Consider the following 60948-nt stretch of genomic DNA (forward strand, 5'->3'; position numbering starts at 1 on the left):
AGAAGCTGGCTGGCCTGGTTTTAATGCATGCTGCTGGTCACACCCAAAACGGTCCCGGCTTGGAGCGGGTGGTGAACTCACAACTGAGGAAGAGAAGTCAACAGATGATTGAATGTCATTTCCTCCAGAGAGAAAAGAATCCACAAGTAATTGTTGTATTGGTATGCGAGGTGTTTCAATTTCTATGCCATAGTTTTGACATCAAATTAATTAATCTTCAATATAAAAATAATTACCTTTCATGATTCATCCTATCTGATGTAGGGAAAATTGCAGACACCTTTTATAGACTTGGAAAAACAGCTTTAAATTTTTTGGGTGGCTATTGAAAAAGATTTGTTTTGTTCTTTTATAGTGTTTTATAGAGTTTTACTGCAACAAAAGCAGTAATTTTAGTGAAGAGTTTTCAGTTTTTATTTTAAAATCGTTATCTTTACATTCCTAAAAAGCAAATAAACCCTGTTGCTATGTTACCTGAAGATCTGAAAAACGGATGCATACCTTTAAGTCTATGTTTAGAAACTTTACAAATATTATAAACAATATTTTAAATACCAGCATACATTTCCCATACTTCCATCTTCTCATCTAAGTTCATGTTGTCCTTTGAAAAGGTTTTTTATATGAGGTGGTCTGTGTGGCTGAACCTGCTCAAAAACTACTTTCTATTTATTTACAGACTTTACAACATGAGTTTCTTGTATAAAGAATTATCCGAATATTGTATTAAACCAATACTGCCACGATAAGTCATGACATTATGAGAGTACTTTGACTCTTCTACACTTAACCTGAGGATTCCATTACTGGAGACTTTATTTCCCAGTAATAGAACTGAATGTTTGGCTCTGATGTAAAAATTGGGCTTATTTAGACTGACCTGTGAAGACCTGTAAGATATTATTTGATATTGGTTTCATACTGAACTTGTTCAGAGCTGAGATTCTCAGGCGTTTTGTACTGAAGGACTGCATGCCTGTCACACAAATGTTCATGATACATTCCAGATACATTCCAGAAAATAATATTTTGGGGATAGTATTAATTTACTGATTTAGTGCAATGGCCTGAATCTATACAATTAAACAGAAAGAAAGCATGCTTTTCAAACTATTTTGGACACACAGTTCCATCCATCCATCCATTTTACATACCACTTATCCAGTACATGTAAACACAGTTGAAGTTTAGAAATCTGAACAAGTAAAAGCAGTGATAAAAACAGACTGAAATTGAGGCGCACTATGGTGCAGACTATCCACAGGTCATATTCATAGGGGCACCGTGTTACTCGTTCAGGTGGGTGAGCCACACAGCTCGGTCTGCCACCTGAGGGACTTTCAAACCATGTTATGCGACAGGGCTGAGCCCCCGTTTGAGGAGTGAGGGGTTAACTGAACTGCAGGGGCATTTAGGCCAGCTTATGGGTAAATCTCATTCAGGTCTGCTTCCCGGACACCAGAGGCAAATAAATTTTTTTGATTCAGTAAACACCACATGTGACGCTTCCCAGTGAAAATAGTAAAGCTCGTGATTATAAAACGCACACTTCCATAACAACACCCACACTGACAGTAATGTAGAAAACGTGTGTTAATGAATAGCGCTTGACTTTTTTCACTTAGCAAATGAGGGTCCATTTGAAATAGGTACACGTGCTGTTTCACATCCTGCTCTTCTGACAAACATAGTAACCAGGGCAGGGTTAACCCTCTACCCTTCCTCTCTTTATTCCTTCATGGAAATTGACCCCTTAAAAAAAAAAAAAAAAAAAAAAAAAATATATATATATATATATATACTGTATATATATATATATATATATATAAACCGCATAATGTCCCCGTCCCCCCCCATATAAATTTATGCCCTTAGTACTCATGCAGCTATATGTGTGGGTTCTGGTGCCTTGTGACTGGAGTAAGGAAACTAAGCCAGAATCTGAAGATGTTTTTTTTTTTTGGTACGTAATAGATTTTTACATGAACTGTTGCTCTCCCAATGTTGCTCAATGAAGCAAAGTATTTTACTATTAAAGTACTTTTCACCACTGGGGTAACCTATGGGGGCCAGTGAACCACAGTCATCCATACTGCAGGCTGTAGTCTCTCAATCACTGCACTATATTGTTGTATTGTTGTATACTAAAATCACTGCACTATATTGTTGTATTGTTGTATACTAAAATCACTGCACTATATTGTTGTATTGTTTTACCCATTCAATACAAAAACATTTTCTGTTTACGTTTACATTTACATATTTAGCAGATGCTTTTGTTCAAAGTGATATAGAAGTGAGGCAGATAGCACATTCCTGCTGTAAAGGAGTCGACTAGGCGTAAGTGCAGCTGAGCTTCCAGTGATTGCCCAGGTACGAATGTAAACAGTACTGGAGCAGCAGCTACCTAACAGCTACACATATAGCAATTCACAGAGTAAGACTAAGACTAATAAGAATATTTTCTGAGTACTGTAGTTTGTCTTCCCTGACCAGATAATCAGGTTTCATTGGGAAAACCCACCTGCAGAGCCGGTCACTTCCTAAGATACCCACTCATTATGACATCATGCTACAATCAGGCAAACTGATGACAGGTTCCAGAACTAACAGTAAAGAACATTTCAAACTAATTTCAAAGAGATACCCTGAAACGAGTGAGAAAAGAAACGACTATTTATTAATTAACTACTTAGTGTATTTTCTTCTATTTCCTTTGAGAAAATAAAAGTTTTCTGATTCAGATTAATTTTCACACAGGTAGTTAAAAGACCATCTTAATATAAAAACCATATCAGTTTCTATTACACAAATAAGAATAAGTGGAGAGTCTAAGGACTAAATTGACTGATTTGATTTTTCAGTTCATAGTTACAGTCCATTATGAATGAGCTGTGATATTTAATGAGTCTTTTTTTTTATATATTAACACACTGCTGTGCGTGTAAAGAAAGTGTGTCACCATTCCTGACTGTGGGAAACACAGTGTGTTCTGAGAGTCAGATACTGCAGTGTGTGAATATGGAAAAACAGAAATGTGGCCCTTATAGGTGGGGGGCGTGTGGGCGGTGAGTCATCGTGCCTGTTTAAAGCGTTAAGGACGTCCCTCATGCAGGGCCGTGCGGTGCCTTCCTGTGCCTTATGGGGGTGTCGGATGCCGCATGTCTGAGGACAGGATCTTGAGCGGACGCCTGTCTGTCTCGCCGGTGGGTGGAACAGGAACGCAGTCGCATGCCTCCCGCTGCTTGGGGAGGGGCCCAGTGCGTCCGAATCAGAGGGGCGCCACTGCTGTTCCCGTGTGTGCCTCGCAGACGGCGCCTCATGTCCCTGCCAAGCCCGTCCTGCAGGGGGCGCTCACACAAGAGCCTTTGGACTCACAGGGGGGATGGGCGGGGGAGGGTACCTGGAAAACAGTTTGCTGGGAATCCTGGGAACACAGATGACACCTGGGTCCTGACGTGTTATTAATGCGGCCTTTTAATGAGTAGAGCTCAGTCTCTCATGATCATTCAAGAACTGTTTTTGCATTATTGTGATTTCCCCACTTTAAATGCAGTAATTCCACACAAAATGCTGTCGGTTCCGCTCACTGTGTGGTCATCACAGATGTGACACAATCATCAGGAAATTGAATTTTTTTTCTGATGCTTATATTTCATTAACTTGCGGCAAAGCCTTTGAAATGAGAGATCAAAGGCGGCATTTTAGAAAATACTTAACTAGCTCTGTGCTCTGGTGTTAGTAGCAGTGTTCCCAGCATGGGCATTGCTAAAGATTTTGGGCCCCATGAAAGCATATAATATTGCTGTTTGTTGTCATTTATTAACTATTGTTACTGTCCTTTGATGTATATAAGCCCATGTCTTTTTTAAATGATAATGTTGTGCTACTGTAAACCTGCAAAACTGTACAGCTAACGAGTGGAAACATGGCAGTCTTTCACTCTGGGGGGGCAGTGGGCTAAGCCGTGTGCCTGTAATCAGAAGGTAGCCAGTTCAAACCCAGCCTCAGCACGTCTGCGGGTCCTTGAGCAAGGCCCTTAACCCCCAGCTCCCAGGGTACCACTGCAGGTGACTGCCCTTCACAGCCAGCTTACTCTACAAAGAACACTCAGGGACCCTTGAGCGCCTAACGGAGCCCCTCGTTCCAAGTTTGATAACAGTTGTTGCTTTAAGTAGAACTTAGTAACGAGGTATCGTCGGAATCCGTAAATGTAACAGAGCTTCTTTTACTAGCCAGCAGAGGGCACTGCTTTACATATGCGTAAGCACTTGCAAAAGTATCGCTTCGTGTGACAGATTATACATGTGCTTTAATGATAATCATTCTCTGATGCAAGAAGTATGATCGTTTGTATGTAAATATAAAAAAACTTGACATTACGCCAGACAAATGTCATAAATCCATCTTAGAACCGCTTATCCAGGACATAGTCACTGTGAACCTGGAGTCGATCCCAGGAAAAACAGGGACGACGAAGGGGAACATTCTGGGCGTGTTTCCAACGCAGAGCAACGCGCACACAGGGACGCACTTACCTGCTGAGGGCAATTTAGGCGAGCTGATGCGGCAGACTGGCTTTGAACAGCGGGAGAAAACCAGAGAGACGTGATGAGAGCGTCACGCGCACGGTGGAGCATCGGGGACTGCTGTCGTGGGACAACCTGCCACCAAGGTGTCCCCAGCTGCGGCTGCACGTGTCAAGGCTGAGCTAGGAGATTATCCGGGTCACGGAGCAGAGATTATGAGCTGAGCCTCGACAGAAGAGGGATCATTAATACCCTGAATATGCGCATGCCGTGTTCCCCCTTGGTCATGCGCTTCTCCTGCAGCGAGCAGATCGGTCTGTTAATTCTTCATACGTCATTCTTATAAACGTTAAGCTTGACATTAAAAATGGTTTTTCTTTGCAAGTGGTTTTCTTTTCAGATTGGTGTTTTTGCTGCATGTTGAGTTAAAATGTTTACATGTGTGTTTCATTCAGTCTGAGCAAACTTTGAAAAATATCTGACCATTTCTCTACATTCCATTAAATAAAATGAATAAGACATTATGCAAAAAACTACAATAATAATAATAAAAACTAGTCATTGCAATATCGCAATTATTTCGGAAGGAAATTGCAGGTTTACAGCAGCACAACATTCACATTTAATAATGACATAGGCCTATATACATTAAAGGACAGTAACAATAGTTAATAAATGACAACAAACAGCAATAGCACAAGAATTTCAGAGAAGGTATATTGCACGGAATTCCGTAGTAACGGCTCAGAAATAAATAGTATTGTTCAGTGGGTTGTACATATACTAGTTGTTATAAACAATGTGGGATGTATTTTTACATGCCAGACCCGCTTGGATAATGTCACACCGTCCTTATGAGCCCAGAAGAAGTTAGTTGGCTAGCGGGAGCGGCGCTTCCTGTGGCACCAAGACCCCGCCCGTCCTTCTCGCTGACCTGGACGCTTTCTCTTTTTGAAGTGAATGACTTAAAAGCACAGCCATGTCTTTGAAGGCACCCTTTCGGCTCTTGAGATCACAGAAACTACAATGTTCCCATTCTTTTCCTGAAGTCATCTGTTATGCTTTTTGTGGTTACAATTTTGAGGCTTGACATAATTGTATTTGTATGTATAATCACCAGATAGCATACAATTAGATATTTCATTCCACGACATGCATATTATTGAACAGGAGAATGGTACATGCTTTATAAATATTACACTTGGTTGTTTTTGCATACTAAAATTAATTTCCTACTTCGATGTGGTACTAAATTGTTTTCGGGGCTTATCTTCATCTCGGGATGACAATACGTGTCAAACTGCCAAGAAGCATTTCATGACATAACAAAAAATAGTTACATGATGTCTGCATCCTAAATGTCATTGTACGAATGCCTCTGTAAGCGTCGCTGGAAGAACCAACCTAAGTGTTCCTGTTTCTTAATACGTTTTCATGTTTCTTAATAAACTCGAAATTAATCACCTATGAGGAATTGGTTCGGCTAGGTTAAAAAAGTTTTCCGGTTTCCTCTAAATCAGCTTAGAAAAAGGAGACTCTAATATGTCATGCTGATTCCCAATCAGCGCCACATTTGTCTACCCTTATGCACGAGGCCCCTGCAGTATCCCTCTGAGAACTTGGTGCCATTTCAAGGTGCTGAAATCGGATTTTCTTTCTATTCTGAGCATCCAGGCGACCGATTAAAGAGCGAAATTTGGATGCCGGTTCATGATCTTTGCTGTGCTGCGTTCTCGGGCGGTTAGCTGGAGAGCTAGTTGGGTTTAGACGGTGGCAACTTCCACCTGATTTTCCTTTGTCAGAACAGTAGTTTGAGCAATGATATCTCAGAGTGGACGCTACCAGACAGTGAGTACTGTAAATTACCACGATCTTGTGAAGAATGCTTTAGTACCTATTGGTCAATTATTATTATTATAGATATATTATGGTAATTCATTCTTAAAAATTACTACCCATTGCTTTTCCATAAGTCCGTACTCAATAGAAAGTTGTTTATCCGTGGTTCCAACTGTAATGATTTTTGGTTGTTGAGTGTTGATCTGGATTTGACGTCTCTTCATTTCTGCTTTCCCTACACTTGTAATTAAGTGTGTCAAACGTGTAGATTAAATGTACTCTCAAGTTTTCATTTGTTATCCAAAACAAATAATGAAACACCCCAAAGATTTCAAATGAAAAAAATGAGAAATGCATTAAATGAATGAATGATACAGTCACACATTTCAAATTAGATTGATAGATTTAACAATGCAAAGGATATTTCAGAATAATAAGTAGTGTGTCTACAGTTGGATAAATATATATTCATAAATTGTCTTTTTTATGTTAAAAACACAAATATATCAAAAGTATTAGAACCAATGGTGAACAATTTAATAATTATTCTAAAGTCAAGAACATGCAATTCGAAAATGCAGCCCTTTGACGTTATAAAGTCTATATAAACTGGACTGTACTTCAATCACTTTATATAGTCACAGAGATTACAATTGCTCAATTACTTGTTATATCATTAGTTCCAAACATGTGGCTGTGAAGGTCTCAGAATTTTCAAACGAATTTGAAAGGGTTTGGATTTTTCTCTGGATTTGAACAGTTTTTTTTTTTTATATTGTATGGAAGGGTTTCATTTTAAAAAATTTAGTTAGCCTAATCTTAAAAAAGACGGACCATCTGTGAACTGTATGACCCAGTAATCCCACATTAATGTACAAGGACTTTTTTTAGATTACAGCTGTTAGCACCATGAAAACATAAAAAATTCAGCATAACACAACGTCTGAGTTCATGAACCTATAATCACTGAAGGTTTGTGTGAGAATGGTTTGCCTGCAGTTTATCATCTAAGCAAAGGCTAACTTTCCCTAAATGCCAACGTTAAGCTCTTAAAACAAAGTCGCTCAGTGCTCAGCTCAAACATCTGCCCTCTTTATTTGACCTGGCTAGACCTGTGGTCAGAGGCGTAGGGACGGGACAGGACAGGCCAGGACAGGAAAGGGCAGGGCAGGGAAGGACAGGGCAGGGCAGGGAAGGGCAGGGCAGGGCAGGGCAGGAAAGGGCAGGGCAAGGAAGGGAAGGGCAGGGCAGGACAGGGCAGGGCAGAGCAGGACAGGGCAGGAAAGGGCAGGACAGGGCAGGAAAGGGCAGGACAGGGAAGGAAAGGGCAGGACAGGGCAGGAAAGGGTAGGACAGGGCAGGGAAGGGCAGGACAGGGCAGGGAAGGGCAGGGCAGGAAAGGGCAGGGAAGGGCAGGGCAGGAAAGGGCAGGATAGGGCAGGACAGGACAGGACAGGGCAGGAAAAGGCAGGACAGGGTAGGGAAGGGCAGGGCAGGAAAGGGCAGGGCAGGACAGGACAGGAAAGGGCAGGGCAGGAAAGGGCAGGACGGGACAGGGCAGGGCTTGCAATCACCTGTGGCCCCAAAGCTGGGCCGACTACATAGTGCATGCAATGATAAATTTGCTTTATTTGTGTATTTTGTTTTTCACAGTAAAGTGAAAATAAAGGAATAGTGTTTATTAAATTCTCTTTGTTGCCATTAATTTAGACTTCACACTTAAATAAAGGTAATAAATTTTACCATGTGGGGTGGGGGTGCATTGGAGGGTCCCATTGTGTCTTCTTCATGCTTGGAGAGCAGGTCCTTCCGGAACACTCCTTTGCTATAGGGATTCGCAGTCTGTAGGGTGGTGGTCTGGGGAACATTTTGACCTCTGAGTGATTTTGTCTGCGATGCATAAACTTGGGTGTCTGTTTGAAATAGGATTTACATGGCTTTTCATTAATCATATTTATTAAAAAGACACTGAGTGTCAAGCAGTAATTAGGGGAGGGCACAGGGACTGACACAGAGATGGAGACAGACATTAGAAAGAGCAGGATAAGTGTGTAGCTCAGTGTCAGGAGGAGATTCCTGAGCTGAGGCTATTTAGCGATGCAGACGGACACTGCAGGTTGCATTTGTCACCTGAGGGGGGGGGGGGGGTGGTTCAGGATGGTTCCAAGGGCCCCTGAGTGACAGGGGCCCTAAATATTTGGAAAAGAACTGGATTGGCCTGGACTGGGGGACCCAATATGATATGCATCCATGGGGCCCATAATCTGTAGCAGCGGCCCTGGACATGACCCCCCCTGGTCAGGTGTCTGTGGTTCCTCTGAGTGTGAAATGATGGATGTCTGTAGGGCATAAAAAAGTATTCAGACTATTTTAGGGCCTTGTAAGAAAATTCATGTTTGTGCCTGATTTTATTTTTCTGCAGTGAATGTGAGATGATATTCCAATGAAAACATTTTGAGTCTTTATTTTTCATTGTTTTTCTATTATTCCCCCCTTTTTATCATATATAATCATAATAATCCCTACAAGGTAAGGTATACCTGGACCACACACACACATATTGCCTCTGTGTATGAAATGTGCTAAATAAATAAATCGGGGGGGGGGGCAAAAACATTTCTCTGTTTTTAATTGCACCATTTTCTTTAGCTCTGCAAATTGAGTAAGAGGCAATGTTTAATCCTGGGTCGTTTGCACTCTTTTCACTGCAAAGCTTCATACTTCAATACCTCGTTTCTACCCATTGTTCTAAAGGAACCTAATGGCTTTTGTAATAAATATAGCTCCCAACTCATTACTTATGGGTCAAAGGTCAGACCGGAACAGGCTCCTTGCCAAGAGCACAGTCCCCTGTCCCAAAAACCATGAAGTAGCACAGACATAAAACCTTACACTTAAGTAATTCAATTTAGTGCCACATCCAACTAGGCAATGAATTTTAATATGCAATAACAAGCAATCTACTGTACTTAACATAATGATTTTTTGTTAATTGTTAACTGTGGCATTTTACATTATGTGTTTGTATGTGTACAATCGTGGAAATTTTATATTAAATATAACAAGAACATTATTATCTAATATAGTACATTTGCTTCAAGTTGGGGTATTCAACGTTTTTAAACCAGAGACCCCCCAAAATGAAGACTGACCATAAACTTGCTATTAATGCCAACATTTTGTCAATTTATGAGATGCCCCTGCGGACCCCCACGACTGCCCCGATCACCCCTGGGGTGCTGGACTCCTGGCTTATTGTAATGCCCAGACAAAGCCTAGTTTATTAAATCCCGCTTGACAGAAGACCTCATTTGAATCTGCTTTTTTAGTTTTGATCCTTGTGTGCTGGTAATCACGACGGCAAAGCTTGTGTTTCTCCTTCCTAGGTCATGGTAAGTGGGCACCATGCAGGACGATCCTGTGCTTCAAACTCCGGCCACCCGCGCGACCTCTGAACCCAAGTCTCTTCCGCCTCTCATGTGACCCTCCTCCAATGTGAGAGCTGCTCCCCTAGCTGAGACAACTAGTCCCACGATGGCCAACGTCAAGTGCAGTTCCAAGGGAGTTGATGACACCCTCGACGACACACCCAGTGGTGTGTTCCCGCCTTTAGGGGGGCATAGCTGGTCCAATCCCAGAGCAGCCGAGGGCACGGGTCACCTGGAGTCCCAGAAAAACACCAGGCACCTCATCTGTGGTGACCTATACTGTCAGAAGACCACAGGCATGAGGACCAACCTCCACATGCGCAGGAAGGTCTCCTGGCCAGAGGACGACCACGTCGACCATTCATGGTGCCTCCTCCACCAGCACCCGGAGCGGATCATTCTGGTAAAGAACCAGGACCGGGCTGTCTGGAAATCCATCGTCCTCAACCGAAGAACACCGGGCAGCTTCAGGGCGTTCATGGACGAGGTGTCTGAGCTCATGCAGGGTCACATCAGGCAGCTGTGCACCCTGGATGGACGCAAGGTTAGTCCTTCATCTGGGGACCGCTGAGGGATTGCGGCATCTTTTCCTACTATAGATCAGACCCCATTATGTCAGTGACCCACAACCTGTGAGACAAAGCACTGAAACCAGCGGCTCTAACAAAACCACAGTGACAGAAGATAAACAGATATGAATAGAACAGAGACGCTCAATAGACCTTATACTGAAAAAGGTAAGTGCCGGTCGGCTATGGAAGAGGAAGATAAAAAATGAGATCAGTGGTCCTTCAGTTCCAGGGGATTAAACACATTTACACTAGAGGCTAAAATTGTGGAAACATCTAGTATGCTGGGTATTACGTTTTAAAAACTACTATATGAATACTGGTGATAATGTTTATAAACAATCAAAGAATGCTACAAATATCATACAATGGACGATTAAATAAATAACTGGAGCAACAGCTGAATAAAGTTCTACAATCTCTAAAATTGGAAGTGTTTCCAAAATTTTGCCCATTAGTGTAGTTTTTAGAAAAACACCAGTTATGACTGGCAGTTATACTCAATTTTACCAAGCAACTAAATGCCACAAGCAGACAGCATCTCTTTAAGATGTTTTAGCAAAGGTTACATAAGAGATTTTTGCCCAATGGAACACATCCAGAAGACTTCTGATGACTACAGCTGAATCCTGCTGGTTTTTGTAATTGGCTGCTCTGTGGACTCAGGCATATCCTATTATTATGGGTCTGCTTGTATTGCCAGGGAAAGCAGAGTGTTATGTACCTCCCACACTTCCACTGGGGGTTCTTAGTGGGCTTGTACAATCACAGGAATCACCGTAAAAATGAAAACAAAGCTGCACTGTATCCACAGGGGTCTAAGTAGGCTTTGAACTACGGTAGACCTCAGGTTTGTGCAAGATTTGTTTACATTCTCTCACAGAAAGTTACGGACCCACTCAAGATTAAAAGCTACGGGGACACATCCATTAAAAGTATAAAGAAGCTTTTAGAAAAAAAAATCATCAGAAGAAAAACAGCAGGGATGTATTTATATGTATTTATAACTTAGAACTGCACTGACCCTGCAGTTAAGTATATTTCCTGAATTCCTCAATTAACAGAAAATCTCATCCATGAATACACTTGCTTTTATCCTGATTAAGCTTTTAATTAATTGGTTTCAAAAGTCCGAGTCACATCATTAAATAGAATTCACATTTTAAGCAGGTGATGTAATAAGTGATATTTGGTCTCTGATAGGGCTTGGCGACAAATATGGCAAAATATTGAATGTCAATACATTTTTAGTATTACTCGATATCGATAATTATCAAGATATAATTAAAGTAATTATTTAATTACTCCAAGGCTCTATTTCTATTCTGAAAATTCTCGTATGATTCCCCCTGTTAGAACATTAAAATGAAGACAAATGGCATGGACTGCAAACTGAAATCTAATTTTAATAAATAAATTATCCATCCATCTTCCAAACCACTTATCCTTTTTTGGGTTGCGGGGGGTCTGGAGCCTATCCCGGAAGCTACAGGCATGAGGTGGGGAACAACACAGGATGGGGGGCCAGCCCATCGCAGGGCACACTCACACCATTCACACTTAAGGCCAATTTAGTTACTCCAATTAATCTCAGCATGTTTTTGGACTGTGGGGGGAAACCAGAGTACCCAGAGGAAACCCCACGACAACATGGGGAGAAGATGCAACTCCACACACATGTGCTGCATCAGAGAAATTGTGTTTTTTTTTTTTATAAATATAACACTACAGGAATCCTAAAAATATTGGGGTGAACCTAAAAATGAAATACAAAATCAACAAACAATCATCTAACCGTAAATATGATTTTCGCCAATTGGGTGCACAAACCCGTCTCTCCAGATCGCAATATCACCATTTTATTTGTATTTGTTCTATAAAACACCTGCGTGCACCAGTATGTGTGCATGTCATTGATATAGGGAGGAGCGATGGCACAATAGCCGAAAGAAAAGTTGTGTTACGGTCTTAGCATGAGAGAATGTTCTATGTGCATTCGTACTGACTGCTAAGAACTTTTCTGGGGAAAATATGTTAGACAAATACGTGAACGAACCTGCAGTGTCCACTCATCAATTTCATTAATAAATTTCTTTGACATACTGTGACTTTGGCATGTTTAGAGAGGCGTTTGCATTCCAGGGGCATCAGTTATAGGGGGAACGTGTCCACCCCAATATCGGCAGAACCCCCCCCCACCTTTCTTTCCAAATTGATAAAAAAAACAAAACATAATCAACAGCGAGTTCCTTATCTTTCATTGTCCGTTTGACACTGAGGCTAATTTGCTGTGCATTCAGAGAGCAAGAACAAAACCTAACAAAGATAGTAGTCATGTGTCAGACATCATTTTATCATATAGATCAGCAGTGTTTTAAGTGATGTTTGGTTACCCTTAACTATCCGTCCATCCATCCATCCATCCATTTTCTGTAACTGCTTGTATTCAGGGGGTCCGGAGTCCATCCCGGAGGCTGTGGGCGCAAGGCAGACCCTTAACGATGTCTTATTTTAAATCAGCATTATGAGCCAACAACAGCTATGAGACAGCTAAGAGTGGCTCAGACCAACCTTAAGAAACAATATCTTACAGAAGATGTATTTAACTAAGAATGTTTCAAGAAACACGTTGAAGCGTTAAGAGACAACTTAAGATAGAAATTATGAACGACATAACGTTAAGAAAGTTTCGGGGAATGCACCCCAAATCATTACTTCAGCTGAATAGTATTTAAAACGGGTAACGGACAATGTTTGATGTATGTTTTAATTTTATTTCAGTTAGTTTTGGAAGCAATATTGATCATTTTTGTTTAGTTGTACCTTTTTATTTTATTTTCATAAAATGAGTGTTACATGGCAGAGTTTCCACCTTTCCATATTTTATTATCCCATATGCAAAAAATAAAAAGCTTTGCTCCATTTTAAACTAATGCAGGACACAACATTTTTCCTGTATTTTGTGATTGAACTCCCCCCCCCCACCCCCCCACCAAATTTTATTGTTGTGGACCTCAAGGAGGAGGGGTGCATTAGGGACGCTTTCAGAGATTTCAGGCCCCATGACAGAATATCATATTGGGCCCCTAAACCAGACCAATCCAGTTATGTTTCATGCATTTTATGGCCCCAGTTGTCCCCCATTGCTGTGCCCCTGGGTGGCGTCCTACATTTCTTCGGATGGAAAGTGGAAACCCAAATTGCTAGTGTTTGTGACTGTAAGCACTATCATTCTGTATGTTCAGCTGTATGGCAATGCTTCAAGTGGTGAAATAAGTTTGTAGCATTTCCAGTTTTAGATGGCACCAATTTTCAGCAGACTTCACAGTGCACAGCATCACTCTGTTGCGTCGGACTTTATGTTGCCAAAACGCTGCCACACCACCTATGTCTTTCTACCTTCTTCATCTCCTTTTTAAAAAATGTTGTAGCTGCTGAGCTGTTGCATTCTTCACCAGCACATGGAGCTCAGGGAGAGTAAATCTCTCCGATGACTCACTTGTTACCAAAATAGAAGCATGCAGTGTGGTCTGCTAACTCAATCTCAATTTTTCCATGCATTTGTTAGCCATATGATTGGTTGGAATTGCATTAGTTTCTGTGATAGGCCTGATGCATTCTGTCAAACAGTGTTCCCTATGAACAGTTCAGTGAAGTTTCTTATTTAAATTTTATGACCATAAACCAATATTTTATATATTACATTGTTTATAATTCCCAACCTTCAGTCTCATATAATGAACAGGTGTGTTTCCCAAAGTCTTCTTAACCTACTACTTTGTTAAAAGACACGAACGATGCAGCGTTAAGAAGGCTTCAGGAAACTCACCCCAGGAAATTACCTAAAACACTGATTAATTAAATGAAGGAATGATTGTGTTCCAAAGACTAGTCTGTCTATATGAACTAAGACTATCATTTTAAAAATATATATACTGTATACTTTTTATGCAAGTAATACCTTTTCAACTGAAATAAGCAACAAAAATCATTTATAAAAAAGTACAATTTCAATACATCATTGGCTGCAACTTATAAATATTCTTAAGCAAACAAGAACAAAAAAATACCTGTAGTTATGAACTAATGCTAACATAATGCTTAAAACAATTTATAGTCTTTTTTTCAAACTCAGGGCTGAGGAGGACACAGATCAAAGCACAGCAACACGACAGCGGCCATATTGCTTTGGGGCAGTGGTGGCTTAATGGTTAGGGAAGTGCTCTTGTAAAAACTCGCTGGTTTGAATCCCTGACCGGCAAGATGCCACTGAGGTACCCTGAGTAAGGTACCACCCCCAAGAACTGCTCCCCAGGTGCTGAATTAGCTGCCCCCTGCTATGTCACAATGTCACATATGGATTAACTGCAGAGGACATGTTTCGCTGTGGTGTGTGATCACTGAGTTCACTGAAAGTGAGCTGGCTGTTTTAATCATTAATGTGCAGCATGGGAAATGCATGTTACAGATGTGGTCACTTCCTGTCCTCAGGACCTATCTGTGTCCTACAAACACACAGGCCAGCATCACTTCCTGTCAATCTGAGTGGGGTTCAGTCAAAGTGTGTGTGCAATTTGAAGTTTTTAATGAGCGCTTTAAGGCAGTGTTTCTCAATCGTTCCAACCCCACAACCCACCCATTTGTCATTTTTCACCTTGGTGGTCTGGGGTAATTTCTGAACAATTTAAAGGGTGAGATCATAAAGGAACTGCGAGTGGAAATCTCATTTAAATTAATGATCCATACAAAAATAAACTGAACGTGTTGAACTTTAAACTGCAGTACCACCACAACATCAAGGGTTTTTCACCTCAATCCACAATATCTACTAAATTAGCTGATCTGGCTGCCAAGCTTTCACCTCGTTCACTGACAATTGAAGCTTCCTCTGTGGAAGTGCTTATCTCTTCCATCATATTAAACAGTAGCATAGGGCGCGCTGCGCTAACTCAAGCAACCATGCTGTGCATAGGTTGTCCATTTTTAAAAGGCTACTATATAACTGACTGGAATTGCATTCGTTTCTGTGATGTGATAGGCTGATATGTGCTATCAAGCGTTGTTCGTTATCAACAGTTTATCAAAGTTTCTCATTTTCTTGTTGTCTAAATTTTATATAACGATAAGTTGATATGCCGTTCTATCGCATAGCCCTATCCCAGGGCTCTTCAAATCTGGCCCTTGATTCCAAATGCAGGCCTTGTTTTCAGTTCTCCCAGTCAGTTAGCTTAATAATTACTGACTCTGATTGGCCACAGAGGCTTCATATCTGGCTCACAGGTAAAGGAAGGCTGGGAAATCAGCAGGGCTTGGACCTTCAGGACTGTAATTTGAACAGCCCTGACCTATTTCACTGGCTGGGGAATTCTCCTGGGTGGCAATTGGGTTTGCGTCCATGCGAGAGCCCATCGTGCACCGAATCTCGTTTTTCTTATTTGTTACCTGTGAATAATATTAATCTTTCACAAAAAGTTTGAAAAGAACAATGCAATTAATTAAAGTAGCAGGGAAAAACGGATTTTTCATTAAAAGCTTCGAGCTCGTGAAAGGAGCCCGACATTGAGCCGTTGATTGAAACATTCTCTTAAAAAACTGAATATACAAATGCAACTAAACAATGAAAATGTATCTAATCAAGTGCAGATTTATTTTTGTTTCAGATTGACAGCATTCAGAGTCTGATGCAAAGTCCTAATGTACTGGTTTGTGTGGGACAAGAGCCCTTTCGACCTTTTCTACTGGACACCATCAAAAAATACACAGAAGAAAGCCTGCCCAGGCTGGATGCAAGATCTCACAGCAGCCTCTACAGCGGAGGTGATGAAAACAAGAATGGAGCACAAATTTACAGGCTAATTACTGCTAAAATCAGAACACAGTGGCAATTAGGTTTTATTTTTCCCTTCTGATATGATGTATGTCCATTATCCATTTGTTTGTTTCAATTTTTTTCTGAAGTTGTTGCTTAAAATGTAATCAAATTATGCTTAATCATATTAGAGATATTTTCACTATCCAAAGTACTTTGGATAATGAAAATAACCTATTGTTTCAGTCCACATCCATCTCACCCAATCAGTATTACATAATATCTGGCAGTGTTTCCCAACCCAATCCTTGGGGAACCCTGGACAGTCCATGTTTTTGCTTCCTCTCAGCTCCCAGTGCACTTGTACCAGGTATTCAGTGCTCCTGATTGGCTGGGAGCTGGGTTGGGAAACACTGATATATGCCATATACAGTGCTCACAGAAATTCTTGGGATGCTTGCTTAATTTTGTAAAAATGTTGCAAATTTAATGGTGCGAAAAAGCCTATTGCCAAACAATGTATAAAATATCACGTATGCATGTATCTTCCGCACAGACATTTTCTTTTTTATTAAGTTTCATTATTTTTCGACTGACTCAATCAGGTCTGTTCTTGCCATTTTGCTATTAATTGAAGGTGTAGTCATTAGATGCCAAAGGGATAGTAACATAAATGTTTCTTGTTTTATGTTTACTGAATTAAGCAAGCCCCCCAAGACTTTTTGTGAGCGCTTTATATGCATGTTCCTAACTCGAATATAGTCAATACTACCAGCAAAGTCTGATATCTAGTGGACGGCTTCCACAAGTTTTCTGTAGTATATATCTTTCTTAAGCTGCGAAGCGATGCATGTATAATGCGTGGTGTGGATGTATACATTCAGAGTAATATGCTAATATAACATTGCAGGTGACTATGGATTTCAAGCAGCAAAATGTACCATTCATCAAAGACCTGACTGCAATAACAAATCAGGCAAATTCATGATTACATCAGAAAAGTCATCCCCCAGACAGAGCTATCAGTCTCTGGGAAACTATGCAAAAGAAAGCTGGAATGATGACACTGAGAAAAGGGTGAGAGTCAACAAAGATGGCAGCTTTTCAGTAAAGATGAAAGTACACTTCCGCGTACCTAATGACAGGACACTGCACTGGTCCACTGGAATTAAAAAGTCTGCAGTGGTCACGAATGACTGTGTCTTGGATAGTGATGAAGCCCACTTAGGAAGCTTCTCAGAGTCAGAAACCTTGCCACCATATGAAGCTAAGGATGCCTGTGTGACTGATCTTCATCGAAGGCACTTGGAACAAGAAGACAGCGTTCCAAGTATATTGTCAGTAAAGTTTGATGCATCAGTAAGGTCAGGTGAATCTGTAGCATTATATGCACTTGCAGCTGAAACTAAAGAAGATGAAGAGAAACAAACTAAAGAAAGACCACCAAGCTCTGTTTCAGCCAAGACCAGAGCACCAAAATACTCACAAGAACTTGGACAGTTTGCTCATGGGAACACAGATATAACAGAGGCAGAACCAGAAAAAAGCATGCCTACACATTCTATGAAATCTAAGTTATCTGAAATATGTTTTGCTGAAATTGCAGATGGAACGAAACTAAGTAGTGCTATGTCAGCCGAAATAAATGCTCCATCACCATCAATGATGTCCAATGACTCAAAGGAGTCTATCAAACCCTGTTCCAATGAACAGCTGTCAAGACACTCAAAATCAGAATCTGAAAACGTGCACCAGGATAATGTGCATAATTCACTGGATGAACACACTGCCAGTAGTAATACGTATACCAAATCCATGGGATTCACAAAATCTAAAAAGCAAAGCCATGAAAAATATTGTGCCTCCGAAAGAACTTTTACACCATCCTCTTTAGTGTCAGCTTCCATTGGGCTGCTGGAAGATCAAGTTGCAGAAGACGTGAATGACAAATCCGACTGTGTTATTGTGAGCTCAAATGCTTCAACACAGCCCAAGTCAGAGCCCAAGGCAGAAGAAGATACAGGAATAAATCATGACAGACCAACATCAGCAGTGTCCATAAAAAATGAAACTTTCAACCATCACCACACATGTTATGAACATGCTAATGATGAAAAACTATCTTTCCCTCAAACATCCAGTTGCTATCCTCAGAAAAAACCTACAACTAATAATTCATGTACTAAAGTCAAGGATGTTAAAAACACTCAACATAAAAATACAGAGACATGTCCCAGTAAACGCAACATTGAAGTGAAAGACAGAGTTATAGATGAGGCAGATAAACGTCTAAGTACATGTTCTAAAGACTCTTCTCTACATAACAAGACCAAGGCTAGAGCTGAAATCATCTCCTCTGCAACTACAAGACCTGCTTCAAGTGTCTTGGCCTCTGAAATAAGAGACAGACCCAAGAGTAATTTGCCCAGTATTTCATCATTGCAAGTCAAGGGACTAAAGATTAAACCAGAGGTTAAATACAACAAAGACACTGTCTATTCTACACAATCAAATAAAAATGTTTCAACAAGGGGTATCAAATCTGATCATTCTGCAAGGTCAAATACCTCAGAAATTTCTGTTGCTTTATGTAATTGTGTAAATCTGAGCCCAACAGAAGGAAAACCTACAAAAAATAAAGGACATGTAACACAACTTGGCACTTCAAATGACAGTATTTTGTCAGTTTCAGCAGCTGTTCCTGGAGAATATGATGCCCTGGAAGAAACACGCTCACACAGAGATGCCACTGAGAGCAAGGGCAGCCAAAGCAGTGTGTGCAGACACAGGAAAATCAAAAATAGCTGCTCATGGTTAAAAACAGAGGAAGAGCTTCCGGAGTTTGTACTATCTGATTTACCAAAGACATCTGCAACAGATGTTGTAAGTGAATGGTTGAAAAACATACCATCAGACAGCAGTTTCAATGAGATGGAAGATTCCATTTATGAGAATTGCACTTACATAGAAGCACAGAATGATGTTATTAGTACTGTTGAAAGGTGCATACAACATGAACTACAGGACGTAACACAGAATGTCAATTATAATATCAAAATGGAAACACAGAATAAAGATGAAAACAGAACAAATGAAATAGCAAAGGGGATAAATGATTCTGAGATTCCAAATGGTAAGAACTGTCCACCATCTGAAGCTCCCTGTTATAGAAATGAAGCCAAAACAAAGAACAGTCATTCTTCAGTACTGGTGATGAAAGCTCTTTTAAGTCCAAAGTTTGACAGGTGCCATAGCTTCCCTGGAGTATCTCCTGTGTATGGAAGAAAACTTAGCAATTCAGCTAGAGAATTACTTGACTGTCTCACTAATCTTCAGTTAATAGATATGGTTGCTTCACACTTAATAGCAAAAGATGTAAAATATAAGAAACTCATGAACATTTTTCAATCGCTCTGGCTTTCTGACCTCCCTGACCACGTTGATGTACAGGAGATGCCAAAGAAAGAGAATCTGAAAGACCATCGATCAGTTGATGATGAAGTCAACCCTAGATCCTCATCAGGAGTTGATATTAGCAGTGGGTCAGCTGTCTCGGGGAAGAGCAGCATTGATGGTGCCATGGTGCAGACGAAGGCCATTGGGCCAATAATATCTGAATCAATCATAAAAGGCATGGATAGTGTGTCACAAGATGTACAGGAGGGAAACAAACTTGAAGAGAGACCCAGTTCTTTCAATGCATCGGGCGCAGACGCTTGGGCAGGGATGTCCGATCCAGCCACCCCTGACATAGCTAGCCGTGTACGGGAAATCCTCGGAAGTGAAGCAACAGGAAACAGTGACGAGGAACCAACAGACGGAAACGACTCCCATCTCAGGCAAAACAATTCAAAGCAATGCATGTCCAAAAGAAATTAGAGAAACATCATCATACAAGAACTTCATGCGTGACAGCAATATTTTGAAATTATCTGATGAAACAGAGATAGACTTAGAAGAAGAAACAAGTTTTGGGACATCTTCATTTGTAGAAAGGGTGCAATACAGTAAAATTTCCCAAGACCTTGATCAAGTATGGGTGTTAATTTTCAATAAAATAGAGAGACAAATCATGGGGCATTTTGTCAACACAATGGCAGAGTTCAAGGTAAGATGGAAGTTGGATGATGACGAGCTTGAAATCATGGTAAATGAATTCAAAGATGAAGTCCATCGAAGGATCCAGGCTAGTATGGACAAAGAACTGAAAAAAATTAAAAGTCGAGCAGGAACGACACTGAGGCCACCAAAGGAGGCCATGTCAAGAGAGTCTACTGCGCAGAACAAACAACGACAACGTCGTCTGAAGATCATGCAGATCAAATCTATCGACATGTCCCTTCAAAAATGTGATGAGGATGACGCTGTGGCTGGGATTGAATTTAGCGATCAGTGTAGTGAAGATCGGAACTGCCCTTGTGATATCAGCATAAAAAAGAAAATGATACCCAAAGCTGTAGATATGGTAAATGTTGTAAAATCTGCACCAGTGAAGATGGATTTTGATTTAAGGAATATCCTGAAAAGGAACCCAGAATACAACACTGAAACAATGGAAAGGAATAAGAGAAAAGATGAGATGTACGTTGCTGATTTTCTTAATAAAGAAAATACTTCAGTAGAAGCAGAGGTGGAGATAGATGAAGGATATAGATACATATCTGAGAAACTTGATGTCTCAGAAGAAGATAGCATGGAAGTCCAAATGACTGAGGGCCATGCCATAAGAGAGGATGGAGGGAACTGTGCTGAGGAAACAACTGAGAAGACTGAAAATAGTGAGACAGACCAAGGAGGTAAGATAACTGAGGATGAAACAACTGAAGAGAGAGAATGCACAGAAGTGCATGCAAGTGGAATAGAAGAAGAAACTGACGAGAGTAAAACTGCTGAAGCTGAATCTTCTGATGATGACGAAACTGTGAGAACTGAACAGTGTGAACGTGGCGAGAGAAAAGATTGTAGAAGTGGTAAAGATGAAAAATGTGAAGAGGACGCTGAACAATTTGGGGATAGTGAGGAGCATGAAGAAGCAGAAAATGAAAAGACAGATAGGAACCATGATGCTCAAGGTTATGACCTTTCTTTATCTGCTGAGGTGGATGAAACTGAAAATGGTGAAAATACTGAAATTGAGGAGGATGAGACTGAAACAGACAGAGATGAAGAAAGACTTAAATGAAAACACTGAAACCGAAGACATTGTCACAGACGTGGATGATGGCAGTGAAAAACATGAACAAAGATACGACGCGTCACAAGTGGCACCTACTGAAGACAGTGAAGCTCACAATTCGGCATCAGAATCAAAGCAGGTTACTGAATCTGAAGAAGAAGATGGAATTCAAAGTGAAATAGAAAACACATCTATAGATACTCATGATAAAATACCAGCTATTGAAACAGAGAGGGAAGTCAGAGATCGGGAAGAGGCAACAGGAAAATACTTAGATGCTGTGGAGGAGACTATCACAGAGACAGGTAATGAGAGTGCTGAAATGGGTAACCAAGGTGATTCTGCTGAAGCAGAGGATGAAGCTGAAGACGTCTCTGACGCAGAACAGGATGCGAAGAGTGAAGGAGACACCGTAACAGAAAGGCAGGATGCAGACGATGATGGTGTGGCCATGCAGGAGACTGAGGAGACCTCATTCCATGTAACTAGAAATATGGTGTATGGTGATGGAGAAGAGGCTGATGTACTGTAGAGGACTCAGAGACAGAGGTCTGTAGCATCATCCACCAGTGCATGAACGACATGGAGGTCAAATAAATTTCAGAGGAGAACACTTGTGGAGTGAAGTCACACTGCTGAACACAGAATTCCAACCTGGAACCTCCCAATCACAAGCACGGATTCTTAATCCACAGAACAACACACCACGTTCTCTGCAAGCTGATATATAGGAAAACACTGGGACCCTGTTCCCTGTGGTGCGACTGATATAAACAAATAATCGTTGCATTTTAGGTCTCAGAAATTCACAAGTTGCATACAGCATGCATGCCAGGGGAAGCCACATAAACAAGATTAATAAAAACAAACTCTACTTGTAGCTACACGGGTCCAATTAAACAATGGCCACGCTTCATACAGATGTCTTTGAGGGTTTATTTATATCTCTCTCTCTCTCCTCTCAGCAGACACCGTGAAAACTATAACAAAATTAAGACAAAAATTTACATCACAGTCCATACAAGTCTCTTCCTTAGCAGCCCCGTCACAAACACGCAAGCTCGTCCAAAATACATCACACTCACAATTAACCGAAACAAAGATACATCGTTCATATAAATACACACTTAATTATAATCACATACAACACAAAAAATTTAACAATTACCGTGTGCGCCTCTTGGACCACATGCAGAGTTAAATCCCTTTCAGCACTGTGCAACTACCTCTTCCCCAGTGCCACCGCGCCAAAACCATGCCAAACGTCAGTCATGTGACCCATTACGCTTTGCGTCAATTTACATAGAATTTTTAATTATTCAATAAACATATTTTAAATAAATTGTAAAGATCACAACAGATTTAGGTATCTCAATTTATAACAAAAATGAACTTTCAGAACACACTGTCATTGGGACAGTTACACTCCCACCAAATTACTATGATTTATGAGAATGTTCGCACAAACTCTTGAATAAATCTAGTTATTTCTAAAACTAAATAGTTGTGGCCTCTAAGCAATTCTGAGGTCTAGGCTGATTCCTTGAACTGCACATACATAAGTTTCACTGGAACATATTTAGTTATTTTCTATAAGCACTACTAGTTTATGAATGGGACGTTCAAGGATGGATGGGTGGAGTCTTTGGCTCTCCTTCTCTTGTTTCCTACTTCCTAATTGGATCTTGGCCCTTCGTACCAGTCCATCTTCATCCTCACAGACATGGAGTACTCTTCCAAGTCTCCATTCATTGCGAGAAATCCCTTCCTCTTTGACAATGACAATATCTCCCATTTTCACATTTCGTCTTGGAGAGCGCCAACGTTGTCTAAGGGTGATATTCAACAGATATTCCTTCCTCCATCTACTCCAGAATTGCTCTGTTAAATATTGCACTCTACGCCACCTTTTTCTGGCATACAAATCTTCAACCATGAACTTTCCTGGTGGAGGCAATGGGATAGAGGTTTTCATGGTGAGTAGATGGTTTGGTGTGAGAGGCTCTAGGTCTTTAGGATCACTAATGCCTTCAGTAGTTAGTGGGCGGCCATTTACGATTGACATGGCTTCATAGAAAAATGTTCTCAAGGAAGCATCGTCTAATCTTCCAGCACTCTGTGAGAGGACAATGTTTAGGACACTCCTAACTGTCCTTATCTGCCGCTCCCAAACGCCTCCCATGTGACTAGCGTCTGGTGGATTCATGATGAAGTCACATTGTTCTTCAGCAAGGTAAGTAGTCAATCTGTCCTTGTCCATTTCTTTTAGGGCCCTTGTCAGTTCATTTTTTGCCCCAACAAAGTTTGTCCCCTGATCTGACCTGATTTGCCTCACAGCTCCACGGATAGCTATAAAACAACGTAAAGCATTTATGAAGGCATCCGTTGTTAGGTCTTCCAACATTTCGATGTGAATTGCCCTTGAAGACAGGCAGGTGAAAATAAGACCATATCGCTTGTATTCTTTACGGCCTTGCTTTGTGTGAAATGGTCCAAAACAGTCCATCCCACAGTAGGAGAATGGCGGCGAAGGGTCAACACGATGGGCAGGCAGATTAGCCATCTTCTGAATTTCTGTTGGCCTGCGAGCTCTCCTGCATGTAACACACTGTTTGATGTAACTGGCTACAACCTTGCTGCCACCAACAACCCAGAAGCCATCTGCTCTCAGTTTATTAAGAGTTTGTCCCCTGCCTTGGTGCTGAGTCTTTTCATGACAGTAACGTAAGATTAGGAGTGTGACTATGCTATGTCTGGGTAGGATTACTGGATGCTTCAAGATGAGAGGTAAGGAGGCCTTCCTTAATCGCCCTCCCACCCTGAGGAGACCATCTTGCAATATTGGGTCAAGTTGAGACAATGGATGGCTGTGTGGCAGTTTGTCATAACTCAGCATTCGCATTTCATCTTTAAAGGCTGCCCTTTGTGCTAATTTTACAAGCACAAGACAAGCATTTCTCCTGTCTTCGACATCTATGGCCTTTGCTGGGTTTACCCTTCTGGCTAGCTGCTGGATTCTGGCAACAACATTCAACACTGTATGCCATTTTGAGAACCTTTTAAATCTCTCTAAAAAAATCTCCTTTTCTGTTACCTTTGTTTGGAGAACTTGTGTTGCCTTGACTTCAGGATCGCCCACCAGAAGCCCTGGCGCTGACACTGGCATAATGATCTCTCTTTGCCACAAAAACTCAGGTCCAGTAAGCCAATTTGAACTGATCAGCTCGGCCACCTTAAGGCCTCTTGAAGCATGATCTGCTGGATTTTGATCAGTGTCAATATAATACCATTGGGCTGGGTCAGTGGCTTCTCTGATTCTTTGGACTCGATTTGCAACAAAAACGTGAAATCTGCGGGCATCATTATTAATGTATCCTAAAACCACCTGGGAATCTGTCCAGAAATACTCTTGGTCAATTTTAAGCTCCAGCTCTTCCTTAAGTATACTGCTGCATACTGAGGAGACCACAGCAGCTGTTAACTCCAGTCTTGGTATAGTTACAACCTTTGTGGGTGCAACCCTTGCTTTAGCAATGACTAAGGAACAATGCACCTTGTCGTCACTCAGCACTCTAATATATGTACACTGACCATACCCATGACTACTTGCATCTGAAAAGTGATGCAGTTCAATTCTTTGAACTTTCCCTAAACATTGAGGAGCAAGGCATCTTGGGATCTGGAGTTTTTCTAGATTCTTTAAATCGCTAAGCCAATTATCCCATCGTGGTTGTAATTCTCCAGGCAGCGGGTCATCCCATCCTATACCCTTCAGGCACATTTCTTGTAGAATTTTCTTACCCAGCAGAAGGAAGGGAGCAAGGAAGCCTAATGGGTCAAACACTGATGCTATAGTTGAGAGGATTACTCGCCGTGTTGCTGATTTCTCATCCAGGGTAACCTTAAAGGAGAAGTTGTCGCTGTTTGCACTCCACCTTACCCCCAACACATTCTGCACTGGAAGTTCATCATGACTGATATCCACATCCTGAACTTCACTAGCTCTTTCACTTTCTGGAATCGACTCTAGGACTTCCCTGCTGTTGGAGATAAACTTGTGAAGGTGTAATCTTCCCTTTGCACACAACCCTTGCGCCTCTCTTACTAGATTAATGGCCGTGTCCACAGATTCTAAACTGATGAGACCATCGTCAACGTAGAAATTCCTTCTGATAAAGCTGGCCGCCGCGGGATACTCCCCTTCATTTTGGCTTGCGAGATACTTCATTCCATAGTTTGCACAGCCAGGAGAGGATGCTGCACCAAAAAGGTGGACTTTCATGCGATATTCCTTTGGCCTTGAATTTGTATCGCCATTTTCCCACCACAGAAAGCGCAAGTAATCACGGTCTTCTTGATTTACATGGAATCTGTGGAACATTTTCTCTATGTCACAAATAATAGCGATTGGGTGTTTGCGGAACCTGCAAAGTACCCCTATTAGTCCATTTGTAAGATCAGGACCAGTTAATAAATGATCATTTAAGGCTGTGCCACCATACTTAGCAGAACAGTCAAATACCACTCTAATCTTTTCTGGTTTCCTTGGGTGATAGACACCATGATGTGGGATATACCACACATTTCCTGGCTTGGGATGATCTTTAGCTCCCTCTGCATCACCTTCCTTGAAGACGCCTTCCATAAACCTTAAATAGTCATCCTTGAATTTGGGATTTTTGTCAAGTTTTCCTTTGAGATGTCTCAGTCGTACCAGAGCTAGCCTCTTATTTTCTGGTAGTTCAGGGCGTGTCTTAAAGGGGAGGGGCATTTCCAGGTGTCCATCTGCATTTTGGTGTATTTTTCCATTCAGCAGTTGCGTGAACTGTATGTCATCTTGTGATATACTCCTTTCTCCAGGATTAGTGTCTCTGAAGTCTGACTCAAGTGCTCTGATGACGGTGGCTGGTGTTAATGGTGGTAGTTCCTTGACTAACACACGGTGGCACAAGCCTGTCACTTCTGTTGACTTTGCCACCTGTGCTGAACTGCCAACAATGCTCCAACCCAAGTCAGTTTTGATGGCATATGGCTCTGCTTCACCTCCTATGATGACTTGTCGTGGTACTAATGCTCTGGAGCAGTCGTAGCCAATCAACAGTCCGGCCTTACAATCCATCAGCTCTGGTATTTCCTGTGCTATTTTGCTCAGATGTTTCCACCCCTTGGCGGTTTCAGGAGTAGGAATGTGGGAACGGTCAAGTGGGATGAAATCTCTGGTATAGGCGAGCGGCAGGTTGATAAAGCCTTGGGAGGAAAACCCTCTAACTCTGAGCCCACTAACTCTTTCACTCTGAATAACAGAATCCTTTCCCATCATAGTAGTTAGCTTTAACTTGACTGGCTCTAAACCCACCCCTATTGTCTCACATGTTTCTTGATCTACAAACGTGTTACTGCTCTGAGTATCTAGTAGAGCGTACACTAAAGTTTCTGTGTTTGGAGTAGTGTTTGAAGAAATCCACACGGGCACTATCATTGTTGTGCTCCCACCATCGCTTCTGTCCACACCACAAGAAAGTGAGGATGTGTTTGCTGCAGCAGGGGAACGGTCTTCATGAAGTGGTGTTGGATGAGGTTTTTTACAGATGGCACAAATAGATCTGCTCTTGCACTCCCTTGAGGTGTGTCCTCGCCTAAGACACCCAAAGCATAAGTTATTTTCAAATATGAACTTTCTTTTGTCATCCACAGGCTTGCTGGCAAACTTCTGGCATTTGTAAACTGAGTGGCCTTCTCCACAGCACATGCATGTGACTGATTTTGAAGAAGATGAAAATAAAGGATTTGCTTTCTTAAATGAATCCAAATCCACTGAGCTACTCTCCTCGGCACTGTATGTTTTGCCTGAGGCTTTCACGCTTGTGATATATGCATTTGCCTTTGGACGCTTCATGTCTCTGGATAGCCTGTCTTCAGTATTCTTTAAGGCATGAAAGGATGTTACCGGATTGCATGCTATTTCTGCTTCTTGTGCCACAAAATCTGTAAACTCTTTGAAATTAGGATATTCCTCTGTCTGTTGCAATTGCTTTGTGACATGACGATTCCATCGAGAGGTTACCCAATCAGGGAGTTTTTGGAGTAATCTCTGATTCTCTTCACAATCATTTAACACCTGTAGTCCCTTAATGTGTGGCATAGCATTGCTGCAGGCTGTCAGAAAATCACTAAATTGTCTCAGTTTAACTGACTCCCTTGAGCTAATCTTCGGCCAGTTGTTCAGCCTTTCTCTAAAAGCACGCTGAATTACAAAGGGGTGACCATACCGAGCATCTAAAGCTTTCCAAGCTTGGTCATAGGCTTCATCATCATTTCGATAGAAGCTTCCTTCCAGTACAGATTGTGCTTCGCCACTGATGTATCTCTGTAGGTAGAATAACCTGTCAGCTGAATTTGTGCATCGCCGTTCAATCAATGCCTTGAAGCTTGTGCTCCACTCTAAGAACTTAAGAGGGTCACCTGAGAAGACCGAGGGCTCAGGTGAAGGAAGTCTGGTAAGTACCATTGTGTCATGCAGGGCTTGTATTAAAGATGCTTCATTGTTAGTTTTGTTTGTTTGCTCACCTTTAATTTCTTTGCAAGCCGATGGAGGGAAGTTAACTACCTCAAGTGCTATTCTATCTTCATCACTGGCTTCAGCAGTGTCTGCTTCAGAGTAAGCTTTGAGCTTTGCAGCTATCACATGAAGATCTCTCTGACCTTCCAGTCTTTTCAGTTCTTGCCTCTGTGCAGCAATAGCTTCCTCCATCTCCATTTCAGCTCGTTTTGCAGCCAACTGTGCAGCACACTCTGCTCTTTTTGCTGCAATGCTTTGCTGCTCTGATAAACAGCTAGAGCGATGGCTGAGGACTGTAGATCTGTGGACTTCAGACCCAAATATTGACTGGGCATACTCTCTGTCGAGCACCATATGAAGTATTGCATTTTCTGCCTTAGCATCAAACTCGTCTAGCCCCACTTCACTCATACGTACCTTCATTATCCCCATCAAATCTGCTGTTACTGCTGTGCAGGAATCCATCTTCCTTCTGATTTCAGTAGAAGTTGTTGACTGAGATCGTATGTTTTCATAAACATTTTTCACTTGGGTCTCCAGCCCTTCAACAGCATCCATCATGTCACCTATGTCTTGATCAGAACACTCATCCTTAAGTTTGGTACGTGTAGCTTTCACTTGTTCCTTCCAGCTTTCATATAGTTTAATGAATTTGCTCTCCTTGTGAGAGGTCTCTTGTTGCTTAAACTCTGACATTTTGGATGTCAACTTTCTATCTCTGGAGGACTTCCTAATATTGACTCTTGAGATAGTTGGCGAAAGCTCCCTTGAAGTTGTTTCAATTTCCTTTGGTGATTCAACTTGTAATTTTTGGGGGGAACCAACACTGTACATGTTTTAGAAAATTTACTTTAGCTATTATCAAATTATTCCTATATACATAACCCTTTGCAATATATAATGGTCAGTACAATGCAAGTCTTAACATGTAATAACAGCTTACTTAAATAAACCCATTGTTGCACTACCTATAAAGTAGCTTTCAAAAAAAAACGAATAAACATTCAAACCAATATTAAAGAAGGGCATCGATTACACTATCGTAATAGATCATAGTCAGTTACCCTTTAAACCCAGTTACCTTTATCAATAACAAACGGAAAGACAATTTTTTTTTTTTTTTTACACTGTACTAATGTCCATAACCTTGCAGATGTAGTACAGTCAAACCTGACGCCGTCTGCAGAGTCGCACTCTTATGCCTGAAGACCTCAAATGAGAAGCCAGTCACTGCACTCCGACGAGAAATCGCTGTCTTCACCCATACACCGAATCTAGCGATCCCGCTTTCTTCTCCGCCGTCATCCGGCTACACTGACGAACGTGGTTCGTTCTCTCTTATCCCGAACATGCGCCGCTCCTTTTGGAACTCTCAGCCATGTTGGCGGTACGTTTTCACTGTAGCTACACGGGTCCAATTAAACAATGGCCACGCTTCATACAGATGTCTTTGAGGGTTTATTTATATCTCTCTCTCTCTCCTCTCAGCAGACACCGTGAAAACTATAACAAAATTAAGACAAAAATTTACATCACAGTCCATACAAGTCTCTTCCTTAGCAGCCCCGTCACAAACACGCAAGCTCGTCCAAAATACATCACACTCACAATTAACCGAAACAAAGATACATCGTTCATATAAATACACACTTAATTATAATCACATACAACACAAAAAATTTAACAATTACCGTGTGCGCCTCTTGGACCACATGCAGAGTTAAATCCCTTTCAGCACTGTGCAACTACCTCTTCCCCAGTGCCACCGCGCCAAAACCATGCCAAACGTCAGTCATGTGACCCATTACGCTTTGCGTCAATTTACATAGAATTTTTAATTATTCAATAAACATATTTTAAATAAATTGTAAAGATCACAACAGATTTAGGTATCTCAATTTATAACAAAAATGAACTTTCAGAACACACTGTCATTGGGACAGTTACACTACTCATAATTAATTTAATATCAGCAATGAACAAATATATTGTAACCATACTGATAGAAACTACAGATTATTTCATAAATGACTTTGCCCCATTTCTGTCTTTGTCCATCTCTTTATTTATAGCATTGAAATCGCCCCATGTCTCTCATATGGCCTGTGAAACAACTGACCGTATTAAGTCATCTTTTGCCACGAAGGAACCTTTTTGTAAAACAAATGAGGGGGAACTTTCACACGCTACACCGGTGGGATAAAAGCACGAGACTCACATGAGTGGACAGGGAAGTGTTACCGTCCTTTTGGGATGGGGTTGGAGCTGCAGGTCTGCAGTACTGGGAATATGAAAATATCGATGACCATGTGCACAGTACCGAGCTTTTTAATTGGATCTTCCTACTACAGTGTGATTGACATCATTCAAAATGTAGGCGGAGCATTTATTACAGTATTTACTGATTCTCGTAGGCTTTTCTCCTGAAGTTGGACTCTAGCTTATTATGCTAGCAAGCACTGTGTCAAAGTCTCACGCATCCTGTAAACATTTATTATTATTATTATTTACTGTACATACATGTTTTACCATTTTTTTCTTGCTAAATTTCTGATTTTTTTAAACCGAATTTTAAATAGCTCATATTGCAGTTGGGTGCCTGAAAAAAATAATGTGCCCCTAGATTTCTGAGGTATAAATCAGCAAACTATTAATAATGCAGCCCACCCCATATATCAAAGGGAAGGCCGTTAGTTAAAAGCGAATTCCCAGTTATTCTGATACCTGAAGCAGCATTTTGTTCTGCTCCTTCCAGGGGTAGTCTGGGCAGTTCCTGGCGTTCCTGGGTCTAGGTTCCTGGTCTGGGGGCTGCAAGCTCGTGCTCACCGCAGAACCTGCCGACACCTGCAGAAGATGTAAATGATAATTAAAGACTACAATAATAATATAATTAATAATAATAATCTTCGTTAAAGAAATTTCTTGAAAATAAATATAAACAAATAAAATATCCCCGAGCGGTGATATGCTTGGCTTCTTTGGAGCTAACACAGATCACCATAACGTTTTGATAACATGTAATGAGGACGCCCGACAGCCGGCCTGATGAAAGGGCTTTCACCTGCATTTTATACCCCCGCTTCCGGGGGGAATGCGATATAATAATAAAAAAAAATGGTGTCACTTAGATCGACCATATGCCAAATGGCAGGGGACCAAACAGCTGACAAAACACTATATAACAACTGAGGTTCCCGTTTCCCAGCATGCATTTCCAATCTGCAGGGACACAGGCAAAGGAACAGAACCTCAACTTAAAAACTTGACTTACTGAAATATTACTACTTGTATGCTGCCCCAAAGATTCTCACTAAATTCGTACAATAATTAAATAATAAAATATCAAATAAATAGCACATAAATTGACTTCACAATTAATTCAATATTAATTTCTTTACTTAAATAAATCTAGTCATATATTACACGCGAGCAATACTTTCTTCAACACTTTCATGTTAGTGAAACGGCTTTTCTGGTTGATTTGACTCCAAACGAAATATTACCAGAAGATAACTCCTCATACTAGACTGACACCTTCTGGCTGAGAAAAGACAATAATAATTTTTGTGTCTCATAATTATATGCATGAAATGCGGGCACCCTTGAAATAAATAAAGATTAACACTGATAATGCAATTTGTGAACCGAATTCACATTCCAGACCATTTTCTACCCTTAAAGAGTATTTTCTTTTAACACTGGCCAAAATAAGCTGGAAATAGTCTAGCCATGTTTGAATGTCCAGTTTATGTGAACAAACGCTTAGTAGGCTATAAGGATCCGGAATAGCAGCAGAGATGGGCACATCGGCCACACGTTCACACGAGTGTCTGGACACGGGCCATGCTTCCCAAACGGCGCTGAAAATGCGGACAAATAACTGGAAATGCAAAAGGAAGCACCTGTTAGCTGGGGAAATCTATTTCCACAAGCAGCACTGAGAAATACGGGCTCGTATTCCGCAGCACAATACGGGGGTTTTCCCTTACCTTGTTTATCTCAACACTTGGTATTGTCCCCAGCTGCAGAAAAACAACACAAAAACCTGTTGCTAGCAGAAAAATCCACACTCTCATGGGCTCGTGTGAATGTGGATATACAGAAGTTAGGCGAATCAGCGCCATGCTGTAACTGACATGTGTCAGCAGCCCATCTGTTTTTCCGCTATAGCAAAAGTCGACAAATAAAGATGAATGCGCGCGTACTTTGCACGACAGTTTTGGGTTCGTATCTCTTAAATAAACGCCATGCATGGACGAAATGCACAGAACATTTCGTTTGTGTTAATGGCCGTTTTTGTATTGAGCAGGTGCACACAGCGCGGGTTTTGCACCGGACTGTCGGAAGGGGCAACTACAGTCAACAGTTATGGACCGGGGGGGTATATATGATCTATTTATGAATTTTGATATCAATTATCAATGCATGACCCGCGACCCTTTGCTGAATGTAGATGAAGAGAGTACAATTACATAGACTATTTGATATAATTCATATTAAACATCAGTTAATTAATTACTAAAAAAAATCACATGAAATGACGTTAAGCTAGTGAACAGTGCTACTGGAAAAGTACAGTGTATTTGTCACTGTACTGCATAGTGACCTAATACGGCCCAATACGGCCATTCTCACAAATTTCATAGAAACAATAAGGAATTACCTGAGTAAACACAATTAGGAAGCATTTGACCTTATCTGTCCTTCTGGCTCCACAATTGCCTCTTAAGCACATTGTGAGATCGATTGTTCCCGGCTTATTGTCCATCACGACGCTCGTGAAGGACGCTGGAGCGGCCGCGTCCCCTGACCCACGTGTGAGTGCGGAGGCCGAGCTTTCCCACACCGGGAGGAAACGGGGGGCCTCCTGGCACCGGGGGGCTCTCAAGAGGAAGCGGCCGACGTATCATCGAGGCTAACGGCGCTCGGGGAGACGTGGAGCAGAAGCCAGCCGGCCGTGCGGAACAGGGCAGGAATGCCGGCGGGTGGCGGCTTCATTAAAACGGGGGGGGGGGGGGGGCGACCTTGTGTCCATCATGGGCGCACAATGGATCCCCCGGAATGAGCGGCAACGCAGTGAACGGCGGTGTGCCCGGGCAAGCGCCCTGCCAGAGTGGAAGATCCCACGTCTCTCTCCCTTTTTCCCCCAATTTTCCCACCGTTGTTCAGGTTATCCTGTGCTTGTTTATGACCTCCGGTCCACAGGATGCGGTGCCGGGGGATCTCTCCACGCGGGACGCAGCCTCCGCATGCACGGGGCTTGATGGAAAACCAGCATGGAAATTATTAGGATTACTTTTTAAAGTCTGCGATAAGAGGGTATGCTTTAACAATACCCCGATCGCCTTCCAGCTTTATATACTGTACGTTGCTCCTGTCGGACCGATCAGTCATTTGTTCAGGCTGAAGCAGTTGTGAAGTGACATCCGTTTAAAATATAAATAAGGAGACTGTCAAAATCATCCGATTGTTACATAATGTGCATGCCGCACTGACTCGGAACGCCTAGCGCTCAAGGCGACACTCCGGAGGCACGGAAACAATGCTGACTTTAAATCGACAGTGAAATCAGGGTTGGAAAAATCGGGACGGATCCTTCATCATTTCACGTGCACAACCTCACTATCTCTTTTAATCTCCGTTTACCTGGGAACCGTGTAGCATACAGACAGAAAGGTCACGTACAAAAAGTCTCACCCGTCTTACCAAGGACACAATTCTATTAAATAACTGTGCATGACTGTGTACTTCATTCTCATGCAACATATCCTAAAAATAGAGACAAACCAATGAAAATAGCAGGAAACACAGGTGTGTAAAGCACACAAGGAATTACCTGTTTTAATGTTTAGAGATTTTATTTTGTGATACTGGGGCACAGGAGAGATTTGTCAACCTTTAAACGCTTTAACCTTTAACCTTTTACCTCTTATAGCCTTTTGCCTTGACATCAGATCTTAGCAAAACTAGACTGTCCTGTTTAGTGTTACTGCATTGATATAAGTCCCACATATGGGCATGCTTCTGGCTTACTAACCCAGTGCTTAAGTTCGTGGCTGCCATCCATGTTCCCCCTTAGATAAATCTGAGCTGAGTTGTATCTTTTGCTAAATGAGGGCCACTGTGTGGGGTGACATGGTGGCAGAAGGGCAAGCACTATTGCATCCCACCTCTGGGATCAGGGTTCGAGTTTTTCTCCACTTAGTCTATGTGAATGGAGTTTGTATGTTCTCCTACCTAAGTTGTGGAGCTTCATTCATCTTCCCTGGTCCAAAAACATGCTATGGTAAACTGGAGTTTGCAAATTGTCCATTGGTGTGTGTGTGTGTGTGTGTGTGTGTGTGTGCGCGCCCTGTCCTGGGTCTTGTAACTCCTGAGCTTCTGAGATATACTCCACAACCCTGCATAGAACAAACAGGTACAGAAGACAGATGGACAGACAAACTATCAGACCCCACTCAGAGACATTCCAGCTCAGCCTAGAAACACAAACATGGACCACCTTAATGCAACATTAAAAATGATGAAATGACTGGGGATCATGTGTGGCCAGTAAGTTAGGACCCTATGCCTACTGTGATCAGAAGGTCTCCGGTTCAAATCCCTTGAGTAGTAGACTGATGTCACCTTCGGGCCTCTGAGCATGGCCCTTAACCCCAGTTGCCCCAGGGCTGCTGAACACTGGTTGACCCTGCACCATGACTCTTGAACTTGTTCTCGCCAGTATATCTGTCTCTGTGTGAGTTCAAGATGGGACAATTTCCCCATAGGGACACATAAGGTATCACTTTTCCATTCTATAAATGGGAGGCTGGTTACTTAGAAACTTTCAGACTAGATACTCTTCCGCCCTCTAGTGGTCATAAATAAAAGTTCCCAAAATTAAGTTTTTCCATAGATTTATTCTATCCTTCCATCCATCTTCCAACAGCTTTTCCCAGATAAGGCCACCAGCGGCCTGGTGCTTCTTACAGACAGCATAGGACACCAGGCAGGGATACATCCTGGATGGGATGCTAGTCTATAGATAGATAGATAGATAGATAGATAGATGCTTTATTGTCATTGTAAGTACAATAAGATTTTGTTTGGAACACGCCAGCAGATGCACAGTATATTTACAATTAAATATATTCATAAATAGAATGGGAGAGTATGTACAGTCACTATATATGTACAAGATGCACACACACACACACACACACACACACACACACAATAAGGTGCTGGTAAGTAAGTTTGCAGAGGTAGAGTTTTCAAGTAGATTAAATGCACATAAATATGGAAATTGCACATGTGGGGTCTTGCTTCAGAATGTTCGAGATCAGTGCTGTGAGTTCAGAAGTGTGATGGATGTGGGGTAAAAACTGTTCCTCAGCCGGGTTGTGTGAGTGTACAGGGTTCTGTACCGTCTACCAGATGGCAGAGGTGTAAAGAGTTTGTGTCCAGGGTGGGTTGGGTCCTTGATTATCTTTCCAGCTCTGCGGCTGCACTGGGTGTGATGGATTTCTTCCAGTGATGGAAGCTGGTTGCCAGTGATCCGCTGGGCTGTCCTGATGATGCGCTGCAGGGTCTTCCTGTTCTCTTAGGTGCAGCCAGAGTACCACGCAGTGATGCAGTATGTGATCACTGACTCTATGGTGCACCTGTAGAAATTCACCAGGAGCTGCTGTGGAAGTTGTGCTTTCTTCAGGCTCCGCAGGAAGCGGAGCCTCTGAAGTCCTTTTTTGGCAATGGCTGAAGTGTCTGTGGTCCATGGCAGGTCACAGCTGATCTGAACCCCGAGGAATCGAGAGCTCTGAACCACCTCCACCCTCTCACGACCGATGCTGATGGGGTGGTGGCCCCCGTGCTTCCATCTCCTAAAGTCCAGGATCATTTCTTTCATCTTTTTGGAGTTCTGGGCGAGGTTGTTGTCCTGGCTCCGAACAGTCTAGGTTCTCGACCCCTTCCCTGTAGGCTGACTCCTTGTTGTTTGAGATCAGACCTATCACAGTTGCATCGTTTGCAAACTTAATGATGATGTTAGAATAATGGGTGGGTTTCAGGTCGTGTGTGAAGATGGAGTAGAGGAGGGGGCTGAGCACACAGCCCTGAGGTTCTCCTGTGCTGAGAGTGATGGAGGTGGAGGTGTGGTTACCCATGCGCACTGTCTGTGGTCTGTTGGTCCAAGACCCAGTTGCACAGGTGTGTGTTTAGTCCAAGGTTGTGCAGTTTGATGGCCAGCTTGATGGGGGGGATGGTGTTAAAGGCGGAGCTGTAGTCTCTGCTCCAGGTGTGATAGGGCAGTGTGGAGGGCCAGTGTAATGGCATCCTCAGCTGACCTGTTTGACCTGTAGGCAAACTGGTGTTGGTCCAGGGAGGGAGGTATGTTCTTCTTGATGTGTGCTAAGACCAGCCGCTCAAAGCACTTCATAACAATGGGGGTCAGGGCAACTGGAGAGTAGTCGTTCAGGGTCCTGACCTCTGCCTGTTTAGGGACGGGGCTGTTTCAGGGAGATGTTAAACAGGCTGGTGAGGACTGCAGACAGCTGACTTGCGCAGTGCTTCAGCACTTGTCCAGGGACACCGTCAGGTCTGGCTGCTTTGTTGGGGTTGATGTGCCTGAGGGCTCTGGCCTCGTGTGGGCTGAAGATCCATACAAACACACACACACACACACACACACACACACACACACACACAGACCTGTACTCATATCTTTGTGGGGACCGTCCATTCATTTCTATGGGGAAAACTCTAATCCCAACATGATAACTTTAACCCCTACCCAACCCTAACCTTAACCATAACCAAACAAAGACTTTTGGCATTTTTAGTTTCTGAATTTCCTCTTGTTGGGATGGTTCCCACAACATAAAAATAATTGTTTTTTATTATATTGTGGGGACATTTGGTCCCCACAATGTAATGTATATCTGACACACATGCGCACACACACACACACACACACCTATATTATACAAAATAACCTACCTAATTATACAGTGTGGGGAAACTAGTATATACAATACTGCCCCTATAAGAGAGATTCTCCTGTCAAAAATTGCACTGAGAGAGACAGACCTCCTAACTAAATAATGGGGGAACACTTCAGGTCAATACTGCTCCTGTAAAACTAATATGAACTATTTTGTAGATGCTGAAGCATGGACAGTGACAGGGGTCAGAAGGCAGGACAAGCAGAGGAGGGGAAGCTCTTCAGATGTTTGTGTGGTGAGCAGACTGGGAGGAGAGCAAGCATGCAGTCAGTCAGTCAGTCGGGCATCATACAGCCTGTTCCTTAAAAAGATACGATTTTCCTTTCTGACTGAACAAAAAATACCTTTCCAGTCAACCATCAGGGCATAAGTACACTAGTGGCCAAAACTGTGGAAACACTTCCAGTTTTTACAGTTTGCAGAACTTTATTCCAGTTACTCCAGTTACTTATTTAATCATCCAATATATATTTGTAAAATTTTTTTGATTGTTTATAAACATTGCCGCCAATATTCACGTAACAATTACTAAAGTGTAATGTCAGAAATGCTAGGTGTTTCCACAGTTCTGGTCACAAGTGTAGAATCTGTAAATCACTTCCTGTGGCATTTTCATCACTAAAAGAAGGGAAAGTAGCCGTGCAAGACACTACCTTCAGCTTGCTAGCCTGCATGCAGACACTTTTTGGGTATTTCACTAAGGCCTGCCAGCTTCTGCTGGTGGATGCGTGGGACTCCAACTGACAAACCTGTGAGAACATATTGGAATATACATAATGGAATCTCTCCCAGCAGCAGCACTTTATAAAGGCTGAGCAGAATCAGGATTATAATGAAGCCAAGTACATCAGCAAGAACTTGGAACACACCAGGCATTTTGTTCTGCTCAGCAAAGGGGGGGAAAAAAAAGAAAATTACACAGCAATTTGACAAGTGGATAAGTAACAATGTTGGCATGTAGAGGAATGCTGTGTTAGTGCTAATTAGCACGGAAAAGACACAACAAACTGCACGCAAGTGATAATAAATGCAGCCCGAGGTGGAATTTCTAATCGTCATGGGGACAGTAGGAATTCCAGATTGGCTCTCTGATGGTACGTTGACCAGCTCTGGAAGGCAAGCTGCTCAAAGCCCCACCAGTTCTGCTGTGAATGGACCTGCAGGGTCTTTGCAGCTGGCAGTGTCCTGCTTGGCTGGAGTCTTGCAAGTTCTCGGTGGGTGGACAGTGCCTCAGATGACCTTCTCTGCGTATCTGTGGTTGGTTGGGTCTGCTTGAGCTTGCAGAATTGATCTGGGGACGTCTGCTTCTTAAGCCCGCATGGGAATCGTGTTCTGCTGCGTTATCACCACAATTCATGCGTCATGGAAATTAACATAAACCTGCTGACCCACAAATGGGGCCGTATGCACGCAAACACAGTAGTACTCACCTCCAGTCGCAGAGCAACAGCGTTTCTGCAGATCTGGTTTAAGCCGACAATCTCTGACCAAAAAGGAAATGAATGTGCGTGAGCCACTAAATAACTTCCTTCCAGAGCAATGGAGTGTGGGTAAAAAAAGAAGAAAAAAAAAGTTTCCTTCAGATGTTGCCATTTTTAATGATGAATTTGAGAATTGATTTCGTTTTACTTTTTCCAGATACAGACGTGCCTCTGTCAGTCAGAAATCTTCCTGACAGCAGTCAGAACACTTATCTGTATTAATAACTAGTCATAGGATTTGATGCACTGAGAGCTGCAAGCATATTCAGATTGTTTTTTATGCCACACTGCATGAGGAAGCCCTTTCAAATACATTTACATTTACAGCATTTGGCAAATGCTTAGTCAAAGCGACTTACATAAGTGCCTATTACACTTTATGACACTTTATTTACTGCATAAATACCCTACCTAGTCACGTACTGTAAGTAGGAACACTATTTGAGTTCTGGGAAGGATGCCCATTGCTCACAGAACCACCTGAATTCTTCATATATGGACGCACCAAGGTGCTGGAAACATTCCTTAGAGATTTCCATCCATGATGACATGACTGCATGACGTAATTGATGCAGATTTCTCAGCTGCACATTTATTCTGCGAAGCCCCCTTTCCACCACATCCCATAGTTTTCTACATTGGATTCAGATCTGGTGACTGGGTAGGCCATTGAAGTACACTGAACTCATGTTCATTGGACCAGTTTGGAGATGACTTTGTGACATAGCACGTTATACTGCTGAGAGTGACCATTAAAAGATGGATATATATCGTACAATGCTGCTAGTCATGAACAGTCACTACGCCACCAGCAGCAGTCTGAACTGTTCACACAAGGCATGCTGGGTCCATAGATTTATGCCAAATTCTGACCCTGCCATCTACACGTTGCATCTGAAATTTGGATTCATTACATCATCACCATCCTGGGAGCCTGTGCTCACTGTGGCCTCAGTTTCATATTCCAGGCTGATAGGAGTGGAGTCCGCTGTGAGCTTCAGCTATTGTAGATTAACCATCGCAACCTGTCGTGCATTCAGAGATAGTTTTATGCTCACCACTGTTGTACAGAAAGGTTATTTGATTTACTGTAGACTTCCTAGACTTCCTATTAGCTTAAACCAGTATCCTGTGATCTCTCTCATTAACAAAACATTTCCACACCATAGAACAGGAGTGGCCAATCTTATCCGCAAAGGGCCGGTGTGTATGCAGGTTTTTGGGATAACTTGTAGGTCAGCTGTTCAAACCTAGGTGTGAGGACTCTTCAGCCAATCAGTCCTCTAATTAGTAGTCTAATTAGGGACTTGCAGCGAAAACCCGCATACACAGCGGCCCTTTGCGGATAAGATTGGCCACCGCTGCTATAGAACGTCCACACGCTGGATGTTTTTAGTTTGTCACAACAGTCTATATATTCCTTAGAGGTACTTATGCATGAAAATCCCAGGCAAGAATCTGCTTCTGAGATCCTCAAACCACTACATCTGACACCAGCAAACTTGCCACGGTCAAAGTCAGTTCGATCACATTTTCCCCCATTCTGACATGAGATCTGACCACTAACTGTAGCTCTTGACCCATGTGTGCACTGTTGTATGAATTGGGCTGCTGCCACATGAGAGCCTGATCAGGTATTTCTATGAACCAGCAGATGTACAAGTGTTCTTACTATAACACCCAGTAAGTACATACTATAAATGTATATGTATAAATGTACATACTATAAATAACTGACTTGTGAAAGAAAGCAGCAGGAATCCACGCAGAATAAAATGTGCTTTGCAATGCTGTCTGCAATACTGGTTATCATGCTTCTTCTGTCACCACCAAACCATACGTAAAAGTAAACTTGCCGCTGTAATAACTGTATAACCGTACCCATACTATGTTTAACAGCAAAGTAAGTACATTTCCTCTTTATAGTCCAACAAGAGCCTTAGAGCTTAGTTATCATGTGCGTTATATAAAGCTCAACGAAGTTGGTCCCCGCTACGTTTCGTCTGATACTTGATATTGAGGAAATGCATTATCGTGAATGATGCTAATTATACGCTGCTGATCACCCTTGAGGACGCAAAGGAAATTAGGATGGGAGGGGGCTGAGTAAACAAATACGAAAGCCAGTCTTTTCAGTTATTTATTTATACACTAATGTGGTCTCGTGGGAAGTCCCAGAGCTCACGCCTGACTGTAGCAGACAAAGTCTCAGGCGCACAATACCACGGTCACGTGGTAGCAAGCTAGCGATAGTAAAAGACAGGGAGGTGGGTTGGGGGGAGAGTGGCTGTAGCAGAGAGAGAGAGTGAGAGAGAGAGAGACCCAAGGTAACAGGCATGAGGCACTTTTGTAAGTGAGGACTGTTCAAAATGAGATGTACTATAAAGTCACAAGTCACAGTCACATAAAAGGTATGTACATAAATATTTTTCATCAAAACCACTGCTGCTGATGAAGTTTCCAGTTTAATTATATTCATAGCATGCACAACTCCAACTTTAAATGAACAAAACTAACAGTGAATGTTTATTACAGAAACAAATCATTTTTCGCTAATTGCTTGGTTAAATGTCAAAATTCTAGAGCAATGTTGAATGCAAGAAATATTGTTTTCTTATCAAAGTTTCAACTTAAGCTGAAACTTCTGTAAGATGCCATTGTGCATGTAAAGTGCAGTATTTACGAAGCTTTTATATATGATGATTGATATATATATATACACACACACACACACACACACACAAAATAATGTCTTTTAGGCTCTGGGATATTCATAAGAAATTTACAAACGAGAGGAGGCCATTCGGCCCATCAAGCTACAATGTGCTTTTGAAAAATTCCCATGCCTCTTCAACTGTTTGAAATTCTTTTCATTTCTTACTTCAGCTGGGTAACGGTACATTCGGGGTATGCTGCTTGGTTGAATAAACCCAGTTCAGGATGAATGCTGGCGATCTTTGTAAAGCTAACCTTTTCGGTCACTGATGCGCGACTATTACAGTACTTTAACAACCAGCCACATCCTAAATTTTTACATCTTTTTAATGGAAGAGGGTTTGTAGAGTGGAAACATGAGCCCAAGGCACCCATTTGCAGTGAAATTCCAGTTAATCCTTTGCTTTGCAGTCTTAACAACCAGACCTATTTCACTGCGAGTTGTACCCCTGTAACTGTGCATGTGACAAATACATCTTACATATTGAATCTTGACCCATCAAAGGGGGCCTTTCGATGCAAAAGCAGGCCAGGTACTCATAAAAAAGCCTGCGTCTGACAAAACAGGTTGTGCCGATTACAGATTTTCAACCATGCATTCCATTTCAAATGTACAGCAAGGCGTTTCTGTCCAAGAAACATTACATTGATGCTATAAAAAAGCTTGTTATAAATAAGTGTGAACAGTTTGGGGTGAACAAGTGGTTGGAAAAATTCAGAGGTGCAGACACACCTTTAACTGTCACACCTCCTCAGCCTTCTACGCTGAGCTCTAGATTGGTAGCTCTTCAGAAATCCAGCCAATGAAGCGCTTCTTTAAACTCTAAGGCATGAAAAACCTTCTGAGCTATATGACCTCTGGATAAACCTGGAGTAAAGATATTACCAGAGGTGGACCAGATCCAACAAATCCAGACCAAGATTTTTGTTGCAACCAACCAGTTCAGTATAAAGAGTCACAGTCACAGAGTTCTCAGCTGGTTGGTTGAAACAATATCTTGGTCTGGATTTGTACTTTCTGGACCTGAACTCTCCGCCTCTGGGTATAACACTCCACACTGCATGTAGATTCTGCTGGCATGATGTAATATTGTATCTCCTATCTTTATTTGTCAGTACTATGTCGACTACCCAACAGTGAAAGCCAAACATTTTGAGACATATGTGGATGTGGTCTACTATGAGATTCCATGTGCTTGGCAGACAACCCACCAGCCTTCATTGGGAACAAACATTCTTCTTGTCTTCTTCTTGATCTTCTTTAACATTTTACTGAACATTACAGATGGATATTAGTGGTTTGGTGTGAATTAATATGTCTATGTGTCTGGATCGTGCATCAGTTCTTTATCACACAGCGTAGGCCCAAAGTAACCCACCCTTGGGCTGACATTTTCCGCATGTAAGCATCTACAATCTGATAATCTCTCCTTATGCATGCATCAGCCTGATATATCGCTGTGGAAAATAGCTACATTAATATTTGCACTCATATATAGCAGGTAGCTAATCTATATTGTCTAATGGTGTCCTGTATTGAGGTCAGTTAAGCATCCAGTTAACAACTTTGTTATAATGTCTTTAGATATTTATTTTTCACACTTTAAGTTAAATTAATGTTCCTGGGGAATTTCAGGCACTCTCCATCCTAACCAATTAAAAGTTCATCACTGATGCTAAATGTCACCTTTTTTGTTCACACTGAGTGACGAAATGCTCGTTGCTACGTATCTGTAATAGTCCCATGTTCTCATTTCCTGAAAAGGGTATTTTTGAAAATGAATCTTTACCATAAATTTAATACTTCTTACTCTTGTCTTTGGGCATCACTGGAAGCTCAGCCTAGCCGCACTTATGCCAAGTCGAGTCCTTGACAGCATTAATGTTTGCAATGTGCTTTTCTTCTCACCTGTATGTTGCTTTGGACCAAAGTATCTACTAAATGAGAGTAAATATTACCGTAAATATTCAGGTGTGGGATTTAATACTATGAAAGTTGAACAAGAAATGCACTAGAACACTTAGACATGATGAATATTCAGAAAAGATGGCAACCCAAAGAGATATTAGACCAGGAAGCCATGGTTGGAGTTCTGTGATTTGATTGGTTGGCTTGTTCACTCATGCATGGCTATGTTGCAGGTAACGGTTCGGCTAACCCACTGATCACGTCTTTGGGCTGCGGCTCCGTAACATGGCATTATGGTACCAAGCAGTTAATGGTAGCTTCAAAGTGGGAGGCTTCAAGAACAGTCTCGGTCATACAGGCCCAGGCAGGCGGAGACTTTCCACTCTTCACAGCAAGCATGTGAGGACTGGAAAATCACTAAAAGGTTACTCTTATGCAACCCTAACAAGAAGTTACATTGATTAAAAAAAAAATTACAAGCCTGAGGTCACATGGGAACTTAAATTATGGGACTTTAAGCTAAAATCCATTCTTCATCGGCAACTGTAACAAGGAAATGAGCACGTATGCGTGTTCTAAGACTTCAAGTAGCAATCAGAGATGCAGCAAATCATACAGTATTCTACATTTGTGATGCTTTTCCAATACAAGATATGTTGTGTAAGCAAATTTACAGCACGACTGCAAATGTTACTTAAAACCTCTTCATGTCACAATGTTTAGGGGATTGCAAGTCACTTTAAGGTTTAACATCCTCACATTTTACTTGCATTGTTTTTAAACTTCTATAATAAACCGTTTTAAAGTACTGCAACATTTATGTGGATGTCATGTCACATGTGTGAAAACCTCAAATAAAAGCACTACAGAAGAAATATTATCCCTCAGTATAAATCCTTACAGCCTGCATTTTCTTACTGCATTTTATTAAACAATAATAGAAGGACTCCCATTTAAGTTTTCAGATGTTTTTTAGGTGTAACATCCCTTAATGAAATTACCTATGCAAAAAAACTGTACTTATTTATAGCTCCAAATCTATGGTCATCAAAGGATAATTCGAGGGATTTAGTTTTTTTTCTTAACAATTGCAATGGACACTTTTATGTATGATCCACATGGGAAAAACACATACAAATACAGAATGACAACAACATATCTTACATAACTCTACTAACTTACTATATTAAGTGAAGCAACATGAGGATTCCATAGCAGTACAAGCTAAGAATCAAATTCCTACCACGTTTTGTTAAATTTAGGATTAAATTTAGCACGTAACTTAAAACATGTTAACCTATCCGTAAGGTTGAGTGTAATTCAAGTGAATTCAAGTGAAACATAAAATCTATGCTACATCTTGTGTCTTGTCTCTTTAGGGGTTGGTCAAGTTCTCATAACTGAACAGAAACGGACACTTGCAGGTTTTGTTTTATTCTTAGTTAATGAGCATTTCTTTCTCTTACTCATTTAAACATTATCAAACTGTTACATTTGAGAGTAATTCTGAAAGAATGATTTTGGATGGACCAAAAAGACAGCTAGGTTTGTTCGAATGGGAACAAAGAGGAGTCATTCGTATTATTCTTTGTGATTTTTATGACCTCAGATCTCTAATTAATATTCAATTCATTCTTTTGTCCAAAGCGACATTCAAATGACGTAGACAGTTCTTCACAAGCGCATGGCCTTAGAGGAGCCAAATAGGCATAATTTTCTATAAGGCTCTACCTAGCACACACAGTATTATCTTTGAACGTTACGGCACGCTAATGGATTCGTTCTGTTCTCTGCTTTAGTGCTGGAATGAACTTGCACAGTGTGCCTTCGCATTTCCAGAGAACAGTGTGAGGAAGAGTCTCTAGAGAGGTCAATCAGGTAAGGGCATGTTCTAGCCAAGACATACAGGACAGTCTGCCTTTGAGCAAACCACATAAAACCAGCCTGTTTACGTGCCAAGCCAACCAAGCACATTTAGGCAAAGAACGGACCTTTGATTGTGAACTTAGCTTCACGTGACTGACTCCACCATTGTAATCATAGTTCAAATTCACAGATGGCCCATACCTTGCTGAAATGCCGTATGAATGAGTTTCTTCTTTCCTCCATTAGAAACCCACATAGAAGATGATGCTAGTCTGAAAATTACCAATTTGCCATTGCTCTGCTCAACAGCTTTAATTTGATTCAAAAGGGCTATCAAAATTTAGAACAGTAATTATGTCACTGCATGCCATCACGGCGATGCAGAGAAACAGACTGCTGTAGAACCAAAGCTTTCTGTTTTGTTTTCTATAGAGTGGTCTTGACAACATACAGCAAGTGAGGCGTTATTTGTAGCTAGCCTTGACCAACAGAGCTTTCCCACTCGGCATCATTTTAACCTAAACCTACTTGTTCTACTATATGGTTTTCACGGAAGATAAAAGATACCACCTCTACAGATTTTATTTTTTAATTTAATTTTCCACTCATTCATCACAAAATGGACATGATAAAGTGGTTTCCAGCACGATGCCCATCTGCCCCATACAGCAAAACAAGAAATGCATAGGGTAACTTATGAATCATAGACAACAATTTATTAATGCCCAAGAATCGTCAAACACGTCAGTGCAATCAGAACCCTAATTAAAAAACAAAATATAACAGAGAATGTGCTGATGTGGTAGGAGATATAATTTAAATTACAAACCAGTTTTTTTTTCACTCCATAGTAGCCTAAATATTCATTTTATTCACTTTTATACACTGTTTGTTTGTGTGCATTTTTTGCTGTTTCACCAAGTGCTAATCTAGATTTTCAGTTTACCAGAGCTGCTCTGTGTTGTTTGCTTTGTTTCATTTCTGCCCAAGCTAAACTAAATATTCACTTGCATGTGCCAAGGATGGGTTGTACATGCAGTGGTCCTAAGCACAAGCTCGAGACGAGCTACAACTTCCAGAGCGAACAACCCAGGGCCACAAACAACTCGAACGAACTGGCAAACGCCTGGTCAATGGTGAGGTGTCATGATATGCAAAACGAATGGCATAGAAGCTACGAAATGTTTTTTGTAACTTTTTTGTTTTTTAAACACGGCATTAACACTTTTCTTGATGGGGCAGAAATACCTAGTAGTAACCCAGTTACTACTGAAGTACAAATCATGAACAAATATACTCATTACATAGATGTGGCGATTCATTAATAACAAACATGACATCAGTATTTCATGTGTTATTCATTACCTGTTATTTCAATAGTTCCTTAGCAGTTCCTTCAGTAGTTCCTTCAGTAGTTCACTAAGATATGCAGAATTAACAGATATAGTAACAAATACAGTAACTGCTTGGGATAAATAACACATCACGATTCATTAATGATGATCATACATGAGATCAGTATTTTACAGTATTTTACTCCAGTATTTTACATGTGTTGATCATTATTTGTTCCTTCAGTAGTTCACAAAGGTTTACAGAATTAACAGATATAGTAACAAATATAGTACTTGCTTGAGAAACGATGTGTGACAATTCATTATCAATGGACAAACCTGAGATCAGTTTGTAACTAACACTTCATTTGTAGTTAATTAATACATAAGTTATTGCATAATACTACATTTTTTATGTCTCCTCAAGTAAACTGTTAACAAAACAGTATTTAACATGAATGACTCTGTTAAAAATAGTTACTAATACAGTTTTAGAATGTTCTGATTGCTGTAGAGGAGAATAAAATAGAACAAATTGCAATTTTCAATTGAATCTGTTTTCTCTTTTGCAGGTACCTGATGCAAACAGACAAGACACCGTAACTAACAGTAAGACTGGATACTTACATCGATAGACACTTTCTCATGGATGTCCTGCATGCTAAACAGAACTGAAATGAAAAGCACAATAAACCATATCTGTCCCCTGGAATTTCATGGTCACCGAATCCTTCGGCAATTTGCTTCACAGCTCTTCCCTCAGAGAGCAATCGAACCCACTCTTGTATGATCTTCTGATCTTGGGAGTTTGTGGCTTGAAACTAAGAAATGCAGTATCCCGTCATTTGGAGTCCATTCTCCAAATTATGTTTGTATGTTTCAAGAAGACTTAAATGTGTTCATAAAGACACAGAAGTAGTAAACGTAGTAAAGAAGAGTGATGCATAACTCTCCCTTGAGGGTCATGTAAAAGAAAAGGTTTCTGAGTAAATCCCCTATTATTCATGAGAGCTGAAGCAATCATATCTGGCAGAGATTAAGAGCCGCACTGGGCATCACTGGGTACGTCACACGCTGCTGTAGGAGTTACAGGGCTTCAAGCCCACTTGCTGCTGGCTTCAGGAAGCACCATTCAGCCTTTTGGGAATGAGGCCTGTAAGGATCTGGGCTCCTCCCTGGGCTTGCGCACCATCCAGACACATCTGAACTTCAGTAATAATGATAAAACAGCCACGTTCTTAGAAGCCCACTGTGAGTTTGCCTGTGCATCACGCTTTTAGGGATACACAATTGGGGTAGCTCTTCAAGGATAATACCTCCCTTATCTACAGGGTGACATCTCGCTCGCCACAGTTTCCACAGCCTTTGTTTAATGAGACTCACGACGAAACCAGAACCGAGGAATTTACCTTTTTTACATTCTGTCGATTCAGGTGTTTTTTTTTAGAAGTTTCATAGCAAAGGCCAGGAAACTGTCTCATAAGATTATTGTTGGCTGACAGTGAAGGACTCAAGGTACAGACCCAATATGAAAATATGAGAGTACCACTAATAAGTAATATTTAGTACATATGTACAGTACACTGCACAGATTATTCAGTCTTAATACATCATCCTTAAATAAGATACTTTAAAACTCAAGTGACACTCAAGGGATATTTCACCGTATCTTCCTTCAGTTGTTCATAAAACTGGGTGTTTCACCTAATGATTTGCGAACCAAAAAAAATGCACAATACTGGCGAAGCTAATCACAGTCACCTGATCGCCGCTTCTCTCACATCTCCTTCCAGATGGAGATATTGTGGTTGCTCAGTATGACTTCAAGCCGGTCACTTCTGATGACTTGCCTTTCCGAAAAGGAGACAAGTTCCAAATTATCGAGGAGTAAGTCAAGTGTTACAAAATGAAATGATCTGCACTGTACACTACGGCCATATTCACTGCTTTTTTTTTCAAGGGAAACTTCACAACTTTCATGTTCTATTTCTCGTGAAGGGATGGTGACTGGTGGTTTGCCAAGTCATTGACCACAGGTGATGAAGGCTACATTCCCTGTACATATATGGCAAAACAAGACACAATGGATGTAGAGAAGTACGCAACCGCCAACATATGTATATGACATTTGTTGTGTTGTCATCTTCAAGTTGTATTGTGGCTTGTTTTGTTTTGAGAATAGATTACATGTAGTTACAAATGTCATTGAATTGTCACCTTCTAGATGGTTTTTCAAGAACTTGAGTCGCAAAGATGCAGAGCGTCTGCTTCTCGCCCCGGGGAATCAAACTGGGTCATTTCTAATCAGAGAAAGCGAGACAGCTAATGGTTTGTCTGAAAACTCACCTATTGCCACAAAGAATGTTTACCTTATGTTTGCCATTTTATCACAGCCAGTAAGAGAACACATCACATCATTCTTATGTTTCCTTTATTGCCATTTTCCCATATCTTTAATAGAAGATAACAGTTATAATGGAAGTTTTAAGGTGTAATAAGGAGGCTATGGTCTTTAACTGCTACATAGTGGATCTGTTACCTGTTGACCATCGGTGTGGTTAATTTTCTATTTTAGGATCATTCTCGTTGACTATCAGAGACATGGATCCTGAACACGGGGATGTCATCAAACACTACAAAATCCGTTGCCTTGACAACGGTGGCTATTATATCTCCCCGGCGACCTCTTTTACTTCACTGCAGGAGCTGGTGAAATTTTACTCCAGTAAGTTGCAAATAAATACCCTTCAAATGCATTATACTTAAGAATTACCATTCTGCATTCTCAGAATTTTCCAGAACACTATGTTCCCCAATTGAGAAAAATCACATTGTAGTACAGGGGTTAGAATTTCCTTAAAATCAACATGTTGGATTTCCTGTCAATGTAAAAAAATCCTTTCATCACTTCATACTCAACCACTAGATGTACAGATCAAACGATTTCTATAATGAGCATTTCATTTATTCACCAAACAGAGCAACTGAGAGGAAAATTGTGACCTGAGGCAAAATTTAGCTATCTTCAGAATTTCAGATCTGATTCACCTTAGTGGCAGGATGCAATTTTATATTAGCAGTCAGCAAAATAAAATACATAAATAAATAAATCAAAACTAAAGTAAACTTGACAACAGATTTAGATATTTCTCTTAAAGAATCGGTTATACAGTTATAATTAAGTGACTCAAATAATTATTGAGTCTAATTACATTACTTGTGATGCATGTTTGTGGATAGCTACACAACCCTATATTAGTGTACAAAGGGAAAAAAACAGACTATGAACTGACTGAACCTTCACAGATGCCTTACACAAACAAATACCTGTCCCCTCATTCCCACCTGTATCATGGAAACCAGAGTACATGCTGTTACGTTTAGTTTCTAGTACTGAACTCCTGTTCTTCATTATCTACTGGGGCTCAGGGAGTAAGTGTGCTGTGTCTGTGGTCATCGGTTTTAATCCAAGGGTCAGTAGAGTGATTTCACCATTAGGTCTGTGTCTTCATTAGTATGGATGTACAAGTAACAGGTCTGAGCGTTCATTAGTATGGATGTACATGTAACAGGTCTGAGCGTTCATTAGTATGGATGTACATGTAACAGGGCTGAGCGTTCATTAGTATGGATGTACGTGTAACAGGTCTGAACGTTCATTAGTATGGATGTACATGTAACAGGTCTGAGCGTTCATTAGTATGGATGTACATGTAACAGGGCTGAGCGTTCATTAGTATGGATGTACATGTAACAGGGCTGAGCGTTCATTACTATGGATGTACAAGTAACAGGTCTGAGCGTTCATTAGTATGGATGTACATGTAACAGGTCTGAGCGTTCATTAGTATGGATGTACATGTAACAGGGCTGAGCGTTCATTAGTATGGATGTACGTGTAACAGGTCTGAACGTTCATTAGTATGGATGTACATGTAACAGGGCTGAGCGTTCATTAGTATGGATGTACGTGTAACAGGTCTGAGCGTTCATTAGTATGGATGTACATGTAACAGGGCTGAGCGTTCATTAGTATGGATGTACATGTAACAGGGCTGAGCGTTCATTACTATGGATGTACAAGTAACAGGTCTGAGCGTTCATTAGTATGGATGTACATGTAACAGGTCTGAGCGTTCATTAGTATGGATGTACATGTAACTGGGCTGAGCGTTCATTAGTATGGATGTATGTGTAACAGGTCTGAACGTTCATTAGTATGGATGTACATGTAACAGGGCTGAGCGTTCATTAGTATGGATGTACGTGTAACAGGTCTGAACGTTCATTAGTATGGATGTACATGTAACAGGTCTGAGCGTTCATTAGTATGGATGTACATGTAACAGGGCTGAGCGTTCATTAGTATGGATGTACGTGTAACAGGTCTGAGCGTTCATTAGTATGGATGTACATGTAACAGGTCTGAACGTTCATTAGTATGGATGTACATGTAACAGGTCAGAGCGTTCATTAGTATGGATGTACATGTAACAGGTCAGAGCGTTCATTAGTATTGATGTACATATAACAGGGCTGAGCGTTCATTAGTATGGATGTACATGTAACAGGTGAGAGCGTTCATTAGTATTGATGTACATGTAACAGGTCTGAACGTTCATTAGTATGGATGTACGTGTAACAGGTCAGAGCGTTCATTAGTATGGATGTACATGTAACAGGTCAGAGCGTTCATTAGTATTGATGTACATATAACAGGGCTGAGCGTTCATTAGTATGGATGTACATGTAACAGGTGAGAGCGTTCATTAGTATTGATGTACATGTAACAGGTCTGAGCGTTCATGTACATATACTATGTCATTTAAAGGTTCATTTAAACGTGCATTTTAAAGAGCACTACCACACTCCCTCACTCACTCCCTTTCCGCAGAGACAGCAAATGGGCTGTGCCAGCGACTGACTGACCCCTGCAGGCGCATGCAGCCGCGACAGCCGTGGGCTCAGGATGCCTGGGAGATCCCGAGAGAGACACTGAAGATGTTGAAGAAGCTCGGGTCGGGCCAGTTTGGAGAGGTGTGGATGGGTAAGAGAGGTCGGCATCTTCATGATTGGCTCCTACAGCCCAGAGCTAGACCAGCTTGGAGAAGGCGCCAAACATACACGTAATCACCCCCCCCCACCAAATCAATTCTATATTTGGTTTACCTGAGTGTCCATCTTCCTTGTAGGCTACTATAAGAACTCCCAAAAGGTGGCCATCAAGATGCTGAAAGAGGGCAGTATGGAGCCAGAGGCCTTCCTGCAGGAGGCCAACCTGATGAAGAAGCTACAACACGAGAGGCTGGTACGCCTGTATGCCGTCGTCACCAAAGAGCCCATCCTCATCATCACAGAGTACATGAGCAACGGTGAGGCCCCCGTCACCCGGCAGCGTTACATAACCCCTGCTTTTGGACTAAGCGTTCGCGTCTTCATGCTTGTCTGATTGATTTATGCTGTGGCCCAGATTGTATGCTGATATTATCTTACGTAATTCTGAGAAAAGAGGTCACATATACATTTCAGCATTAAAAATTGAACATAGCAGCATGTATTCTGGGTCTTCACAATACGCCACCGAGGGAACATGTATTTGCTGGCGTTCAGTCAATCTTCTGGGCAGGGGCGCCGTAAGGGGGAGGAAAGCTAGGACGATTCCAAGGGCCCCTGAGTGACAGGGGCCCTAAAAAATTAGGAAAATAACTGGATTGGTTTGGACTGGGGGGCCTAATATGATATGCTTTCATGGGGCCCAAAATCTCTAGCAACGCCCCTGCTTCTGGGTAACACTTTACATTAACTGCACCTTCATAATGCATTCATTATGCATTCATAGAACATTCAGTGCACCTTCCTAATGCATTCATAGACCATTCATAAGCAATATAGAAGAATACCTTCCTGACATACCTTAACAGTTTTAATAATGTACTTATTATAATCAGATAATGTTTGTTATTAATGTATATTAAAGCTGTTAAGGTATGTTAGAATGTTAAGGTATACTTCTATATTGCTTATGAATGGTCTATGAATGCATTATGAAGGTGCACTGAATGTTCTACTACTGCATTATAAAGGCATAAAGTTAATGTAAAGTGTTACCATCTATTGTTCATCAATGTATATTTAATTAGGGTCACATAGCTATTCACAAACATGCAACACACGTAACATAATTCTCTTAGATTGAGTCATTGAAATCACTCAATTTATTTTAGAGTTAAATATTGTTGTATATCAATGATTATTTAAGAGGGCTTACTAAACAAATGAGAAACAGTTTAGATATAACTAAATCTATTATCTAGAAAACATTGAACTTCAGCAATACATTTAACCTACTGTGGCTTATTTCCTAAAACAAAACAAGATTAGGTACGATCTTTGTTCTCCAGCTGTCCAGACAAACAGTCACAGATGTAGCACAGTTATAAATAACAATGAATTTGTCTGGCAAGAAAACAACGCCTTTTGTGTTACTGGGTTCAGATGAGTCTCCCTAGTTAAGACAAGCCATAGAGACAATTAAATTGCCCTTTCTCTCTCTCTGATGGCTGTGAGGTCATTTTTAGCTGTGGTTTTTTGTGTTTCAAAGGAAGTTTACTTGACTTCTTAAAAACCGAAGATGGAAAACGCCTGAAGTATCCTAAACTTATAGATATGTCAGCACAGGTAAGGAAAACTTTTTGTTGAAGATAGTAACAGTGAATTTCAGCTCGTTTCAACTTTGTTCATTTTTATGATTCTGATTATTATAATTTTCCACAGTAATGTGGTCAAGCTATGTGCCTCATGTGTGAAAACTTTAGCGTCCTTCTCGTATTAACATCCGGACAGGATGTGATGTATTTTTTTCCACTTGCCTTTTGGCATGCCCTTGAGACGACATAAACTGCATTTCCTGAAAGAGTATGCATCCTGTTTAAACCACTTTTGATGTTGCAACATCAATTCACCCCCCCCCCCCACCCCTCTTAACAACCTCTCTTGGTATTTTTTCTTTTTGCATTGGAACCCACAAACTGGCATTTTGACACTTTAAAAAGGTGCCTGAATAGCAGGTTTGCTATGCTACCCTTACTCTGTCCCTCCTTTGCAGATTGCGGAAGGCATGGCTTACATAGAGAAGAAAAACTACATTCACAGGGATCTCAGGGCGGCCAACATCCTGGTGTCGGAGACTCTGCACTGCAAGGTTGCGGATTTTGGTCTGGCTAGGATTATCGAGACAGAGTACACGGCACAGGAAGGTGGGACTACGCACGCACGCACACGCACACACACACGCACGCACACACAAGCATGCACGCACGCACACACTGTACCCATTAATGCATTTAATCTAATCTAAAGTGCTTTTAACATCACAATACATTTTCTGTACACAGCACAGCTTGCATCCGAAGCATATCCTGTGTTTAAAGTTATTTTTAAGCTATTAATAAAATACTACTTACTTAATTTTTACATTAATTGCTCTTTACATACATTTATTAAGATTTCACTTTTTAATGGTTAAGTACCAATTACTGTGTCAGTTTATTAGGCCCAAAGTTAAGAACACACAAGTGACTTCATCAAGTCTAGGACAGTGTAGGCTGCACCTTTGTTTTAGAATGAAGAATGAGCCGTGGGAAGGTACTGTAGGTGTTGTGTTTCATCCTGGGGATACTGATGCCATGTTGAATTCACAGGGGCGAAATTTCCAATCAAATGGACTGCACCAGAAGCAATCAACTTTGGGACTTTCAGCATCAAGACAGACGTCTGGTCTTTCGGTATTCTCCTTACGGAAATCATCACATATGGGAGGACGCCCTATCCAGGTACAGTACAAATGAAGGGGGGCATGCATCTCAGATTAAGTCACTTACCCTTTCATTAATGTTTCGAGAAACCATTCTGAGAAAAGTCATATGACTTGTACGGCTATATTCTGAATGAAGACAGGAGAGAGCATCAAGTTTATTCAATGTCAGATTTATAAGCTGCTCCCATGTGAGGGGAATGATGTTGACTGTGTCATGAAAATTGTGATTTCGACAAGGGTCTAATCATTATGTTCAGAAGACGTGGTCAGAGCATCTCAGGGCAAACTCACCCTTGTCCTGGTTACCTCATACCGTGCCTGAGCACAATCGTCCCCCCTCCCCACTCCGTACAGTACGGCGTATCTGGAGTAGCTTCAGGTGTGATGATACACGGCCCAGAGGTTTATTAAGTATGCAGCACAGTGATTTTCATTTAATCACGCTGCATGTATAACGACAGTCCCCATATTTTGCCAAGTATCTCAGAGTTTTTGTGTGTTGCATGCAGTTGTTCCTGGATACTCTTATCAGCCCAGACTTCCTGCAGACGCTGCACCTCTGCTGTAGACGAAAGTGATATCCTTCTGCCGCAATGTTTGCTAAATGTTTGTGGCTACCCGATCTGTACAGCTCCTTCCTGGTCCAGTTCACATACAGTTAGTGATCACACTGGATGTGTTCTGTGCCATAGTCCAACTGATGCACCACACATCAAATCAAAACTAGTCAAACAAACTAGACTTTGGGGGTCAAATGTGCTCAGGCACGGTACGGATCACCTAGTGTGGGTACATCCTCGAAACTGTATGGCATGTGGGGTGCTGAGTACCTGCTGAGTAGTGGTCTGATGTGTTGGGTGGCCAAGGCACATCAATGCGAGATGTGAACACAGTGTTATCACATCTGGTGCATAGCAAGAGAAGGGCCACACTTAAAGATCGTATAATGTAGTAATGTGATGTGATACACGGTGCATGGCGTGTATGGGGCTGTATAGCGGCTGTCTGGGCAGAGGGCCCATGCTGACCCCTGTCCACCATCAAAAGCACCTACAATGGGCATGTGAAAGTTGGAGCTGAACCTTGGAGAAATGGAAGAAGATCACTTGGTCATTTCCTCTTGCCGGGCAACCAAGTAGGTGTCAAGCTTCTGTATGATACCTTGGACTAGCAAGTCCAATCTGCAGCTACACAGCCCCATACTCAGCAGAGCTCAACGTGCTTTGTGTTCTGACAATGCTCCTGTGAGCATCACTAAAATGATCTGCCATTTGTGCCACAGTAGCCCTCCTGTTGGTCTGTACCAGACAGGACAGTCTACCCTCACATCTTACTTTGATAAGTTTTCAGCCACCCAACACCCTGTCTGGCAGCTTGTGGTCTTTCCCTCCTCGGATCTCTCTCAGTAGGCACTCACCATGGCTGACCGTGAGCCCCCCACCAGCCTTGCCATTTCAGAGACGCTCTGACCCAGTTGTCAGGCCATAACAATGTGGTCCCTATCAAAGTCACTCAGAGCTTTATCTCTGTCCATTTCTTCTGCATTCTACATGTGGAATACAAGTAATGAATGTAGGCTTACTGTCTAATATATCCCCTGACCTTTACATGTGCTGTTTTTACAAAACAGTTAATTTTGTTTCATGCAGGGGTGGTCATGACATTTTGGCTCATCAGTGAATAACTTGATAAAATTAAGGAGGTTAATAACAAGAATCTTGACATAAATGAAAGTATACTATTTCACATATAAAGAAATGTCTTGGATTGTGACAAATTGATGTTTATAAAATATTTGCCTAACCAAGTTCCTGCTCTGATGTAAGTATTAAAATGATTTGTAGGAGACACAAAGCTCTTTATAAAGGCCTTGCTGTTAAACGCATCATCATTAATATCATACTCCCACTTATAACCCTCTATCAAAACAGATACCTATTCAGTGAACCGCAGAGTTAATTTTCTGTCCTAATATGGCATATATTTAGAAAGATGATTATAATATCAACTATTGATGATTTTTGTGTAGCGTGCACTGATTTAATGACTCACATTTATCAAGAGATTTACAAGACACAGGTTTATGAAGCTGAAAGGAAATCCGGTTTTTCATTTTGAAATAGGCATGACCAACCCAGAGGTGATACGACTCCTGGACAAGAAGTACAGGATGCCGTGTCCCGATGCGTGTCCGCAGGAGTTCTACCAGATCATGCTGAAATGCTGGCAGGAGAGGCCCGAGGATCGGCCCACCTTCGATTACCTGCAGTACACCCTCAATGACTTTTTCATCGCCACCGAGGGCCAGTACGAGATGCAGCCCTAACCCTGGCTGACGGAGCAAGCAGACATTGTCCCCCTGTTACACATGGAACGAATCGGCGGTGGAGATAGGGTGGTCACAAGGGTTTCAAAGCAGGATTGGAGAGTGCGAGAAGGCCAAAGACAACTCAAAACACCACCCTGAATGTCAATTAATAAGATATTATGATGGAGTCTGCAATGCCAAATCATTTCTTACGGGAAATGCTGCCTCTCTGTGTGAAAGCGTCCTCTGTGACTCACCGTTTGGGGAAAAAACATTGTCCCTTTACTGACATTCTGCAGAATGCTGTGTATTACGTGTGGCCTTAGAAAAACTACATCTGCACTGATATTTATTGGACCAAAAAGCTGGAGAGGATAGGGAGATCCTTATTTACAAGTGTGGATTTCTTCTTTTTGTTTGTTTCCAGAGACTCCAGGGAACAAAAATACTCAGGTATGTAACTAACACACGGTGGAGTGTATAGAACATTTCTGTGAATATAGTAAGAGACTGATCCTTAAATTTAGAATAGATCATGACCCTAAAAATGATCCCCTGTGACACATCAAGGAAAAGTTAAACATATAGCACTTTGAAAAGAATCCTATTAGAACAATGTATTTAAATAAATTTTTGAACTCTTTCACTGAACGCCTCTGAGTTTCTGGATCAGCTGCTGTAATCTTATACCCCTGGGGGTGTCTGAGTTCAGCCCATTGCCTACAATTCAGCCCAGTGAGAGGAAGTCTGCTAATGGTTAGATACAACAAGAACATAATCTTCAACCCAAACGCTCCTGTTTGGTTTTAAAATCTGGGGAATGTGACAGAACAATAATATTTTTAAAAATGCGACTGTTTAATCTCTTTGGCTGCGGTGAGAGGGTCAAATGCTGGATGCTCAGTGGGGAGCAGGGAGCGGACAGGACTGTGTTTATGACTCTGAGGTGGTCACTTCCTGAGGGGTGACGCGTGTGAGATAAGGGGGGGTCCCTATGGAGGGCCACTTCCTGTGCAATGAATTCCCAGAGGCCAATGCGGTGACGAGTGTGACGGCACATTCCTGACATACTCCTGTCCTGTGGCTCATTAAGGACGTCTCCTGCAAAGTAAACTGGAATAAATTGATGGTCCTGCTGTTAATCTTATTACATTGAGTTCCTAAACTTTTTAGGATATAGCTTTTTAAGACATAGCTCAATAATGCTGCTTTATTGAGAGTAGGATAAGGGCATTTATTACGTACAAACTGTATACACGCATGTGCGCGCGCGCACACACACACACACACACACATCTATACACACACACACACTATATATATACTGTATATACACATTACAGTTTTTAACTATGAAATACAGTTTTTAAAAAGACCATTTATCAGCTACCTATATTTTAAAATAAGTGTAAGTGCATACAAGAGGCAACAAAATTTTACGTAAATAATTAAAAATGTTCAGTCTTAGCAGTATAGAAGTACGGCCAAACACAACAGCTTGGATATTTATGCAGGCCTCGAGAGACGCAATTTGGGTTAATTATATACGATACATTCAAAAAGATATATTCCCTTTACTAACTGTTTAGTCTGCAAGGATTCGAACTAAATTAGCATTGGTTTAAAATGTCGATAAAGTAGCAAGGGTTAACCTGCTGCTAAATTAGCCTGGATTAAACATATTGTCATATTAGCATGGACTACACATGCTGCTAAATTAGCATTGATTGAACATATGCTAAAGTGATATATGAATTAAACGTATTGCATCTAAAAGCGCTGTATCAACTCAGCTGCCTGTGGCTGGAGCGAGACCCACCCTTAAAATTAATCCTGAGTTTGAGAGGAAGGGGAAACCTGTTCCTGAATACAAGAAATGTAGCGTTTTAGCAATGCTGATTGATTAAAGTGGTACGAAAGAAAAAGACAAATTATTCCAAAGACAAAAAGACTCAAGAAATCGAATTTTCACGTCACATTGCCTTGTAATATTTGGATGTGTCCCGTTAAGTATAACTTCGTGCTACTTACTTCATTCGCTCGATTTTAAGGATGACCGCTAGATGTCAGCATATCGTTACTTCACAAACCGGCACTGATGGAATATTTACACCTTACTTATGCTGGGAGTGTGGCGCTGGAATGTCTCTCTTCCAACCAGTATAGCGACGTCTAATTCACAACATAAAAACTTCCAGTCTGACTTCAGGACCTTTATTTTATGAGATTTTGCACAAAAATAATGACCAAACGTGTAGCGCAGTGTATATGGGACCTGTTTACATTTCTGGAAGTTTGTGGGTTTGAATTCTGTGGATGGCACAGTAAACATATTACTGGTGTGCTGTTGAGTACGGCCCTTAACCTCAAATGCTTGCTGACCCTGCTTAAGTTTACCTTATTTGTATATCACTTTGTACAATAGTCCCACCAAAAACAATGGGTAATGTTTTACATTAACTGCACCTTCATAATGCATTCATTTTACATTCATAGAACATTCATAAGCAGCATGCAAGTACACCTTAACATCCTAGCATCCCTTAACAGTCTTAATATACATTAACAACATTACATGATTATACAATTATAATGTTTGTTATTATTATATAATGTTTGTTATTAATGTATATTGCAGCTGTTAAGGGATGTTTGGACATTAAGGTATACATACATGATGTTTATGAATGTTTTATGAATACTTAATAAATACATTATGAAGGTGTATTGAACGTTTTATGAATGCAATATAAAAGCATTATGAAGGTGCAGTTAATGTAAAGTGTTACCAAACAAGGTCATTGTAAATAAGCTCTATATAAACTGAACTGCCATAGTGGCCAGCACATTATCAGTGTCTTCTGTGGTTGTGGGTTTGAAGCCTGGGCCCCCTGTGCTTGTTCCAGGGCCACCCCGCAAACCAAAACCAACCTGGTGTCTTTATATCGGCTCTTGACCTTGAGCTCTTTACGCTACTTGAAAGAAACCGCAACACAACAATCTGTGTATTCCGAATAAGCATGTTTCCGGGAGATCTCACGGTCACCCAGACACTACATCGGGAAGCGAAGGACAAGATGCAGGTTTATCTGAATTGTGTGTCTCTGGAGGAACCCAGCAGCTACATGAGTAGAACATGCAGATTCTGTCCAGTGAGATCCACATGCTATTTTGAAACCTCAGGCCTAGAGGTATGACAGGACAACCACAATCACTCAGCCAGTACAGACACGCCGAGCTGTGAGTATTCTGCACACTGCCTGCACCCTTCCATACTGACCATGGAGACGATTCTTCCCAGAGAATAAACTTAGGTTTCAGTGTCCACATGCTTTCTCATTTGTGTTATCTGCTAACATTCTCCCCAGCTACACAATGCACTCGCAAACATAAAGCACATCTTTTAACTTCCCTTACAGTGAATAAATCTATTAAGAATTGAGTTATCTTTTCAAAATGTTCGCATTATTTATAAAACCCTTCAGATGTTACTTTGAGGATTCAGAAATTCTCAGGTACATTTTGATACATCGTTGCTGGTTAGTACTATTTAGTGTGAAATGGACTAATGATAAATCTAAGTAATCTTAAGTAGCTATTGTTTTTTTAAAATATCTGTTTCAGCTAGGCTGCTGCTAATTAAGTCACACTGGATCCCAGAGTCAGGATATCCTTATCACTTGGCAGGATGTAAGCAATAACTATACCTCAGACGCATCCTAAACTTCACTGTTCTTTAAAAACTCTCCTACCACTGTGCCCTATGCTAACCATTAGCATGCTAACTTCTGTGGAAAATATATTTGGTAAGTGTCCCCCATAGGGGAAATGACTGCAAATGACCAATCAGTTTAATAGATCTGCCACGTCAAATTGACTCTGGCAACAAGCTACGAGAGATGTATGACTGCTGGGTGGGTCAGGCGTGAGCATCTGGGGGGTGCAAGAGGAATGTAAAGGGGCTGGGAGCAAAGAACAGGTGAATTGTGTAGGTGCACTTGTCACCTGACACCCCCTGATCTTACAATTACATCCTCCTGCTATATTTTAATATAATATATTTTAGCATCTTAATGTGTATTCAGCAATGATGATGCGTATCTGCAACTCATGGCATCGACAGGCCAATCCACTTCTTATCAAAGCTGTGTTATTCCCTCTGTTTCTACAGTAATAATCTCAGTGCAGAAGAGCCTTATCTGCCAGCTTTAATGCACAACAAGTATCTTGAAAGATGCATCGGCATTTAAAATGTGAAAGACGGCTGCATTTTGACCAACTGAAATTACGAAATTTAATTCTGCTGGCTAAATCATTTTGATTTTTTGTCCTGATGTCTTTGCAGGGCACTGAATGCGTGCCAGAGAGCATTTTACAAGATTAAACTAACTTTTGCTGAGAAATTGTTGAAATATTTAGGTGCTATTTAAAAGGATTATTTAATGAGCCATGCCCTACATCAGCATTTAGGATAAAATGACCAAACCTTACATCTCCATCTATACCCCATTACTGAAAATTTGCTGCCTTTCTTCTGAGAATGTGAACATCGGCTTGACAAAAGATGAAAACATCGTACAATTCCAAAGAGGTGAATTTACTTGTTTTTGATATTAGATAGTTTGTCTT

General features: G+C 41.3%; 2 protein-coding genes and 2 long non-coding RNA genes across 6 annotated transcripts; 2 read left to right on the forward strand and 2 right to left on the reverse strand.

Annotated features, from left to right (window-relative positions):
- The first annotated feature begins 20078 nt into the window (after positions 1-20078).
- LOC140581218 (retinitis pigmentosa 1-like 1 protein) lies at positions 20079-21882 on the forward strand. The gene is made up of 2 exons (XM_072703102.1): positions 20079-20970; positions 21701-21882. The coding sequence occupies exons 1-2, from the start codon at positions 20079-20081 to the stop codon at positions 21880-21882; spliced, it is 1074 nt and encodes a 357-aa protein (XP_072559203.1).
- Positions 21883-22266: 384 nt separating this feature from the next.
- LOC140581174 (uncharacterized) lies at positions 22267-28991 on the reverse strand. The gene is made up of 2 exons (XR_011984241.1): positions 22519-28991; positions 22267-22330 (listed from the first exon to the last, which is right to left on the reverse strand). It is a non-coding gene; the product is annotated as an uncharacterized lncRNA (long non-coding RNA).
- Positions 28992-29348: 357 nt separating this feature from the next.
- LOC140581222 (uncharacterized) lies at positions 29349-29852 on the reverse strand. The gene is made up of 2 exons (XR_011984279.1): positions 29601-29852; positions 29349-29412 (listed from the first exon to the last, which is right to left on the reverse strand). It is a non-coding gene; the product is annotated as an uncharacterized lncRNA (long non-coding RNA).
- Positions 29853-40576: 10724 nt separating this feature from the next.
- Positions 40577-56970, forward strand: blk (BLK proto-oncogene, Src family tyrosine kinase). 3 transcript variants are annotated; one of them, XM_072702831.1, is made up of 15 exons: positions 40577-40782; positions 44375-44419; positions 44795-44873; positions 45883-45997; positions 46768-46804; positions 47989-48082; positions 48194-48292; positions 48420-48523; positions 48771-48920; positions 51090-51242; positions 51388-51567; positions 52797-52873; positions 53301-53451; positions 53896-54027; positions 56135-56970. In XM_072702831.1, the coding sequence occupies exons 4-15, from the start codon at positions 45884-45886 to the stop codon at positions 56335-56337; spliced, it is 1494 nt and encodes a 497-aa protein (XP_072558932.1). In that variant the 5' UTR covers positions 40577-40782; positions 44375-44419; positions 44795-44873; position 45883; the 3' UTR covers positions 56338-56970. The 3 variants fall into 3 exon arrangements, with proteins under 3 accessions (XP_072558932.1, XP_023654971.2, XP_072558933.1); XM_023799203.2 differs by lacking the exon at positions 44375-44419; XM_072702832.1 differs by lacking the exons at positions 44375-44419; positions 44795-44873.
- Positions 56971-60948: the final 3978 nt, after the last annotated feature.

The sequence above is a fragment of the Paramormyrops kingsleyae genome, chromosome 19 (assembly GCF_048594095.1).
Source record: "Paramormyrops kingsleyae isolate MSU_618 chromosome 19, PKINGS_0.4, whole genome shotgun sequence".
Taxonomy (NCBI): domain Eukaryota; kingdom Metazoa; phylum Chordata; class Actinopteri; order Osteoglossiformes; family Mormyridae; genus Paramormyrops; species Paramormyrops kingsleyae.

Coding starts and splice junctions, on each gene's coding strand:
- LOC140581218 (XM_072703102.1), top strand. CDS start 20,079: ATGCGTGACAGCAATATTTTGAAATTATCTGATGAAACAGAGATAGAC. Junction 20,971..21,700: donor TAGTGAGACAGACCAAGGAG/GTAAGATAACTG, acceptor ATTCTGCTGAAG/CAGAGGATGAAGCTGAAGAC.
- blk (XM_072702831.1), top strand. CDS start 45,884: ATGGGTTGTACATGCAGTGGTCCTAAGCACAAGCTCGAGACGAGCTAC. Junction 46,805..47,988: donor ACAAGACACCGTAACTAACA/GTAAGACTGGAT, acceptor ATCTCCTTCCAG/ATGGAGATATTGTGGTTGCT. Junction 48,524..48,770: donor AGAAAGCGAGACAGCTAATG/GTTTGTCTGAAA, acceptor TTTCTATTTTAG/GATCATTCTCGTTGACTATC.